This window comes from Anomaloglossus baeobatrachus, unplaced genomic scaffold (assembly GCF_048569485.1).
Source record: "Anomaloglossus baeobatrachus isolate aAnoBae1 unplaced genomic scaffold, aAnoBae1.hap1 Scaffold_178, whole genome shotgun sequence".
Taxonomy (NCBI): domain Eukaryota; kingdom Metazoa; phylum Chordata; class Amphibia; order Anura; family Aromobatidae; genus Anomaloglossus; species Anomaloglossus baeobatrachus.
In genome coordinates this window covers 416,484-480,914 of record NW_027441948.1, presented here as the reverse complement: position 1 = coordinate 480,914, position 64,431 = coordinate 416,484, and the positions used below count along the sequence as shown (strand labels likewise).

Here is a 64,431-nt window from a genome sequence, read left to right as displayed (position 1 = left end):
GATTTCTACTTATTTTACTTAAATCACTCATCCCACTTCCACCAAACAGGACAAGCTTGCATCTGTTATAGTTTTGCGAGAAAAAATGTGTTCATTTCATGTATGCAGCGAAATGGCTTAAAAATGGCTTTAAAATGGATTTGGAGCATGGAGACGATTATCTCGGGATTGCAAGATAACCAAACAAAACTTTTAGTGGATTTCTACTTATTTTATTAAATATCATCTCCACCAAACAGGACAAGCTTGCATCTGTTATAGTTTTGGAGAAAAATGTGTTCATTTCATGTATGCGCGAAATGCCTTAAAAATGGCTTTAAAATGGATTTGGAGCATGGAGACGATTATCTCGGGATTGCAAGATAACCAAACAAAACTTTTAGTGGATTTCTACTTATTTTATTAAATATCATCTCCACCTAAACAGGACAAGCTTGCATCTGTTATAGTTTTGGAGAAAAATGTGTTCATTTCATGTATGCGCGAAATGCCTTAAAATGGCTTTAAAATGGATTTGGAGCATGGAGACGATTATCTCGGGGATTGCAAGATAACCAAACAAAACTTTTAGTGGATTTCTACTTATTTTATTAAATATCATCTCCACCAAACAGGACAAGCTTGCATCTGTTATAGTTTTGGAGAAAAATGTGTTCATTTCATGTATGCGCGAAATGCCTTAAAAATGGCTTTAAAATGGATTTGGAGCATGGAGACGATTATCTCGGATTGCAAGATAACCAAACAAAACTTTTAGTGGATTTCTACTTATTTTATTAAATATCATCTCCACCAAACAGGACAAGCTTGCATCTGTTATAGTTTTGGAGAAAAATGTGTTCATTTCATGTATGCGCGAAATGCCTTAAAAATGGCTTTTAAAATGGATTTGGAGCATGGAGACGATTATCTCGGGATTGCAAGATAACCAAACAAAACTTTTAGTGGATTTCTACTTATTTTATTAAATATCATCTCCACCAAACAGGACAAGCTTGCATCTGTTTTAGTTTTGGATAAAAAATGTGTTCATTTCATGTATGCGCGAAATGCCTTAAAAATGGCTTTAAAATGGATTTGGAGCATGGAGACGATTATCTCGGGATTGCAAGATAACCAAACAAAACTTTTAGTGGATTTCTACTTATTTTATTAAATATCATCTCCACCAAACAGGACAAGCTTGCATCTGTTATAGTTTTGGAGAAAAATGTGTTCATTTCATGTATGCGCGAAATGCCTTAAAAATGGCTTTAAAATGGATTTGGAGCATGGAGACGATTATCTCGGGATTGCAAGATAACCAAACAAAACTTTTAGTGGATTTCTACTTATTTTATTAAATATCATCTCCACCAAACAGGACAAGCTTGCATCTGTTATAGTTTTGGAGAAAAATGTGTTCATTTCATGTATGCGCGAAATGCCTTAAAATGGCTTTAAAATGGATTTGGAGCATGGAGACGATTATCTCGGGATTGCAAGATAACCAAACAAAACTTTTAGTGGATTTCTACTTATTTTATTAAATATCATCTCCACCAAAACAGGACAAGCTTGCATCTGTTATAGTTTTGGAGAAAAATGTGTTCATTTCATGTATGCGCGAAATGCCTTAAAAATGGCTTTAAAATGGATTTGGAGCATGGAGACGATTATCTCGGGATTGCAAGATAACCAAACAAAACTTTTAGTGGATTTCTACTTATTTTATTAAATATCATCTCCACCAAACAGGACAAGCTTGCATCTGTTATAGTTTTGGAGAAAAATGTGTTCATTTCATGTATGCGCGAAATGCCTTAAAAATGGCTTTAAAATGGATTTGGAGCATGGAGACGATTATCTCGGGATTGCAAGATAACCAAACAAAACTTTTAGTGGATTTCTACTTATTTTATTAAATATCATCTCCACCAAACAGGACAAGCTTGCATCTGTTATAGTTTTGGAGAAAAATGTGTTCATTTCATGTATGCGCGAAATGCCTTAAAAATGGCTTTAAAATGGATTTGGAGCATGGAGACGATTATCTCGGGATTGCAAGATAACCAAACAAAACTTTTAGTGGATTTCTACTTATTTTATTAAATATCATCTCCACCAAACAGGACAAGCTTGCATCTGTTATAGTTTTGGAGAAAAATGTGTTCATTTCATGTATGCGCGAAATGCCTTAAAAATGGCTTTAAAATGGATTTGGAGCATGGAGACGATTATCTCGGGATTGCAAGATAACCAAACAAAACTTTTAGTGGATTTCTACTTATTTTATTAAATATCATCTCCACCAAACAGGACAAGCTTGCATCTGTTATAGTTTTGGAGAAAAATGTGTTCATTTCATGTATGCGCGAAATGCCTTAAAATGGCTTTAAAATGGATTTGGAGCATGGAGACGATTATCTCGGGATTGCAAGATAACCAAACAAAACTTTTAGTGGATTTCTACTTATTTTATTAAATATCATCTCCACCAAACAGGACAAGCTTGCATCTGTTATAGTTTTAGGAGAAAAATGTGTTCATTTCATGTATGCGCGAAATGCCTTAAAAATGGCTTTAAAATGGATTTGGAGCATGGAGACGATTATCTCGGGATTGCAAGATAACCAAACAAAACTTTTAGTGGATTTCTACTTATTTTATTAAATATCATCTCCACCAAACAGGACAAGCTTGCATCTGTTATAGTTTTGGAGAAAAATGTGTTCATTTCATGTATGCGCGAAATGCCTTAAAAATGGCTTTAAAATGGATTTGGAGCATGGAGACGATTATCTCGGGATTGCAAGATAACCAAACAAAACTTTTAGTGGATTTCTACTTATTTTATTAAATATCATCTCCACCAAACAGGACAAGCTTGCATCTGTTATAGTTTTGGAGAAAAATGTGTTCATTTCATGTATGCGCGAAATGCCTTAAAAATGGCTTTAAAAATGGATTTGGAGCATGGAGACGATTATCTCGGGATTGCAAGATAACCAAACAAAACTTTTAGTGGATTTCTACTTATTTTATTAAAATATCATCTCCACCAAACAGGACAAGCTTGCATCTGTTATAGTTTTGGAGAAAAATGTGTTCATTTCATGTATGCGCGAAATGCCTTAAAAATGGCTTTAAAATGGATTTGGAGCATGGAGACGATTATCTCGGGATTGCAAGATAACCAAACAAAACGTTTAGTGGATTTCTACTTATTTTATTAAATATCATCTCCACCAAACAGGACAAGCTTGCATCTGTTATAGTTTTGGAGAAAAATGTGTTCATTTCATGTAATGCGCGAAATGCCTTAAAAAATGGCTTTAAAATGGATTTGGAGCATGGAGACGATTATCTCGGGATTGCAAGATAACCAAAACAAAACTTTTAGTGGATTTCTACTTATTTTATTAAATAATCATCTCCACCAAACAGGACAAGCTTGCATCTGTTATAGTTTTGGAGAAAAATGTGTTCATTTCATGTATGCGCGAAATGCCTTAAAAATGGCTTTAAAATGGATTTGGAGCATGGAGACGATTATCTCGGGATTGCAAGATAACCAAACAAAACTTTTAGTGGATTTCTACTTATTTTATTAAATATCATCTCCACCAAACAGGACAAGCTTGCATCTGTTATAGTTTTGGAGAAAAATGTGTTCATTTCATGTATGCGCGAAATGCCTTAAAAATGGCTTTAAAATGGATTTGGAGCATGGAGACGATTATCTCGGGATTGCAAGATAACTAAACAAAAACTTTTAGTGGATTTTCTACTTATTTTTATTAAATATCATCTCCACCAAACAGGACAAGCTTGCATCTGTTATAGTTTTGGAGAAAAATGTGTTCATTTCATGTATGCGCGAAATGCCTTAAAAATGGCTTTAAAATGGATTTGGAGCATGGAGACGATTATCTCGGGATTGCAAGATAACCAAACAAAACTTTTAGTGGATTTCTACTTATTTTATTAAATATCATCTCCACCAAACAGGACAAGCTTGCATCTGTTATAGTTTTGGAGAAAAATGTGTTCATTTCATGTATGCGCGAAATGCCTTAAAAATGGCTTTAAAATGGATTTGGAGCATGGAGACGATTATCTCGGGATTGCAAGATAACCAAACAAAACTTTTAGTGGATTTCTACTTATTTTATTAAATATCATCTCCACCAAACAGGACAAGCTTGCATCTGTTATAGTTTTGGAGAAAAATGTGTTCATTTCATGTATGCGCGAAATGCCTTAAAAATGGCTTTAAAATGGATTTGGAGCATGGAGACGATTATCTCGGGATTGCAAGATAACCAAACAAAACATTTAGTGGATTTCTACTTATTTTATTAAATATCATCTCCACCAAACAGGACAAGCTTGCATCTGTTATAGTTTTGGAGAAAAATGTGTTCATTTCATGTATGCGCGAAATGCCTTAAAAATGGCTTTAAAATGGATTTGGAGCATGGAGACGATTATCTCGGGATTGCAAGATAACCAAACAAAACTTTTAGTGGATTTCTACTTATTTTATTAAATATCATCTCCACCAAACAGGACAAGCTTGCATCTGTTATAGTTTTGGAGAAAAATGTGTTCATTTCATGTATGCGCGAAATGCCTTAAAAATGGCTTTAAAATGGATTTGGAGCATGGAGACGATTATCTCGGGATTGCAAGATAACCAAACAAAACTTTTAGTGGATTTCTACTTATTTTATTAAATATCATCTCCACCAAACAGGACAAGCTTGCATCTGTTATAGTTTTGGAGAAAAATGTGTTCATTTCATGTATGCGCGAAATGCCTTAAAAATGGCTTTAAAATGGATTTGGAGCATGGAGACGATTATCTCGGGATTGCAAGATAACCAAACAAAACTTTTAGTGGATTTCTACTTATTTTATTAAATATCATCTCCACCAAACAGGACAAGCTTGCATCTGTTATAGTTTTGGAGAAAAATGTGTTCATTTCATGTATGCGCGAAATGCCTTAAAAATGGCTTTAAAATGGATTTGGAGCATGGAGACGATTATCTCGGGATTGCAAGATAACCAAACAAAACTTTTAGTGGATTTCTACTTATTTTATTAAATATCATCTCCACCAAACAGGACAAGCTTGCATCTGTTATAGTTTTGGAGAAAAATGTGTTCATTTCATGTATGCGCGAAATGCCTTAAAAATGGCTTTAAAATGGATTTGGAGCATGGAGACGATTATCTCGGGATTGCAAGATAACCAAACAAAACTTTTAGTGGATTTCTACTTATTTTATTAAATATCATCTCCACCAAACAGGACAAGCTTGCATCTGTTATAGTTTGGAGAAAAATGTGTTCATTTCATGTATGCGCGAAATGCCTTAAAAATGGCTTTAAAATGGATTTGGAGCATGGAGACGATTATCTCGGATTGCAAGATAACCAAACAAAACTTTTAGTGGATTTCTACTTATTTTATTAAATATCATCTCCACCAAACAGGACAAGCTTGCATCTGTTATAGTTTTGGAGAAAAATGTGTTCATTTCATGTATGCGCGAAATGCCTTAAAAATGGCTTTAAAATGGATTTGGAGCATGGAGACGATTATCTCGGGATTGCAAGATAACCAAACAAAACTTTTAGTGGATTTCTACTTATTTTATTAAATATCATCTCCACCAAACAGGACAAGCTTGCATCTGTTATAGTTTTGGAGAAAAATGTGTTCATTTCATGTATGCGCGAAATGCCTTAAAAATGGCTTTAAAATGGATTTGGAGCATGGAGACGATTATCTCGGGATTGCAAGATAACCAAAACAAAACTTTTAGTGGATTTCTACTTATTTTATTAAATATCATCTCCACCAAACAGGACAAGCTTGCATCTGTTATAGTTTTGGAGAAAAATGTGTTCATTTCATGTATGCGCGAAATGCCTTAAAAATGGCTTTAAAATGGATTTGGAGCATGGAGACGATTATCTCGGGATTGCAAGATAACCAAACAAAACTTTTAGTGGATTTCTACTTATTTTATTAAATATCATCTCCACCAAACAGGACAAGCTTGCATCTGTTATGGGAGCCGGCCTGGAGCAGGGCTGCCGACGGGCGCCGGGAGCGGGGACCGGGCCGCCTGGGGACCGCAGGTGGTGGAGGCTGGAGACCGTGGAGCGGGGGATGTCTGCCAGAGGAGCCGGGGAGCGAAGCAGGGAAGCCGGGGAGCGTGGCAGGTGAGCCGGGGGGCAGAGCAGGGGACCCCGGAGAGCGTGACAATAGGTTTCCAAAAGGTTAGAATTCTGAAAAGATTCCCTCCATACTTTTCTGAAGATGGTGCTCTAGTGTATTCAAGCGATGTTCCTGTGCTGATGGAAAATGTAACATTAAGTACAATGTGAGCGAGTGGAGACACGTCATTGTTTCATCCAAAAAGTCTGAAAGCTGTGCTACTGCTCAATGGCAGTAAGTATTCTTCAGTGTGTGTAGGGCATGTGTCGCGGGCAGAGGGGCCACGCACGCTACGCTCGGGTTCGGGGACTTCTGCTGCTGCTGCTGCTCGGTGGCTCGAGCGGAGGGCCAGATCCGGGGACTCGAGCAGCGCTCCTCGCCCACGAGTGAAAAGGGGGTGGTTTGTTTGGGGAGATAGTTAAGTGACGTCACCCCACAGGTCGTGGTGATAATGGGCACCACCACTGCTGGTGACGGGGATCCCGGGAGCGATGGCAGGGAGCAGCTAGGATGTTGGTTCCCCCTCCGTGGGTAGGGGTTGGTGATCCCGGGGCCCGGTGGCGGTACGGGGAGGCTGGATGGCTGGGGTGTACGTACCGAGGGAGCCCGTTTGCCCGCAGGGCGCTGGCCCTTGGATCTCTAGCCTATGGCGGTGGCTTTTTATCCTCACGGTGTGGACGGTTGCCTTCTGTCGGGTCTTGGGTGTTAGGGAACCCCTGGGATTCCGGTCACTCTCGGATTTGACCATTGTCGGCGGCTCCTAGCCTGGTCAGGGTCCAATGGCCCTGCCTTTGTGCTTGGTACAGATCCGCTCACCGGTTCAGTTCCCCTCGGGTCACCGCCCGTCCCCGGTCCTACGGTTCAGCTGACTTGTACCACCTCCTGCAGACGGCCACCACCGTCTGCCCGACCTTGCTGACAGTGCCTGGGCTCCTACCCAGACACTAACAGTTTCTGTCCTCGTCACTTTCCACTACAAAACTAAACTAACTGCTTTTTCCCGCCTCCGGGCCTGTGAACTCCTCGGTGGGTGGGGCCAACCGCCTGGCTCCGCCCCACCTGGTGTGGACATCAGAGCCTGGAGGAGGCAACAAGGATTTTGTGTGACTGATGTAGACTATCCAGGGGAGGGGGTGTGTGTGATTTTGTGTTTGTGACTACCTGGCTAGTCCAGGGCGTCACACATGCTATGCACTTGGAAGAAAGCTGTGAGAATTTAGACTTTATTCTCAAGAAACTTAACTACAAGGAGCATGGATGGTCAATATGTGGTGGTCTAAAAATGTTCTCATTGCTTCTTGGGCAGCAAGGAGGATATATTAAAATACCCATGCTGTTCTGCCTCATGGCAGCCTGCTAATAGTCATTCATTGAAATTTCTGTTACAATCCCTAGAGGTCATTGTTATTCTTTTGAATTGCTGAGTTTCCCTTTAAGCTAAAGGTATTCTGGGTAAGGAATGCCTCCCTGAGCTGAGAAGAAGCCTGCAGCCATTTTTTCTTTGGATTTGTCAGGAAAGGACATGCCGACTTACCTCTCTGTACATTCACCCCTGCCTAGTGTAATCCGGTGAGCAAAGCAAATTACATGTGTTAGTGATAGAATCCTAGATGGAAGAGTGTAGTAAATGCATTGTACATTGTACTTCTACACCTTTAGTGTCATCCCTGTCTTGTTTGTCTAGATAAGATTTCTATGTATTGCAGATGCAGTGACCTTTCACCTACATTCTCGTAAGAACTGCATCTCATGTACTGTTATGCTATGTTAACTCTGTATTAACACTGTACTGACTGTAATCATTTTCTTGTTATAGTTTTTACCCGTATAAAACAGTATCTTGGATATACCGTATTCTGTCTTCAACTGCATCTTGGATATTCCTATATTCACTGTATATTCCATGTATACTGCAATCAAGTTCACGTTACCAGCTAATAAATCAAGGCTATTGAACTTCACAGTCTGTTTATTTGAAATGTGAACTAGGGTTTAGCTGTATGCTAGAGATTCACAGCATTACGTAAAAGAAGGCAGAACACATGCTCTAATGTCCTGATTTAAAAAAAAAAATAAATATTTTTTTTTAACCATCAAATATTGATTTTGTACAATCCATGTGTGAAGTTACATACAAGTGACATGAACAAGAAAAATACTTATTGTAACCAAAAATATTCACAATTTTATATATAAAATACATTTATTTATTGTACAGTCATTCTGCAACTTTATTAGGAATTTATTCTTGCACTTTTTCCTTTTCTCTAGATCCCCCTTTTCTCTTATAGAAGGCCTGTGGATCTTCTCTGTGAAGCATCCGGCAATCATGTTCACGTTTCATTTACTTTGGTATCGTCGTTCCATCTCCTTGATATTCCGATGAAAACCTTCTTGTTCTTCCCACCAGCACCAAGGTTTTCAGACAAGTAGTCCAAATAGGAATGTAAAAAATGTAACTTCAAATTCATTAGACAACCCAAGGCTTTGAAACGTTTCAGCATGTTCTCCACGATGGACTTAAATTTTGATTCTTTGTTGTTACCTAGAAACGTACAAGACAGACACAGGAAAGGACATGATAACAGGTGTAGGGACCAACAAGGTGAGACAAGGGGTATCAGGATAGGGTCAAGTAGGTATGAATGTAGTAATGGGGCAGGCATAGAGAATTGTATGTGAATGTGAATTACAATAAATCACTAAGGAAAGGAATATGTGAGTGTGTGCCTAATGTAAACTAATATTGTACTGGCAAAATTATAGATGGAAAGGGAGAAGGGGAGGGGGGAGAGAGGAGGCTGTAATTGACTACAAGGGTATGAGTTATGAGTGATCATAGGGATAGTGTTACATAAGTGGAAATACCTATGGAGGACCGGATGTGTAAGCGCATACCTTATACAAACCTATAGAGTGCTGATGGGTGAGAGTGTGATGTTAGATATAAGACATCCTATAGTGAATAGTGAGCCGTAATCAAGTGCAACAGGGATATTTCACGTGACTATGGGAACCTGGAAGGTAAAGAAAGGGGAGAAAAAACTGTTAGACAAGGTAATCAGACATAATGTAACCAGTTGATCAGACATGATCACCTGGTTTGAGACCCCCTGCCTTACACTATATAGATATCATGTTCATTCCCCATCTATCTTGCTCAGGAAAGCATCTCCTTCCCCCGGCACCAAGAGCAGCTCATACTGAATTGTTACATTGACTAGTAACACTGCACACAGAAATGCACCTTAATATTCCACTGTTAACCCTTTCCTCCCAGCAGTAACACACAACTCCTCACCTTGATATCATGGTGATTTATGGTCAGAATGACTTCAATGCGATCAGTGATTTCTATTCTAGCTCTGCTCACATAGATTTTATATCCACACTCAACTATAGGCCGTTCTTCATATTTTGGGGGCTTTTAGTCAGATATACTAGTTTGTGCCTGTATAGTATTGGTGTAGATGGGAGTGTAGGGCATGGGTTACATGGCACTGTGGTGGAATACTGATGGGAGGTATTGGTGCTGTGTTTGATGCTTCTACTGGGTATTTTCCTACAAATACTGGAACAGCTCACTGCTTAGAATGATCCTTCCCAGCTCTATAATATATTATATATACCCCACAATGCAGGCTCACACACACATTTGTCTCAAGTGTGTTGTAGGGACACAGATACAGTCTTGGTCATGTGACTAAAGGCTACTTTACACACTGCGATATCGGTCCCGATATCGCTAGTGTGGGTACCCGCCCCCATCTGTTGCGCGACACGGGCAAATCGCTGCCCATGCCGCACAACACCGACCAGACCCGTCACACATACTTACCTGCCCGGCGACGTCGCTGTGTCCGGCGAACCGCCTCCTTTATAAGGGGGCGGTCCGTGCGGCGTCACAGCGACGTCACTGAGCGACCGCCCAATAGCAGCGGAGGGGCGGAGATGAGTGGCCGGAACATCCCGCCCACCTCCTTCCTTCCTCATAGCGGCTGGGAGGCAGGTAAGGAGAGGTTCCTCGTTTCTGCGGTGTCACACGGAGCGATGTGTGCTACCGCAGGAGCGACGAACTACATAATTACTGCTGCAGTAACGATAATCGAGAATGGAGACCCATGTCACCGATGAGCGATTTTGCACGTTTTTGCAACGATGCAAAATCGCTCATCGGTATCACACGCAGCAACATCGCTAATGCGGCCGGATGTGCGTCACAAATTCCGTGACCCCAACGACTCCGCATTAGCGATGTCGCAGCGTGTAAAGCCCCCTTTAGTGGGAGTGGTGTACAGGGTCTTAGCAGTAAAGAGTATTCCATATTTCTGCCAGATACCCACAGAGATATTGAAATCTGAAAAAAGAGACTTCTGCTCATTGAAGGTAAGAACTGCTCACATAGCGTTCAACTCCACAGCAAACGAGTGCTCTAGCACTGGCATCTCAGCAGGGATATTCCCCTACTACACATGTGTGTCTAGGTCACTGTGACAGTTTACAGGACATAACTCAGGGCACCTAGACAGAAGGCAGAGGGACTACTTTCTATTTCTGGTGTAGAGCTTAGTACAATATATATATATTTATACTATTACATGGGACACATGTACCTTGTATTACCATTATTCGCTGTATATGAACCCCTTTTCTCCGGGCATTATTTGTCTATAGCATTTTTCACGAACCTGAGGCAACTGAGAACCCTTCAGTGAAGGAATTCCACTAACCCTCACAATACCTACCAGGGGCCTCCCTGCAGTAACTCAGGTAGTTGTACCCATTCTCTTTCCGCATTCTATGTGTTCTTCTTCTTTCTTCTTTTTTTTCTTTTTTCTTCTTTTTATTTCTATCATGTAGTTCAGGGGTTTATAGATATATGTCCTGCATCTCATATTTCCTTTAGTGGTGCTTCTTACCCATTCTCATATCATTTACCCTAGTATTTCATGATCCTGAGGCGACTGAGAACCCTTTAATAAAGGAATCCTTTTTCACCTGAATTGTCAAGTGATACTTACCAGTGACTATCACGTAATGTTACAGGTAGTTCCATTTTCTTCCTCTTCTTTCTCTCCTTTCTTCTTTGTCACACGGTCCATTGTGTTATAGCCCACGTGTCATGATAACACTTGTACCATCTTTTCATTTAGATTCCACCTACAATTATTTACCGATTCCAGTTCTGGAATAGGCTTTCATCATCTACTCACTAGAATTCTCAAGTTCATAAGGTACTGAGACATATACATGTTCACACCATTATAAAGAACAAAGTATAAACATTGAGGTTTTTCTCACACCCATGTTCCTGTGTTCTTTGATATGATATGTGTTCATTTCCTTCACTATATAGGATTGCAAGTTTTCCATTTGTACCTTAATGGCAATGACGCTATACAATTGAACACATATCATCCTGTTATCCATATAGGTGTGTATTTACCTGCTTGACTATTTTTGGTTGTTTGATCCAGAATGTTTCTCCAGATAGGTCATGTGGAAATTTTCTTTCCTCAGTACAAATGTTTTCACTATGGCTTTGGAAAAATTTTTTGTATGTGCATCATGGTCATTTGACCCATTGTACTCTCAAGTAGCAATATATTGTACTGTTATGTTGTACTATGTACTAATTACGTGTTTATATGGTTTTGTAACCCTTTATGATCTTAGATAACTTTATCCTTGATAAAGACCTAAAAACAAGCTCGAAACGTTGGATGAATTATCCTTTTGCACAAATAAAGAATTTTCAGCATTCTAAGAGTTCTTTTCTTACGTTATTGATCACTATAGTGTGCCAGAGCTATTTCTATTGAATTAACTCTTATTTTTTCTGAGCACCTGCTATATACACAGTGAGCCAGACATATTCAATTTTCATTCAGAAGGCAGAGGGAAGCCTTAGCAGCTGAGCCTATATCTTGGCTTGTGAGCATTAGAACAGGCCGGCGATTACAGGGTAACATGAAAAATGTCCAGCTTGCATTATGACTAGAACATGACAATATCCTTTTAAGTACTAACCTATGATGCGTTCCTAAGCAGTTGATGTTATATGTTCTACATTTCATTTTCTGCATACTTTACAAGTAGTAGAATTTGCTTTGATATAGGCAACTGGATTTTCACAATGAAAAGGCAAAGGATAACGCCCGAAAAAGACGCCATACATTATGTCAGTGCCATCACTGACAAACCTGGATTGACCATGAAATACATCAATCCCCTTAAAGGTGAGTTAAAACAAGTTTTAACTAAATTGCCCTAATATTGTCATGCATTAGAATGACTGTCTTAGGTAATGATAAATATTTTCTACAGGAAGAGGAGTGTTTGCTGAAACTGAAATCGAAAAAGGGAGTTTTGTTGCAGAATATCGAGGTGAGCTCACGTATGCACTTACGATGGTAGACAACTACTCGAGATTTATGGTTGTGGTACAAGTCAAAGATCTAATGGCCCATACTGCAGCGAAGGTCTTCCAAGCACACTTATGCAGACCTCATGGCTACTCAGAGAGAGTCCTCACAGATCAAGGCACTGCCTTTGAAGCGGAAATCTTCAAGGACTTCTGCAGCTTTTACCAATGCAGGAAGATGCGTACTACACCCTACCATGCTCAAACCAATGGTTATCAACCTGCTCAGGACTTTACCCCATATTCCAGATGTGGCCTTACAAGTGATTTATAGAGGGGTAACAATACGTTGGGATCATCGGATCTAATCTCCCTTTTTATACACCCTAAAATCTTGTTTGCGTTAGAATAAACAATAACATCATAAAGGTATAGCAGTACCGTTTCAAAGTTTCGGTGTCCCAAGCAGCATTCCATCAGCCTCTGGAAGGTTCCTGGCAAATTGCACAGCTCGAAGGGCATGCTTTTGAACTCGCAGAGACCCATCGGGGTGGCAAAGGCGGTCTTCTTCCGGTCTGCCTCAGCAACGGACACTTGCCAATAGTGACTAGTGAGATCAAGGGTAGAAAAATAATTTGCAGTTGTCAATGCAGCTAGCTATTCCTCAATACAGGGGAGTGGTGCTGTCCTTCTTCTTTAACAGGACCAACGGAGCTGCCCAGAGGCTACAACTGTCACGGATAACCCCAGCCTCCTTCATGTTGCTCAACATGTCCTTGGTACACTGGTAATGTGCAGGTAGATTTGGCTTATATCTCTCTTTGATGGGTGGGTGTGCACTTGTGGGGATGTAGTGATTGACCCCTTTTATTTTTCAAAAGTCTAGCGGATGTTTGCTGAAGACTTGCTCGTATTCTTGCACTAGCCTGTAGACCCCCTTCTTGTGATGTGAAGGTGTGGAGTCAGTGCCTACGTGTAATTCCTTACACCACTCCTCTGGCTGACTTGGTGAGCTGTCACTGAATGGGTGGGCTGAAGCAATGGTGGATGCTGCTGTTTGGATAGCATGTGTATCTACTGAGAACAGCTTATCAATGGTGGCAAATCGGAGCAGCTTAATCTTTTGCTCTCCGCAGTTCAACACTCTCATGGGCACTCTTCCCTTCCATATTAATGAATAAAACTATGATGTAAATAGCATATAGATACCCCACAAATGCAGATAAAAGTAGGTTATGGGAAAAGGGGGAAGAGAGAAACAGGAAAATAGTGGAATAAAGTATAACTTCCAGGTGGGAGAGGAAATGGCAGCACAGCCAATGGAGGTGAAGCAAGGGGAGCCTGCAACTAAAGAGTTGAGAGCGTTATCACATGGTGACTGAGCCTGATTGTAACGGGAGCATAGAGGTGCCGATCCTGTCTTACCTGCGTTGGTGTAGAAGTGGGTGTCCTGTGGTGGAGTCAGCTATGTGCAGTGGTGGCCGTGGGTTCTTTTATGTGCGACCGTAGTAATAGCTGTGCCCACTTCCTGTATGGGAGTGGAATGCAGTGAGGCTAATGGAACGCACGCCTGCGCATTTGTGTTTAACGTCGCGCATGTGCAGAACGGAGAAAAGGCTGCGCTCACTTCCTAATGAAAGGGAGTGAGACGCAGCTGGGAAGGGAAGGGAAAAGATTAGGGTTTGGGGATGATGAAAGGGCTTTCTACGGGCAAGGATGGCAAAGGGTGGCAGTGACGGAAAGTCAGGCAGATGGTCCTGTCCTGTCCTGTCCGTCCGTCTTTTTGTATCATGAATTGGAAAGACTGCAAGGGGGAGGGGAGGTGCTTGTGCCCAAAAGGAGGAGTTATTCAGATTCATTGCAGTGGGCGGCGGCTGCAAAAAGTACCATTCTCCTTGTTTTTGCTCTGCAAAACAGCCTTTTCAAGGGTTTGGCTTGGGTGACAAAATGTCTTCTGTAGGCGTGGGTTTGTCTCCCTCTCCCTAAGATGTGTCCGGTATAGGCCAGGGTGCCACTCAAGGCCGTAACCAATTCGGGTTATAGCTTCTCAGCCTTTTGGCTAAGATCAAGTGTAGTTTCGGAGGACGCTACCTTGGTCGGTACTGGAAGGTGCCTGGGATTGCACGTCTGCCGGCCTTGAGGGAGTGTGTGCGCCTTCTGGTGACACATAGCCCTCTTGTGCCTGGACGGTTCCCAGGCAACGGGAGGCGATCACCTTTGTTATTTTGAAGTCCTACTGATAAACAGAAAAAAAAAAAATTAAATCTGTTCTTATCAGTTTAATATCTGATACGTCCCCTCTCTAGGGACCATATATTAAATGGATTTTTAGAACAAGGAGATGGAAAAAATCTTGCTCTGTCCACTCCACGCATTGACCTGGTATTGCAGTACCTCCAGGACCGGTGCACCCCTTCTTAACCGAGTTTCCAAAAGCAGAACTCAATTCACCTGATTCAAATGAGCCTCATTAGTGAATTGAAAGAAAGCAAAAACTTTATATGCACCTCAATTTGGCCAATTCACTTTTCACACTTTCACCCTTTTTTTTTATCTTTCACACCTTTTACTTGCTTTATTGATGCAAAAGCTGTGCCAAATAGCAAACTCATCTCCACTCAACTTGACCAACTCTGCTATGTCCCGTGCAGTATCTTATTCTCAGTCTTATCTAGATCATTTGCAATTGAATAGAATAGATCCCTTTTGGACACATTGGATTCAGCTGCTGCAGTGACTGCAGGTGTTAGAAGATGCAGACTTGGCATCAGGTGCTGTCTATCAGATTCCACTCCAATTAAAGCTTCCATTGTTTTTCGGTGTTTTCTTTGAGCAATGATGATGTCTTTAGTGATCTGTTGGCTCCCTCTCCTGGAGGAAGAGTTTGCTTGCTCTTGGACTTTCAAAAAGAGAGGTCATGATAGACATTTAGCTTCTGAGCCCAATTGGGGACAGTCATGGGTGATGAATGTTTTGCAACCTGCTGCGAAGCCTGATACCGCAATATAAGGAACGTCAAATACTAAGAATGGGCGGCCTATGAAAGAATTAGTACTTTCATTAAGCATACTTAAACGGCTAATTGGGAATAGACAAACTGTAAAAAGCCCTCTGAGAAAGCCCCTCTCTATCCTTTGTCAGTAAGCTTTTCTGTAGTCTGCCTGTTGATGTATTTTCCGTTTGAACAGTGCACAACATGAAGTGACGGAACACTGGCTTGTCACAATGTCCCCCGCTGACATCACAATAGCGCTGCTGCCTAGAAAGCCAGCTGCGCAGCAGAAGTTGCTCTTTGGGTGGGATGGTGGGCTAATGTATCTATTCCTGCTTGGTGAGAGTTTGACATGATCTAGAGCAACGAGTTCCAGCGGCTAGCGGTTGATTATTGGCTGTAATGGGGCTTTCTGGCTGGTGCTAGCCTTTCTTCTTAGCACACAGGAACCACAATCCCTACACCATGCTTCGATGGATTCTCTCATCCCAGCCCAGTAAAACTACATATTTCACACAGTTATAGGCAGCCCATGGGCATTCACCTGGATTAAAACCCATAACAGCTCATAGACCAAACAATCAATCTACCACTGGACCAAAGACAGGAAGCTAAATCCACTGCCTGCGGTAACTAACTTAATCCTATAGGCTACTCACACAACAAACCCAAGAGAAAGGAAAAAAACATGGCTTCGATTATCCATCCAATGAAAACGCATAACCATTGTGAGCCATTGGACAATGCAATTGCACACATGGTGACATGGTGCACGGCCCAATGAATCAAGTCTGTACTTCATATTCACGGTTTAAGCCCTTGGGTTTTAATGTGTCCAGAGTACATATCCAGAAAGATTCCCTTTTTTTGTGCTAAGCACAAGTCAACAATACATTGTAAGCAGATTCTATTACCAGTCCCACACCATTTTGTGACGCATAATCACACAGTGGCCCAATTAAGATTCCAAGTCATCGAACATGTCCCAGCCATACGCAGAGGAGGCAATAGAATTAGGAAGCTCAAAGAAAGGGAATCTTTCTGGATATATACTCTGGGCACGTTGGAACCCAAGGGCTTAAACCATGAATATGAAGAACCGACTTGATTCATTGGGCCGTGCACATTTTTTCTAACGCCCGGTTCTTTTTCGTGTTCACACTATATATGGTTCCACTATGTATGGAGTTCCATTCTTCCTTGTTTTTTATTTGTCATGTTTGTCATGTCTGATCAACTGGTTACATTATGTCTGATTACCTTGTCTAACAGTTTTTTCTCCCCTTTGTTTACCTTCCATGTTCCCATAGTCACGTGAAATATCCCTGTTGCACTTGATTACGGCTCACTATTCACTATAGGATGTCTTATATCTAACATCACACTCTCACCCATCAGCACTCTATAGGTTTGTATAAGGTATGCGCTTACACATCCGGTCCTCCATAGGTATTTCCACTTATGTAACACTATCCCTATGATCACTCATAACTCATACCCTTGTAGTCAATTACATCCTCCTCTCTCCCCCCCTCCCCTTCTCCCTTTCCATCTATAATTTTGCCATATATACTAGCAAACACTCAGTGTACCTAGTGGCATCCTATTCGTGGCTATTGGACCTTGCTATAGTCCCACTAGTGCCAAGACATTTGCAGAGCGCATCTGCCTGCGTTGCACACTCCAACTAATTATAAGTAAGCCATTATACTAGCAAACACTCAGTGTACCTAGTGGCATCCTATACGTGGCTATTGGACCTTGCTATAGTCCCACTAGTGCCAAGACATTTGCAGAGCGCATCTGCCTGCGTTGCACACTCCAACTAATTATAAGTAAGCCATTATACTAGCAAACACTCAGTGTACCTAGTGGCATCCTATACGTGGCTATTGGACCTTGCTATAGTCCCACTAGTGCCAAGACATTTGCAGAGCGCATCTGCCTGCGTTGCACACTCCAACTAATTATAAGTAAGCCATTATACTAGCAAACACTCAGTGTACCTAGTGGCATCCTATACGTGGCTATTGGACCTTGCTATAGTCCCACTAGTGCCAAGACATTTGCAGAGCGCATCTGCCTGCGTTGCACACTCCAACTAATTATAAGTAAGCCATTATACTAGCAAAAACTCAGTGTACCTAGTGGCATCCTATCTGTGGCTATTGGACTTTGCTATAGTCCCACTAGTGCAAAGACATTTGCAGAGCACGTCTGCCTGCATTGCACACTCCAACTTTTTTAAACTAAGCAATTTTACTAGCAAACACTCAGTGTACCTAGTGGCATCCTATACGTGGCTATTGGACTTTGCTATAGTCCCACTAGTGCCAAGACATTTGCAGAGCGCATCTGCCTGCGTTGCACACTCCAACTAATTTTAACTTAGCCATTATACTAGCAAACACTCAGTGTACCTAGTGGCATCCTATACGTGGCTATTGGACTTTGCTATAGTCCCACTAGTGCCAAGACATTTGCAGAGCGCATCTGCCTGCGTTGCACACTCCAACTAATTATAAGTAAGCCATTATACTAGCAAATACTCAGTGTACCTAGTGGCATCCTATCTGTGGCTATTGGACTTTGCTATAGTCCCACTAGTGCCAAGACATTTGCAGAGCGCATCTGCCTGCGTTGCACACTCCAACTAATTATAAGTAAGCCATTATACTAGCAAACACTCAGTGTACCTAGTGGCATCCTATACGTGGCTATTGGACTTTGCTATAGTCCCACTAGTGCCAAGACATTTGCAGAGCGCATCTGCCTGCGTTGCACACTCCAACTAATTATAAGTAAGCCATTATACTAGCAAACACTCAGTGTACCTAGTGGCATCCTATACGTGGCTATTGGACTTTGCTATAGTCCCACTAGTGCCAAGACATTTGCAGAGCGCATCTGCCTGCGTTGCACACTCCAACTAATTTTAACTTAGCCATTATACTAGCAAACACTCAGTGTACCTAGTGGCATCCTATACGTGGCTATTGGACTTTGCTATAGTCCCACTAGTGCCAAGACATTTGCAGAGCGCATCTGCCTGCGTTGCACACTCCAACTAATTATAAGTAAGCCATTATACTAGCAAACACTCAGTGTACCTAGTGGCATCCTATACGTGGCTATTGGACTTTGCTATAGTCCCACTAGTGCCAAGACATTTGCAGAGCGCATCTGCCTGCGTTGCACACTCCAACTAATTTTAACTTAGCCATTATACTAGCAAACACTCAGTGTACCTAGTGGCATCCTATACGTGGCTATTGGACTTTGCTATAGTCCCACTAGTGCCAAGACATTTGCAGAGCGCATCTGCCTGCGTTGCACACTCCAACTCATTATAACTAAGTTGCATTGTCAGGGATATTTATTCTTTATTATTCTGCTGTTAATAAAGCTAGACCACCACTGCAATCTTCACCACCTCTCAATTTTTACTACCACATTTTCAGTCCACAATCTTGTCGCAATCAACATGAGTGGCAAAATGACAGATGCTGGTGGAAAGGGGAAGAGGCGTGGTGGAAAAGGCAAAAAAGGTTTTGTCTGTGGGGAAAGTGGCAAAGCTCCATTATCATCTGCTGAAGATAGACCATCTACCAGCAAAAGTAAGATGTCTACTACTTACCGTGGACAATCCGATGTGCTCCCTTTTTTACGGACACGAACAACAGGAAGAAAGGTAGATGATGGGCAAAAAAGGAAAATGCTTGAATGGATCTCAAGTGGTCCAACAAGTGCCCTCTCAGCCACTTCAAGTACCGCATCCAAAAAACACCAGTCCTCTGAGTTGTCATCCCAATCACACTTGATTTCTCCCAGCTCTGAAGTCTCCATCAGCCCTGCACAGTATGGTGGAACTGAGATGGCTGAGTCTGCAGAGCTGTTCAGTCACACTATAGCCTGGGAATCAGAGGTCTGCTCCCAAGCTACAGTGAGTACAGAACAGGAAATGGTCTGCAGTGATGCCCAGAACCTTTGTGACTCTGATTCAGGCCGTGAGGACCAAGTTTCTGAGCATAATGTTGACCCTTTGTCACAAACTGTAACACCTGTGGTTATAGACAATGAGGAACATACTGATGAAGATGAGACGCAGATACCCGATTGGGATGACAACTTAAATATTCGGTCAGGGCAAGAAGAGGCTCGGTCTGAGGGGGAGGGGAGTGCAAACACAACAATTGATGATGAAGTTCTAGATCCCACCTACTGTCAACCCCCAGTCAGGCACTCGAGGAGGTCAACAGAGGCGGTGGAGGAGGATGCAACCGACGACGAAGTTACCTTGCGCCTTCCTGGACAGAGTCGGAGCACTGGTAGCACGTCTACAACTGCATCCTCAGCCACCACTCTGCCTATGAGCATTATTCGGGGTGGATCAACAGGTCGCATGGCCTCTAAGCCTTGCCTAGCCTGGTCCTTTTTTGACATAGAAAAAGATCGCCCAAATCATGTGATATGTAAAATTTGTCATGATTCTCTTAGTAGAGGTCAAAACCTCAGCAGTTTGACAACTTCTTCCATGAATCGTCACATGAATAAATATCATAGGTCCCGGTGGGAAGCTCACTGTGCTGCAATGCTGCAAGAGCGAACCATCCACCGCCCGCCCCTTCCAGTGCATCCGCGCGCTCTTCATCTTCTAGGACTGTGGGGACAGCTGTCACACCTGTTTTTCCACGCCAAACTTCCACCACTGTAACCGCAACAGGCAGTTTGCTTGTAAGGTCGTCAGTTGGTTTGGAAGGGGAAACAAGTGAGTGTGTACAGCTCTCTCAGACATCGATAGCACCAACGTTGGATGAAGGCAACATCATGTCTCCGCCTGCACTTTCCTCACAAACCTGCATTTTTCCAGGGACACCCTACTCAACACCGTCTACACACAGCAGCCAGATCTCTGTCCCTCAGATGTGGTCAAATAAAAGGCCACTTCCTCCGACCCATGACAAAGCTAAGAGGTTGACTCTATCCCTCTGTAAGCTGTTGGCTACCGAAATGCTGCCTTTCCGCCTAGTGGACACACAGGATTTTAGAGACCTTATGTCTGTCGCTGTGCCCCAGTACCAGATGCCTAGTCGCCACTACTTCTCTAAGAAAGGTGTGCCCGTGCTACACCAGCATGTCGCACACAACATCACCGCTTCCTTGAGAAACTCTGTGTGTGAACGGGTGCATTTCACCACCGATACTTGGACCAGTAAGCATGGACAGGGACGTTACATGTCGCTGACTGGGCACTGGGTAACTATGGTGATAGATGGTGAAGGGTCTGCTGCACAAGTCTTGCCGTCCCCACGACTTGTGTGTCAATCCTCTGTCTGTCCAAGTTCCGCCACAGCTTCTGCATCCTCCACCTCATCTGGGTCCTCCACCTCCGCCCCAAGCCTGCCTGGTCAGGCCACCAGCGTTCTCACTGCGCAGAAGGAATCACGCACGCCTCATTACTATGCTGGCAGCAGAGCGTAACGGCATCAGGCGGTCTTTAGCTTGACATGTCTTGGGAATAAGAGTCACACAGCTGAGGAGTTGTGGTCAGCTCTGCGGTCCGAGTTTAATAAATGGTTGTCTCCACTCAACCTGCAGCCTGGTAAGGCCGTGTGCGACAATGCTGCAAACCTGGGTGCGGCACTTCGCCTGGGCATTGTGACACACGTACCTTGTATGGCTCACGTGTTGAACCTTGTCGTCCAGCAATTTTTAACACACTATCCCGGCCTAGATGGCCTTCTGAACAGGGCACGAAAACTGTCAGCTCACTTCCGCCGTTCAAGCGCCGCAGCAGAGCGACTTGCATCGCTCCAGAAGTCTTTCGGCCTGCCGGTTCATCGCCTGAAATGCGATGTGGCGACATGCTGGAATTCAACTCTCCACATGTTACAGCGACTGTGGCAGCACCGCAGAGCCCTGGTGCAATACGTCATGACGTATAGCCTGGGCCAACGAGATGCAGAGGTGGGGCAGATCACCCTGATGGAGTGGTCTCAGATCAAGGACCTATGCACCCTTCTGCACAGTTTCGACATGGCGACGAATATGTTTAGCTCTGACAATGCCATTATCAGCATGACGATTCCAGTCATTTACATGCTGGAGCACACGCTAAACACTATTCGGAGTCAGGGGGTGGGACAACATGAAGGGGAGGAACTACAGGAGGATTCATATGCGCAAGGGACAACAACATCACCAAGGTCCAGACGTTCATCATCACCAACGCAGCAGGCATGGGACCATGGGGAACAGGGATCGACAAGGGCGCATAGTAGCAGGCGAAATGTTGAGCAAGGTGCAGGAGAACATGAAGAAATGGAGGACGAACTGTCCATGGACATGGAAGACTCAGCGGATGAGGGAGACCTTGGTCAAATTTCAGTTGAAAGAGGTTGGGGGGAGATGTCAGAGGAAGAAAGAACGGGTAGCACCTCTATGCCACAAACACAGCGTGGACTTGGTCCGCATGGCTGCGCAAGACACATGAGTGCCTTTTTGTTGCACTACCTCCAACATGACAGTCGTATTGTCAAAATTAGAAGTGATGATGACTACTGGATTGCCACACTATTAGATCCCCGGTACAAGTCCAAATTTTGTGACATAATTCCAGCCATAGAAAGGGACGCACGTATGCAGGAGTATCAGCAGAAGCTGTTACTCGATCTTAGCTCGGCTTTTCCACCAAACAACCGTGCAGGTGCAGGGAGGGAATCTCCCAGTTGTAACTTGACAAACATGGGACGGTCTCGTCATCTTCAACAGTCTACCCGTACCAGTAGGACCGTATCTGGTGCCGGTAACAGCAATTTTATGGAATCTTTTCATAATTTTTTTAGACCCTCTTTTGCAAGGCCACCAGAGACAACAAGTCTGACACATACTCAACGGCTGGAGAGGATGATACAGGAGTATCTCCAAATGAACATCGATGCCATGGCTGTGCAACTGGAGCCTTGCTCCTTTTGGGCTTCAAACCTAGAAAAATGGCCAGAGCTCTCCAGTTACGCCTTGGAGATTTTGTCGTGTCCAGCTGCCAGCGTTGTCTCTGAACGTGTATTCAGTGCTGCTGCACTTTCCCCACAGACAAAACCTTTTTTGCCTTTTCCACCACGCCTCTTCCCCTTTCCACCAGCATCTGTCATTTTGCCACTCATGTTGATTGCGACAAGATTGTGGACTGAAAATGTGGTAGTAAAAATTGAGAGGTGGTGAAGATTGCAGTGGTGGTCTAGCTTTATTAACAGCAGAATAATAAAGAATAAATATCCCTGACAATGCAACTTAGTTATAATGAGTTGGAGTGTGCAACGCAGGCAGATGCGCTCTGCAAATGTCTTGGCACTAGTGGGACTATAGCAAAGTCCAATAGCCACGTATAGGATGCCACTAGGTACACTGAGTGTTTGCTAGTATAATGGCTAAGTTAAAATTAGTTGGAGTGTGCAACGCAGGCAGATGCGCTCTGCAAATGTCTTGGCACTAGTGGGACTATAGCAAAGTCCAATAGCCACGTATAGGATGCCACTAGGTACACTGAGTGTTTGCTAGTATAATGGCTTACTTATAATTAGTTGGAGTGGGCAACGCAGGCAGATGCGCTCTGCAAATGTCTTGGCACTAGTGGGACTATAGCAAAGTCCAATAGCCACGTATAGGATGCCACTAGGTACACTGAGTGTTTGCTAGTATAATGGCTAAGTTAAAATTAGTTGGAGTGTGCAACGCAGGCAGATGCGCTCTGCAAATGTCTTGGCACTAGTGGGACTATAGCAAAGTCCAATAGCCACGTATAGGATGCCACTAGGTACACTGAGTGTTTGCTAGTATAATGGCTTACTTATAATTAGTTGGAGTGTGCAACGCAGGCAGATGCGCTCTGCAAATGTCTTGGCACTAGTGGGACTATAGCAAAGTCCAATAGCCACGTATAGGATGCCACTAGGTACACTGAGTGTTTGCTAGTATAATGGCTTACTTATAATTAGTTGGAGTGTGCAACGCAGGCAGATGCGCTCTGCAAATGTCTTGGCACTAGTGGGACTATAGCAATGTCCAATAGCCACGTATAGGATGCCACTAGGTACACTGAGTGTTTGCTAGTATAATGGCTTACTTATAATTAGTTGGAGTGTGCAACGCAGGCAGATGCGCTCTGCAAATGTCTTGGCACTAGTGGGACTATAGCAAAGTCCAATAGCCACGTATAGGATGCCACTAGGTACACTGAGTGTTTGCTAGTATAATTGCTTAGTTTAAAAAAGTTGGAGTGTGCAATGCAGGCAGACGTGCTCTGCAAATGTCTTTGCACTAGTGGGACTATAGCAAAGTCCAATAGCCACGTATAGGATGCCACTAGGTACACTGAGTGTTTGCTAGTATAATGGCTTACTTATAATTAGTTGGAGTGTGCAACGCAGGCAGATGCGCTCTGCAAATGTCTTGGCACTAGTGGGACTATAGCAAGGTCCAATAGCCACGTATAGGATGCCACTAGGTACACTGAGTGTTTGCTAGTATAATGGCTTACTTATAATTAGTTGGAGTGTGCAACGCAGGCAGATGCGCTCTGCAAATGTCTTGGCACTAGTGGGACTATAGCAAAGTCCAATAGCCACAGATAGGATGCCACTAGGTACACTGAGTGTTTGCTAGTATAATGGACCTGACATTACCTCTCTACTAACCAGAATCCCACAATGTCTGTCTGCTATTTCATCCTTCTACTCTGTGCGATTCCTAAAACTTAACATGGACAAAACAGAATTCATTGTCTTTCCTCCTCCTCACTCATCTCCTCCAACAAGCCTTTCCATCAAACTCGATGGTTGCTTACTCTCCCCAGTCTCACAAGCTCGTTGCCTTGGAGTGACCCTCGACTCTGCTCTATCCTTCAAGCCACACATCCAAGCCCTCTTCACCTCATGCCGATTACAACTCAAAAACATCTCCCGGATCCGTGCTTTCCTTAACCAAGAATCATCAAAAACATTAGTGCATGCCCTCATCATCTCCCGCCTCGACTACTGCAACCTCCTGCTCTCTGGCCTCCCTTCCAACACTCTTGCACCCCTCCAATCTATCCTAAACTCTGCGGCCCGCTTAATCCACCTCTCCCCTCACTACTCCCCAGCCTCGCCACTCTGCCAATCCCTTCACTGGCTTCCCATCACCCAACGACTCCAGTTCAAAACACTAACTATGACATACAAAGCCATGCACAACCTGTCTCCTCCCTACATCTGTGACCTAGTCTCCCGGTACCTACCTGCACGCAACCTCAGATCCTCACAAGATCTCCTTCTCTGCTCCTCCCTTATCTCCTCTTCCCACAATCGCGTACAAGATTTCTCCCGTGCATCCCCCATACTTTGGAATGCTCTACCTCAGCACATCAGACTCTCCCCTACCGTGGAAAGCTTCAAGAGGAACCTCAAGACCCACCTCTTCCAACAAGCCTATAACCTACAACAGCCATCAGTCCAGTAGACCACTGCGCAACCAGCTCTGTCCTCACCTATTGTACCATCACCCATTCCCTGTAGACTGTAAGCCCTCGCGGGCAGGGTCCTCTCTCCTCCTGTACCAGTCTGTTATGTACTGTTAATGATTGTTGTACGTATACCCTTTCACTTGTAAAGCGCCATGGAATAAATGGCGCTATAATAATAAATAATAATAATAATAATAATAATGGCTTACTTATAATTAGTTGGAGTATGCAACGCAGGCAGATGCGCTCTGCAAATGTCTTGGCACTAGTGGGACTATAGCAAGGTCCAATAGCCACGTATAGGATGCCACTAGGTACACTGAGTGTTTGCTAGTATAATGGCTTACTTATAATTAGTTGGAGTGTGCAACGCAGGCAGATGCGCTCTGCAAATGTCTTGGCACTAGTGGGACTATAGCAAGGTCCAATAGCCACGTATAGGATGCCACTAGGTACACTGAGTGTTTGCTAGTATAATGGCTTACTTATAATTAGTTGGAGTGTGCAACGCAGGCAGATGCGCTCTGCAAATGTCTTGGCACTAGTGGGACTATAGCAAAGTCCAATAGCCACAGATAGGATGCCACTAGGTACACTGAGTGTTTGCTAGTATAATGGCTTACTTATAATTAGTTGGAGTGTGCAACGCAGGCAGATGCGCTCTGCAAATGTCTTGGCACTAGTGGGACTATAGCAAAGTCCAATAGCCACGTATAGGATGCCACTAGGTACACTGAGTGTTTGCTAGTAAAATTGCTTAGTTTAAAAAAGTTGGAGTGTGCAATGCAGGCAGACGTGCTCTGCAAATGTCTTTGCACTAGTGGGACTATAGCAAAGTCCAATAGCCACGTATAGGATGCCACTAGGTACACTGAGTGTTTGCTAGTATAATGGCTAAGTTAAAATTAGTTGGAGTGTGCAACGCAGGCAGATGCGCTCTGCAAATGTCTTGGCACTAGTGGGACTATAGCAAAGTCCAATAGCCACGTATAGGATGCCACTAGGTACACTGAGTGTTTGCTAGTATAATGGCTTACTTATAATTAGTTGGAGTGTGCAACGCAGGCAGATGCGCTCTGCAAATGTCTTGGCACTAGTGGGACTATAGCAAAGTCCAATAGCCACGTATAGGATGCCACTAGGTACACTGAGTGTTTGCTAGTATAATGGCTAAGTTAAAATTAGTTGGAGTGTGCAACGCAGGCAGTTGCGCTCTGCAAATGTCTTGGCACTAGTGGGACTATAGCAAAGTCCAATAGCCACGTATAGGATGCCACTAGGTACACTGAGTGTTTGCTAGTATAATGGCTTACTTATAATTAGTTGGAGTGTGCAACGCAGGCAGATGCGCTCTGCAAATGTCTTGGCACTAGTGGGACTATAGCAAAGTCCAATAGCCACGTATAGGATGCCACTAGGTACACTGAGTGTTTGCTAGTATAATGGCTTACTTATAATTAGTTGGAGTGTGCAACGCAGGCAGATGCGCTCTGCAAATGTCTTGGCACTAGTGGGACTATAGCAAAGTCCAATAGCCACAGATAGGATGCCACTAGGTACACTGAGTGTTTGCTAGTATAATGGCTTACTTATAATTAGTTGGAGTGTGCAACGCAGGCAGATGCGCTCTGCAAATGTCTTGGCACTAGTGGGACTATAGCAAGGTCCAATAGCCACGTATAGGATGCCACTAGGTACACTGAGTGTTTGCTAGTATAATGGCTTACTTATAATTAGTTGGAGTGTGCAACGCAGGCAGATGCGCTCTGCAAATGTCTTGGCACTAGTGGGACTATAGCAAAGTCCAATAGCCACGTATAGGATGCCACTAGGTACACTGAGTGTTTGCTAGTATAATGGCTTACTTATAATTAGTTGGAGTGTGCAACGCAGGCAGATACGCTCTGCAAATGTCTTGGCACTAGTGGGACTATAGCAAGGTCCAATAGCCACGTATAGGATGCCACTAGGTACACTGAGTGTTTGCTAGTATAATGGCTTACTTATAATTAGTTGGAGTGTGCAACGCAGGCAGATGCGCTCTGCAAATGTCTTGGCACTAGTGGGACTATAGCAAAGTCCAATAGCCACGTATAGGATGCCACTAGGTACACTGAGTGTTTGCTAGTATAATGGTTAAGTTAAAATTAGTTGGAGTGTGCAACGCAGGCAGATGCGCTCTGCAAATGTCTTGGCACTAGTGGGACTATAGCAAAGTCCAATAGCCACGTATAGGATGCCACTAGGTACACTGAGTGTTTGCTAGTAAAATTGCTTAGTTTAAAAAAGTTGGAGTGTGCAATGCAGGCAGACGTGCTCTGCAAATGTCTTTGCACTAGTGGGACTATAGCAAAGTCCAATAGCCACGTATAGGATGCCACTAGGTACACTGAGTGTTTGCTAGTATAATGGCTTACTTATAATTAGTTGGAGTGTGCAACGCAGGCAGATGCGCTCTGCAAATGTCTTGGCACTAGTGGGACTATAGCAAAGTCCAATAGCCACGTATAGGATGCCACTAGGTACACTGAGTGTTTGCTAGTATAATGGCTAAGTTAAAATTAGTTGGAGTGTGCAACGCAGGCAGATGCGCTCTGCAAATGTCTTGGCACTAGTGGGACTATAGCAAAGTCCAATAGCCACGTATAGGATGCCACTAGGTACACTGAGTGTTTGCTAGTATAATGGCTTACTTATCATAGTATCATCATAGTTTCATAGTATCATAGTTTTTAAGGTTGAAGGGAGACTCTAAGTCCATCTAGTTCAACCCGTAGCCTAACATGTTGATCCAGAGGAAGGCAAAAAAAACCCCAATGTGGCAAACAAGTTCCAATGGGGAAAAAATTTCCTTCCTGACTCCACATCCGGCAATCAGACTAGTTCCCTGGATCAATACCCTGTCATAAAATCTAATATACATAACTGGTTATATTAAATTTTTCAAGAAAGGCGTCCAGTCTCTGCTTAAATGTTAGTAGTGAATCACTCATTACAACATCATGCGGCAGAGAGTTCCATAGTCTCACTGCTCGTACAGTAAAGAATCCTCGTCTGTGATTATGATTAAACCTTCTTTCCTCAAGACGTAGCAGATGCCCCCGTGTTCCAGTCGCAGGCCTAGGTGTAAATAGATCTTTGGAAAGGTCTCTGTACTGTCCCCTCATATATTTATACATTGTGATTAGATCTCCCCTAAGCCTTCGTTTTTCCAAACTAAATAACCCCAAGTTTAATAACCTGTCTTCGTATTGCAGCCCCCCCATTCCTCTAATAATCTTGGTCGCTCTTCTCTGCACCCTCTCCAGTTCAGCTATGTCCTTCTTATATATCGGTGACCAGAATTGTACACAGTATTCTAAGTGCGGTCGCACTAGTGACTTGTACAGAGGTAGAACTATATTTTTTTCATGAACACTTATACCTCTTTTAATACATCCCATTATTTTATTAGCCCTGGCAGCAGCTGCCTGACACTGTCCACTAAAGTGAAGTTTACCATCCACCCATACACCCAAGTCTTTTTCTGTGTCTGTTTTACCCAGTGTTCTACAATTAAGTACATAATCATAAATGTTATTATTAGTTATAATTAGTTGGAGTATGCAACGCAGGCAGATGCGCTCTGCAAATGTCTTGGCACTAGTGGGACTATAGCAAAGTCCAATAGCCACGTATAGGATGCCACTAGGTACACTGAGTGTTTGCTAGTATAATGGCTTACTTGTAATTAGTTGGAGTGTGCAACGCAGGCAGATGCGCTCTGCAAATGTCTTGGCACTAGTGGGACTATAGCAAAGTCCAATAGCCACAGATAGGATGCCACTAGGTACACTGAGTGTTTGCTAGTATAATGGCTTACTTATAATTAGTTGGAGTGTGCAACGCAGGCAGATGCGCTCTGCAAATGTCTTGGCACTAGTGGGACTATAGCAAGGTCCAATAGCCACGTATAGGATGCCACTAGGTACACTGAGTGTTTGCTAGTATAATGGCTTACTTATAATTAGTTGGAGTGTGCAACGCAGGCAGATGCGCTCTGCAAATGTCTTGGCACTAGTGGGACTATAGCAAAGTCCAATAGCCACGTATAGGATGCCACTAGGTACACTGAGTGTTTGCTAGTATAATGGCTTACTTATAATTAGTTGGAGTGTGCAACGCAGGCAGATGCGCTCTGCAAATGTCTTGGCACTAGTGGGACTATAGCAAGGTCCAATAGCCACGTATAGGATGCCACTAGGTACACTGAGTGTTTGCTAGTATAATGGCTTACTTATAATTAGTTGGAGTGTGCAACGCAGGCAGATGCGCTCTGCAAATGTCTTGGCACTAGTGGGACTATAGCAAAGTCCAATAGCCACGTATAGGATGCCACTAGGTACACTGAGTGTTTTCTAGTATAATGGTTAAGTTAAAATTAGTTGGAGTGTGCAACGCAGGCAGATGCGCTCTGCAAATGTCTTGGCACTAGTGGGACTATAGCAAAGTCCAATAGCCACGTATAGGATGCCACTAGGTACACTGAGTGTTTGCTAGTAAAATTGCTTAGTTTAAAAAAGTTGGAGTGTGCAATGCAGGCAGACGTGCTCTGCAAATGTCTTTGCACTAGTGGGACTATAGCAAAGTCCAATAGCCACGTATAGGATGCCACTAGGTACACTGAGTGTTTGCTAGTATAATGGCTTACTTATAATTAGTTGGAGTGTGCAACGCAGGCAGATGCGCTCTGCAAATGTCTTGGCACTAGTGGGACTATAGCAAGGTCCAATAGCCACGTATAGGATGCCACTAGGTACACTGAGTGTTTGCTAGTATAATGGCTTACTTATAATTAGTTGGAGTGTGCAACGCAGGCAGATGCGCTCTGCAAATGTCTTGGCACTAGTGGGACTATAGCAAAGTCCAATAGCCACAGATAGGATGCCACTAGGTACACTGAGTGTTTGCTAGTATAATGGACCTGACATTACCTCTCTACTAACCAGAATCCCACAATGTCTGTCTGCTATTTCATCCTTCTTCTCTGTGCGATTCCTAAAACTTAACATGGACAAAACAGAATTCATTGTCTTTCCTCCTCCTCACTCATCTCCTCCAACAAGCCTTTCCATCAAACTCGATGGTTGCTTACTCTCCCCAGTCTCACAAGCTCGTTGCCTTGGAGTGACCCTCGACTCTGCTCTATCCTTCAAGCCACACATCCAAGCCCTCTTCACCTCATGCCGATTACAACTCAAAAACATCTCCCGGATCCGTGCTTTCCTTAACCAAGAATCAGCAAAAACATTAGTGCATGCCCTCATCATCTCCCGCCTCGACTACTGCAACCTCCTGCTCTCTGGCCTCCCTTCCAACACTCTTGCACCCCTCCAATCTATCCTAAACTCTGCGGCCCGCTTAATCCACCTCTCCCCTCGCTACTCCCCAGCCTCGCCACTCTGCCAATCCCTTCACTGGCTTCCCATCACCCAACGACTCCAGTTCAAAACACTAACTTTGCACTGACGAGGGGCAAGCACCCCGAAACACCGTGTCTGCAAATTGGGATTCTGATCTGGCTTATATATCCTGAGTCATATTGCAAAGGATTGTCAAAAATCCACTTGTGACTTTTAGGATCGCTACTTCCAATAGGTGGCGCTGTGCTAGAGTTTGTCTCCTTTACTGGAGAGACAATTTGAATATTTCCCAGAGGGGCATTGCAGCTATAAGTCCCCTTACCTGGCAGCCAGACTGGCTTGCAAAGTCTCCTTAAGGAGAATAGTGTTCCCCCGTGGAATTTTAGGGGCATTGCAGCTATAAGTCCCCTTACCTGGCAGCCAGACTGGCTTGCAAAGTCTCCTTAAGGAGAATAGTGTTCCCCCGTGGTCCCCACATAGCTTTCTCATGAGCCAGATCAGACACCCCCATACTTTGCACTGACGAGGGGCAAGCACCCCGAAACACCGTGTCTGCAAATTGGGATTCTGATCTGGCTTATATATCCTGAGTCATATTGCAAAGGATTGTCAAAAATCCACTTGTGACTTTTAGGATCGCTACTTCCAATAGGTGGCGCTGTGCTAGAGTTTGTCTCCTTTACTGGAGAGACAATTTGAATATTTCCCAGAGGGGCATTGCAGCTATAAGTCCCCTTACCTGGCAGCCAGACTGGCTTGCAAAGTCTCCTTAAGGAGAATAGTGTTCCCCCGTGGAATTTTAGGGGCATTGCAGCTATAAGTCCCCTTACCTGGCAGCCAGACTGGCTTGCAAAGTCTCCTTAAGGAGAATAGTGTTCCCCCGTGGTCCCCACATAGCTTTCTCATGAGCCAGATCAGACACCCCCATACTTTGCACTGACGAGGGGCAAGCACCCCGAAACACCGTGTCTGCAAATTGGGATTCTGATCTGGCTTATATATCCTGAGTCATATTGCAAAGGATTGTCAAAAATCCACTTGTGACTTTTAGGATCGCTACTTCCAATAGGTGGCGCTGTGCTAGAGTTTGTCTCCTTTACTGGAGAGACAATTTGAATATTTCCCAGAGGGGCATTGCAGCTATAAGTCCCCTTACCTGGCAGCCAGACTGGCTTGCAAAGTCTCCTTAAGGAGAATAGTGTTCCCCCGTGGAATTTTAGGGGCATTGCAGCTATAAGTCCCCTTACCTGGCAGCCAGACTGGCTTGCAAAGTCTCCTTAAGGAGAATAGTGTTCCCCCGTGGTCCCCACATAGCTTTCTCATGAGCCAGATCAGACACCCCCATACTTTGCACTGACGAGGGGCAAGCACCCCGAAACACCGTGTCTGCAAATTGGGATTCTGATCTGGCTTATATATCCTGAGTCATATTGCAAAGGATTGTCAAAAATCCACTTGTGACTTTTAGGATCGCTACTTCCAATAGGTGGCGCTGTGCTAGAGTTTGTCTCCTTTACTGGAGAGACAATTTGAATATTTCCCAGAGGGGCATTGCAGCTATAAGTCCCCTTACCTGGCAGCCAGACTGGCTTGCAAAGTCTCCTTAAGGAGAATAGTGTTCCCCCGTGGAATTTTAGGGGCATTGCAGCTATAAGTCCCCTTACCTGGCAGCCAGACTGGCTTGCAAAGTCTCCTTAAGGAGAATAGTGTTCCCCCGTGGTCCCCACATAGCTTTCTCATGAGCCAGATCAGACACCCCCATACTTTGCACTGACGAGGGGCAAGCACCCCGAAACACCGTGTCTGCAAATTGGGATTCTGATCTGGCTTATATATCCTGAGTCATATTGCAAAGGATTGTCAAAAATCCACTTGTGACTTTTAGGATCGCTACTTCCAATAGGTGGCGCTGTGCTAGAGTTTGTCTCCTTTACTGGAGAGACAATTTGAATATTTCCCAGAGGGGCATTGCAGCTATAAGTCCCCTTACCTGGCAGCCAGACTGGCTTGCAAAGTCTCCTTAAGGAGAATAGTGTTCCCCCGTGGAATTTTAGGGGCATTGCAGCTATAAGTCCCCTTACCTGGCAGCCAGACTGGCTTGCAAAGTCTCCTTAAGGAGAATAGTGTTCCCCCGTGGTCCCCACATAGCTTTCTCATGAGCCAGATCAGACACCCCCATACTTTGCACTGACGAGGGGCAAGCACCCCGAAACACCGTGTCTGCAAATTGGGATTCTGATCTGGCTTATATATCCTGAGTCATATTGCAAAGGATTGTCAAAAATCCACTTGTGACTTTTAGGATCGCTACTTCCAATAGGTGGCGCTGTGCTAGAGTTTGTCTCCTTTACTGGAGAGACAATTTGAATATTTCCCAGAGGGGCATTGCAGCTATAAGTCCCCTTACCTGGCAGCCAGACTGGCTTGCAAAGTCTCCTTAAGGAGAATAGTGTTCCCCCGTGGAATTTTAGGGGCATTGCAGCTATAAGTCCCCTTACCTGGCAGCCAGACTGGCTTGCAAAGTCTCCTTAAGGAGAATAGTGTTCCCCCGTGGTCCCCACATAGCTTTCTCATGAGCCAGATCAGACACCCCCATACTTTGCACTGACGAGGGGCAAGCACCCCGAAACACCGTGTCTGCAAATTGGGATTCTGATCTGGCTTATATATCCTGAGTCATATTGCAAAGGATTGTCAAAAATCCACTTGTGACTTTTAGGATCGCTACTTCCAATAGGTGGCGCTGTGCTAGAGTTTGTCTCCTTTACTGGAGAGACAATTTGAATATTTCCCAGAGGGGCATTGCAGCTATAAGTCCCCATACCTGGCAGCCAGACTGGCTTGCAAAGTCTCCTTAAGGAGAATAGTGTTCCCCGTGGAATTTTAGGGGCATTGCAGCTATAAGTCCCCTTACCTGGCAGCCAGACTGGCTTGCAAAGTCTCCTTAAGGAGAATAGTGTTCCCCCGTGGTCCCCACATAGCTTTCTCATGAGCCAGATCAGACACCCCCATACTTTGCACTGACGAGGGGCAAGCACCCCGAAACACCGTGTCTGCAAATTGGGATTCTGATCTGGCTTATATATCCTGAGTCATATTGCAAAGGATTGTCAAAAATCCACTTGTGACTTTTAGGATCGCTACTTCCAATAGGTGGCGCTGTGCTAGAGTTTGTCTCCTTTACTGGAGAGACAATTTGAATATTTCCCAGAGGGGCATTGCAGCTATAAGTCCCCTTACCTGGCAGCCAGACTGGCTTGCAAAGTCTCCTTAAGGAGAATAGTGTTCCCCCGTGGAATTTTAGGGGCATTGCAGCTATAAGTCCCCTTACCTGGCAGCCAGACTGGCTTGCAAAGTCTCCTTAAGGAGAATAGTGTTCCCCCGTGGTCCCCACATAGCTTTCTCATGAGCCAGATCAGACACCCCCATACTTTGCACTGACGAGGGGCAAGCACCCCGAAACACCGTGTCTGCAAATTGGGATTCTGATCTGGCTTATATATCCTGAGTCATATTGCAAAGGATTGTCAAAAATCCACTTGTGACTTTTAGGATCGCTACTTCCAATAGGTGGCGCTGTGCTAGAGTTTGTCTCCTTTACTGGAGAGACAATTTGAATATTTCCCAGAGGGGCATTGCAGCTATAAGTCCCCTTACCTGGCAGCCAGACTGGCTTGCAAAGTCTCCTTAAGGAGAATAGTGTTCCCCCGTGGAATTTTAGGGGCATTGCAGCTATAAGTCCCCTTACCTGGCAGCCAGACTGGCTTGCAAAGTCTCCTTAAGGAGAATAGTGTTCCCCCGTGGTCCCCACATAGCTTTCTCATGAGCCAGATCAGACACCCCCATACTTTGCACTGACGAGGGGCAAGCACCCCGAAACACCGTGTCTGCAAATTGGGATTCTGATCTGGCTTATATATCCTGAGTCATATTGCAAAGGATTGTCAAAAATCCACTTGTGACTTTTAGGATCGCTACTTCCAATAGGTGGCGCTGTGCTAGAGTTTGTCTCCTTTACTGGAGAGACAATTTGAATATTTCCCAGAGGGGCATTGCAGCTATAAGTCCCCTTACCTGGCAGCCAGACTGGCTTGCAAAGTCTCCTTAAGGAGAATAGTGTTCCCCCGTGGAATTTTAGGGGCATTGCAGCTATAAGTCCCCTTACCTGGCAGCCAGACTGGCTTGCAAAGTCTCCTTAAGGAGAATAGTGTTCCCCCGTGGTCCCCACATAGCTTTCTCATGAGCCAGATCAGACACCCCCATACTTTGCACTGACGAGGGGCAAGCACCCCGAAACACCGTGTCTGCAAATTGGGATTCTGATCTGGCTTATATATCCTGAGTCATATTGCAAAGGATTGTCAAAAATCCACTTGTGACTTTTAGGATCGCTACTTCCAATAGGTGGCGCTGTGCTAGAGTTTGTCTCCTTTACTGGAGAGACAATTTGAATATTTCCCAGAGGGGCATTGCAGCTATAAGTCCCCTTACCTGGCAGCCAGACTGGCTTGCAAAGTCTCCTTAAGGAGAATAGTGTTCCCCCGTGGAATTTTAGGGCATTGCAGCTATAAGTCCCCTTACCTGGCAGCCAGACTGGCTTGCAAAGTCTCCTTAAGGAGAATAGTGTTCCCCCGTGGTCCCCACATAGCTTTCTCATGAGCCAGATCAGACACCCCCATACTTTGCACTGACGAGGGGCAAGCACCCCGAAACACCGTGTCTGCAAATTGGGATTCTGATCTGGCTTATATATCCTGAGTCATATTGCAAAGGATTGTCAAAAATCCACTTGTGACTTTTAGGATCGCTACTTCCAATAGGTGGCGCTGTGCTAGAGTTTGTCTCCTTTACTGGAGAGACAATTTGAATATTTCCCAGAGGGGCATTGCAGCTATAAGTCCCCTTACCTGGCAGCCAGACTGGCTTGCAAAGTCTCCTTAAGGAGAATAGTGTTCCCCCGTGGAATTTTAGGGGCATTGCAGCTATAAGTCCCCTTACCTGGCAGCCAGACTGGCTTGCAAAGTCTCCTTAAGGAGAATAGTGTTCCCCCGTGGTCCCCACATAGCTTTCTCATGAGCCAGATCAGACACCCCCATACTTTGCACTGACGAGGGGCAAGCACCCCGAAACACCGTGTCTGCAAATTGGGATTCTGATCTGGCTTATATATCCTGAGTCATATTGCAAAGGATTGTCAAAAATCCACTTGTGACTTTTAGGATCGCTACTTCCAATAGGTGGCGCTGTGCTAGAGTTTGTCTCCTTTACTGGAGAGACAATTTGAATATTTCCCAGAGGGGCATTGCAGCTATAAGTCCCCTTACCTGGCAGCCAGACTGGCTTGCAAAGTCTCCTTAAGGAGAATAGTGTTCCCCCGTGGAATTTTAGGGGCATTGCAGCTATAAGTCCCCTTACCTGGCAGCCAGACTGGCTTGCAAAGTCTCCTTAAGGAGAATAGTGTTCCCCCGTGGTCCCCACATAGCTTTCTCATGAGCCAGATCAGACACCCCCATACTTTGCACTGACGAGGGGCAAGCACCCCGAAACACCGTGTCTGCAAATTGGGATTCTGATCTGGCTTATATATCCTGAGTCATATTGCAAAGGATTGTCAAAAATCCACTTGTGACTTTTAGGATCGCTACTTCCAATAGGTGGCGCTGTGCTAGAGTTTGTCTCCTTTACTGGAGAGACAATTTGAATATTTCCCAGAGGGGCATTGCAGCTATAAGTCCCCTTACCTGGCAGCCAGACTGGCTTGCAAAGTCTCCTTAAGGAGAATAGTGTTCCCCCGTGGAATTTTAGGGGCATTGCAGCTATAAGTCCCCTTACCTGGCAGCCAGACTGGCTTGCAAAGTCTCCTTAAGGAGAATAGTGTTCCCCCGTGGTCCCCACATAGCTTTCTCATGAGCCAGATCAGACACCCCCATACTTTGCACTGACGAGGGGCAAGCACCCCGAAACACCGTGTCTGCAAATTGGGATTCTGATCTGGCTTATATATCCTGAGTCATATTGCAAAGGATTGTCAAAAATCCACTTGTGACTTTTAGGATCGCTACTTCCAATAGGTGGCGCTGTGCTAGAGTTTGTCTCCTTTACTGGAGAGACAATTTGAATATTTCCCAGAGGGGCATTGCAGCTATAAGTCCCCTTACCTGGCAGCCAGACTGGCTTGCAAAGTCTCCTTAAGGAGAATAGTGTTCCCCCGTGGAATTTTAGGGGCATTGCAGCTATAAGTCCCCTTACCTGGCAGCCAGACTGGCTTGCAAAGTCTCCTTAAGGAGAATAGTGTTCCCCCGTGGTCCCCACATAGCTTTCTCATGAGCCAGATCAGACACCCCCATACTTTGCACTGACGAGGGGCAAGCACCCCGAAACACCGTGTCTGCAAATTGGGATTCTGATCTGGCTTATATATCCTGAGTCATATTGCAAAGGATTGTCAAAAATCCACTTGTGACTTTTAGGATCGCTACTTCCAATAGGTGGCGCTGTGCTAGAGTTTGTCTCCTTTACTGGAGAGACAATTTGAATATTTCCCAGAGGGGCATTGCAGCTATAAGTCCCCTTACCTGGCAGCCAGACTGGCTTGCAAAGTCTCCTTAAGGAGAATAGTGTTCCCCCGTGGAATTTTAGGGGCATTGCAGCTATAAGTCCCCTTACCTGGCAGCCAGACTGGCTTGCAAAGTCTCCTTAAGGAGAATAGTGTTCCCCCGTGGTCCCCACATAGCTTTCTCATGAGCCAGATCAGACACCCCCATACTTTGCACTGACGAGGGGCAAGCACCCCGAAACACCGTGTCTGCAAATTGGGATTCTGATCTGGCTTATATATCCTGAGTCATATTGCAAAGGATTGTCAAAAATCCACTTGTGACTTTTAGGATCGCTACTTCCAATAGGTGGCGCTGTGCTAGAGTTTGTCTCCTTTACTGGAGAGACAATTTGAATATTTCCCAGAGGGGCATTGCAGCTATAAGTCCCCTTACCTGGCAGCCAGACTGGCTTGCAAAGTCTCCTTAAGGAGAATAGTGTTCCCCCGTGGAATTTTAGGGGCATTGCAGCTATAAGTCCCCTTACCTGGCAGCCAGACTGGCTTGCAAAGTCTCCTTAAGGAGAATAGTGTTCCCCCGTGGTCCCCACATAGCTTTCTCATGAGCCAGATCAGACACCCCCATACTTTGCACTGACGAGGGGCAAGCACCCCGAAACACCGTGTCTGCAAATTGGGATTCTGATCTGGCTTATATATCCTGAGTCATATTGCAAAGGATTGTCAAAAATCCACTTGTGACTTTTAGGATCGCTACTTCCAATAGGTGGCGCTGTGCTAGAGTTTGTCTCCTTTACTGGAGAGACAATTTGAATATTTCCCAGAGGGGCATTGCAGCTATAAGTCCCCTTACCTGGCAGCCAGACTGGCTTGCAAAGTCTCCTTAAGGAGAATAGTGTTCCCCCGTGGAATTTTAGGGGCATTGCAGCTATAAGTCCCCTTACCTGGCAGCCAGACTGGCTTGCAAAGTCTCCTTAAGGAGAATAGTGTTCCCCCGTGGTCCCCACATAGCTTTCTCATGAGCCAGATCAGACACCCCCATACTTTGCACTGACGAGGGGCAAGCACCCCGAAACACCGTGTCTGCAAATTGGGATTCTGATCTGGCTTATATATCCTGAGTCATATTGCAAAGGATTGTCAAAAATCCACTTGTGACTTTTAGGATCGCTACTTCCAATAGGTGGCGCTGTGCTAGAGTTTGTCTCCTTTACTGGAGAGACAATTTGAATATTTCCCAGAGGGGCATTGCAGCTATAAGTCCCCTTACCTGGCAGCCAGACTGGCTTGCAAAGTCTCCTTAAGGAGAATAGTGTTCCCCCGTGGAATTTTAGGGGCATTGCAGCTATAAGTCCCCTTACCTGGCAGCCAGACTGGCTTGCAAAGTCTCCTTAAGGAGAATAGTGTTCCCCCGTGGTCCCCACATAGCTTTCTCATGAGCCAGATCAGACACCCCCATACTTTGCACTGACGAGGGGCAAGCACCCCGAAACACCGTGTCTGCAAATTGGGATTCTGATCTGGCTTATATATCCTGAGTCATATTGCAAAGGATTGTCAAAAATCCACTTGTGACTTTTAGGATCGCTACTTCCAATAGGTGGCGCTGTGCTAGAGTTTGTCTCCTTTACTGGAGAGACAATTTGAATATTTCCCAGAGGGGCATTGCAGCTATAAGTCCCCTTACCTGGCAGCCAGACTGGCTTGCAAAGTCTCCTTAAGGAGAATAGTGTTCCCCCGTGGAATTTTAGGGGCATTGCAGCTATAAGTCCCCTTACCTGGCAGCCAGACTGGCTTGCAAAGTCTCCTTAAGGAGAATAGTGTTCCCCCGTGGTCCCCACATAGCTTTCTCATGAGCCAGATCAGACACCCCCATACTTTGCACTGACGAGGGGCAAGCACCCCGAAACACCGTGTCTGCAAATTGGGATTCTGATCTGGCTTATATATCCTGAGTCATATTGCAAAGGATTGTCAAAAATCCACTTGTGACTTTTAGGATCGCTACTTCCAATAGGTGGCGCTGTGCTAGAGTTTGTCTCCTTTACTGGAGAGACAATTTGAATATTTCCCAGAGGGGCATTGCAGCTATAAGTCCCCTTACCTGGCAGCCAGACTGGCTTGCAAAGTCTCCTTAAGGAGAATAGTGTTCCCCCGTGGAATTTTAGGGGCATTGCAGCTATAAGTCCCCTTACCTGGCAGCCAGACTGGCTTGCAAAGTCTCCTTAAGGAGAATAGTGTTCCCCCGTGGTCCCCACATAGCTTTCTCATGAGCCAGATCAGACACCCCCATACTTTGCACTGACGAGGGGCAAGCACCCCGAAACACCGTGTCTGCAAATTGGGATTCTGATCTGGCTTATATATCCTGAGTCATATTGCAAAGGATTGTCAAAAATCCACTTGTGACTTTTAGGATCGCTACTTCCAATAGGTGGCGCTGTGCTAGAGTTTGTCTCCTTTACTGGAGAGACAATTTGAATATTTCCCAGAGGGGCATTGCAGCTATAAGTCCCCTTACCTGGCAGCCAGACTGGCTTGCAAAGTCTCCTTAAGGAGAATAGTGTTCCCCCGTGGAATTTTAGGAGCATTGCAGCTATAAGTCCCCTTACCTGGCAGCCAGACTGGCTTGCAAAGTCTCCTTAAGGAGAATAGTGTTCCCCCGTGGTCCCCACATAGCTTTCTCATGAGCCAGATCAGACACCCCCATACTTTGCACTGACGAGGGGCAAGCACCCCGAAACACCGTGTCTGCAAATTGGGATTCTGATCTGGCTTATATATCCTGAGTCATATTGCAAAGGATTGTCAAAAATCCACTTGTGACTTTTAGGATCGCTACTTCCAATAGGTGGCGCTGTGCTAGAGTTTGTCTCCTTTACTGGAGAGACAATTTGAATATTTCCCAGAGGGGCATTGCAGCTATAAGTCCCCTTACCTGGCAGCCAGACTGGCTTGCAAAGTCTCCTTAAGGAGAATAGTGTTCCCCCGTGGAATTTTAGGGGCATTGCAGCTATAAGTCCCCTTACCTGGCAGCCAGACTGGCTTGCAAAGTCTCCTTAAGGAGAATAGTGTTCCCCCGTGGTCCCCACATAGCTTTCTCATGAGCCAGATCAGACACCCCCCATACTTTGCACTGACGAGGGGCAAGCACCCCGAAACACCGTGTCTGCAAATTGGGATTCTGATCTGGCTTATATATCCTGAGTCATATTGCAAAGGATTGTCAAAAATCCACTTGTGACTTTTAGGATCGCTACTTCCAATAGGTGGCGCTGTGCTAGAGTTTGTCTCCTTTACTGGAGAGACAATTTGAATATTTCCCAGAGGGGCATTGCAGCTATAAGTCCCCTTACCTGGCAGCCAGACTGGCTTGCAAAGTCTCCTTAAGGAGAATAGTGTTCCCCCGTGGAATTTTAGGGGCATTGCAGCTATAAGTCCCCTTACCTGGCAGCCAGACTGGCTTGCAAAGTCTCCTTAAGGAGAATAGTGTTCCCCCGTGGTCCCCACATAGCTTTCTCATGAGCCAGATCAGACACCCCCATACTTTGCACTGACGAGGGGCAAGCACCCCGAAACACCGTGTCTGCAAATTGGGATTCTGATCTGGCTTATATATCCTGAGTCATATTGCAAAGGATTGTCAAAAATCCACTTGTGACTTTTAGGATCGCTACTTCCAATAGGTGGCGCTGTGCTAGAGTTTGTCTCCTTTACTGGAGAGACAATTTGAATATTTCCCAGAGGGGCATTGCAGCTATAAGTCCCCTTACCTGGCAGCCAGACTGGCTTGCAAAGTCTCCTTAAGGAGAATAGTGTTCCCCCGTGGAATTTTAGGGGCATTGCAGCTATAAGTCCCCTTACCTGGCAGCCAGACTGGCTTGCAAAGTCTCCTTAAGGAGAATAGTGTTCCCCCGTGGTCCCCACATAGCTTTCTCATGAGCCAGATCAGACACCCCCATACTTTGCACTGACGAGGGGCAAGCACCCCGAAACACCGTGTCTGCAAATTGGGATTCTGATCTGGCTTATATATCCTGAGTCATATTGCAAAGGATTGTCAAAAATCCACTTGTGACTTTTAGGATCGCTACTTCCAATAGGTGGCGCTGTGCTAGAGTTTGTCTCCTTTACTGGAGAGACAATTTGAATATTTCCCAGAGGGGCATTGCAGCTATAAGTCCCCTTACCTGGCAGCCAGACTGGCTTGCAAAGTCTCCTTAAGGAGAATAGTGTTCCCCCGTGGAATTTTAGGGGCATTGCAGCTATAAGTCCCCTTACCTGGCAGCCAGACTGGCTTGCAAAGTCTCCTTAAGGAGAATAGTGTTCCCCCGTGGTCCCCACATAGCTTTCTCATGAGCCAGATCAGACACCCCCATACTTTGCACTGACGAGGGGCAAGCACCCCGAAACACCGTGTCTGCAAATTGGGATTCTGATCTGGCTTATATATCCTGAGTCATATTGCAAAGGATTGTCAAAAATCCACTTGTGACTTTTAGGATCGCTACTTCCAATAGGTGGCGCTGTGCTAGAGTTTGTCTCCTTTACTGGAGAGACAATTTGAATATTTCCCAGAGGGGCATTGCAGCTATAAGTCCCCTTACCTGGCAGCCAGACTGGCTTGCAAAGTCTCCTTAAGGAGAATAGTGTTCCCCCGTGGAATTTTAGGGGCATTGCAGCTATAAGTCCCCTTACCTGGCAGCCAGACTGGCTTGCAAAGTCTCCTTAAGGAGAATAGTGTTCCCCCGTGGTCCCCACATAGCTTTCTCATGAGCCAGATCAGACACCCCCATACTTTGCACTGACGAGGGGCAAGCACCCCGAAACACCGTGTCTGCAAATTGGGATTCTGATCTGGCTTATATATCCTGAGTCATATTGCAAAGGATTGTCAAAAATCCACTTGTGACTTTTAGGATCGCTACTTCCAATAGGTGGCGCTGTGCTAGAGTTTGTCTCCTTTACTGGAGAGACAATTTGAATATTTCCCAGAGGGGCATTGCAGCTATAAGTCCCCTTACCTGGCAGCCAGACTGGCTTGCAAAGTCTCCTTAAGGAGAATAGTGTTCCCCCGTGGAATTTTAGGGGCATTGCAGCTATAAGTCCCCTTACCTGGCAGCCAGACTGGCTTGCAAAGTCTCCTTAAGGAGAATAGTGTTCCCCCGTGGTCCCCACATAGCTTTCTCATGAGCCAGATCAGACACCCCCATACTTTGCACTGACGAGGGGCAAGCACCCCGAAACACCGTGTCTGCAAATTGGGATTCTGATCTGGCTTATATATCCTGAGTCATATTGCAAAGGATTGTCAAAAATCCACTTGTGACTTTTAGGATCGCTACTTCCAATAGGTGGCGCTGTGCTAGAGTTTGTCTCCTTTACTGGAGAGACAATTTGAATATTTCCCAGAGGGGCATTGCAGCTATAAGTCCCCTTACCTGGCAGCCAGACTGGCTTGCAAAGTCTCCTTAAGGAGAATAGTGTTCCCCCGTGGAATTTTAGGGGCATTGCAGCTATAAGTCCCCTTACCTGGCAGCCAGACTGGCTTGCAAAGTCTCCTTAAGGAGAATAGTGTTCCCCCGTGGTCCCCACATAGCTTTCTCATGAGCCAGATCAGACACCCCCATACTTTGCACTGACGAGGGGCAAGCACCCCGAAACACCGTGTCTGCAAATTGGGATTCTGATCTGGCTTATATATCCTGAGTCATATTGCAAAGGATTGTCAAAAATCCACTTGTGACTTTTAGGATCGCTACTTCCAATAGGTGGCGCTGTGCTAGAGTTTGTCTCCTTTACTGGAGAGACAATTTGAATATTTCCCAGAGGGGCATTGCAGCTATAAGTCCCCTTACCTGGCAGCCAGACTGGCTTGCAAAGTCTCCTTAAGGAGAATAGTGTTCCCCCGTGGAATTTTAGGGGCATTGCAGCTATAAGTCCCCTTACCTGGCAGCCAGACTGGCTTGCAAAGTCTCCTTAAGGAGAATAGTGTTCCCCCGTGGTCCCCACATAGCTTTCTCATGAGCCAGATCAGACACCCCCATACTTTGCACTGACGAGGGGCAAGCACCCCGAAACACCGTGTCTGCAAATTGGGATTCTGATCTGGCTTATATATCCTGAGTCATATTGCAAAGGATTGTCAAAAATCCACTTGTGACTTTTAGGATCGCTACTTCCAATAGGTGGCGCTGTGCTAGAGTTTGTCTCCTTTACTGGAGAGACAATTTGAATATTTCCCAGAGGGGCATTGCAGCTATAAGTCCCCTTACCTGGCAGCCAGACTGGCTTGCAAAGTCTCCTTAAGGAGAATAGTGTTCCCCCGTGGAATTTTAGGGGCATTGCAGCTATAAGTCCCCTTACCTGGCAGCCAGACTGGCTTGCAAAGTCTCCTTAAGGAGAATAGTGTTCCCCCCGTGGTCCCCACATAGCTTTCTCATGAGCCAGATCAGACACCCCCATACTTTGCACTGACGAGGGGCAAGCACCCCGAAACACCGTGTCTGCAAATTGGGATTCTGATCTGGCTTATATATCCTGAGTCATATTGCAAAGGATTGTCAAAAATCCACTTGTGACTTTTAGGATCGCTACTTCCAATAGGTGGCGCTGTGCTAGAGTTTGTCTCCTTTACTGGAGAGACAATTTGAATATTTCCCAGAGGGGCATTGCAGCTATAAGTCCCCTTACCTGGCAGCCAGACTGGCTTGCAAAGTCTCCTTAAGGAGAATAGTGTTCCCCCGTGGAATTTTAGGGGCATTGCAGCTATAAGTCCCCTTACCTGGCAGCCAGACTGGCTTGCAAAGTCTCCTTAAGGAGAATAGTGTTCCCCCGTGGTCCCCACATAGCTTTCTCATGAGCCAGATCAGACACCCCCATACTTTGCACTGACGAGGGGCAAGCACCCCGAAACACCGTGTCTGCAAATTGGGATTCTGATCTGGCTTATATATCCTGAGTCATATTGCAAAGGATTGTCAAAAATCCACTTGTGACTTTTAGGATCGCTACTTCCAATAGGTGGCGCTGTGCTAGAGTTTGTCTCCTTTACTGGAGAGACAATTTGAATATTTCCCAGAGGGGCATTGCAGCTATAAGTCCCCTTACCTGGCAGCCAGACTGGCTTGCAAAGTCTCCTTAAGGAGAATAGTGTTCCCCCGTGGAATTTTAGGGGCATTGCAGCTATAAGTCCCCTTACCTGGCAGCCAGACTGGCTTGCAAAGTCTCCTTAAGGAGAATAGTGTTCCCCCGTGGTCCCCACATAGCTTTCTCATGAGCCAGATCAGACACCCCCATACTTTGCACTGACGAGGGGCAAGCACCCCGAAACACCGTGTCTGCAAATTGGGATTCTGATCTGGCTTATATATCCTGAGTCATATTGCAAAGGATTGTCAAAAATCCACTTGTGACTTTTAGGATCGCTACTTCCAATAGGTGGCGCTGTGCTAGAGTTTGTCTCCTTTACTGGAGAGACAATTTGAATATTTCCCAGAGGGGCATTGCAGCTATAAGTCCCCTTACCTGGCAGCCAGACTGGCTTGCAAAGTCTCCTTAAGGAGAATAGTGTTCCCCCGTGGAATTTTAGGGGCATTGCAGCTATAAGTCCCCTTACCTGGCAGCCAGACTGGCTTGCAAAGTCTCCTTAAGGAGAATAGTGTTCCCCCGTGGTCCCCACATAGCTTTCTCATGAGCCAGATCAGACACCCCCATACTTTGCACTGACGAGGGGCAAGCACCCCGAAACACCGTGTCTGCAAATTGGGATTCTGATCTGGCTTATATATCCTGAGTCATATTGCAAAGGATTGTCAAAAATCCACTTGTGACTTTTAGGATCGCTACTTCCAATAGGTGGCGCTGTGCTAGAGTTTGTCTCCTTTACTGGAGAGACAATTTGAATATTTCCCAGAGGGGCATTGCAGCTATAAGTCCCCTTACCTGGCAGCCAGACTGGCTTGCAAAGTCTCCTTAAGGAGAATAGTGTTCCCCCGTGGAATTTTAGGGGCATTGCAGCTATAAGTCCCCTTACCTGGCAGCCAGACTGGCTTGCAAAGTCTCCTTAAGGAGAATAGTGTTCCCCCGTGGTCCCCACATAGCTTTCTCATGAGCCAGATCAGACACCCCCATACTTTGCACTGACGAGGGGCAAGCACCCCGAAACACCGTGTCTGCAAATTGGGATTCTGATCTGGCTTATATATCCTGAGTCATATTGCAAAGGATTGTCAAAAATCCACTTGTGACTTTTAGGATCGCTACTTCCAATAGGTGGCGCTGTGCTAGAGTTTGTCTCCTTTACTGGAGAGACAATTTGAATATTTCCCAGAGGGGCATTGCAGCTATAAGTCCCCTTACCTGGCAGCCAGACTGGCTTGCAAAGTCTCCTTAAGGAGAATAGTGTTCCCCCGTGGAATTTTAGGGGCATTGCAGCTATAAGTCCCCTTACCTGGCAGCCAGACTGGCTTGCAAAGTCTCCTTAAGGAGAATAGTGTTCCCCCGTGGTCCCCACATAGCTTTCTCATGAGCCAGATCAGACACCCCCATACTTTGCACTGACGAGGGGCAAGCACCCCGAAACACCGTGTCTGCAAATTGGGATTCTGATCTGGCTTATATATCCTGAGTCATATTGCAAAGGATTGTCAAAAATCCACTTGTGACTTTTAGGATCGCTACTTCCAATAGGTGGCGCTGTGCTAGAGTTTGTCTCCTTTACTGGAGAGACAATTTAACCATGACATACAAAGCCATGCACAACCTGTCTCCTCCCTACATCTGTGACCTAGTCTCCCGGTACCTACCTGCACGCAACCTCAGATCCTCACAAGATCTCCTTCTCTGCTCCTCCCTTATCTCCTCTTCCCACAATCGCGTACAAGATTTCTCCCGTGCATCCCCCATACTTTGGAATGCTCTACCTCAGCACATAAGACTCTCCCCTACCGTGGAAAGCTTCAAGAGGAACCTCAAGACCCACCTCTTCCAACAAGCCTATAACCTACAACAGCCCTCAGTCCAGTAGACCACTGCGCAACCAGCTCTGTCCTCACCTATTGTACCATCACCCATTCCCTGTAGACTGTAAGCCCTCGCGGGCAGGGTCCTCTCTCCTCCTGTACCAGTCTGTTATGTACTGTTAATGATTGTTGTACGTATACCCTTTCACTTGTAAAGCGCCATGGAAGAAATGGCGCTATAATAATAAATAATAATAATAATAATAATAATGGCTTACTTATAATTAGTTGGAGTGTGCAACGCAGGCAGATGCGCTCTGCAAATGTCTTGGCACTAGTGGGACTATAGCAAGGTCCAATAGCCACGTATAGGATGCCACTAGGTACACTGAGTGTTTGCTATTATAATGGCTTACTTATAATTAGTTGGAGTGTGCAACGCAGGCAGATGCGCTCTGCAAATGTCTTGGCACTAGTGGGACTATAGCAAGGTCCAATAGCCACGTATAGGATGCCACTAGGTACACTGAGTGTTTGCTAGTATAATGGCTTACTTATAATTAGTTGGAGTGTGCAACGCAGGCAGATGCGCTCTGCAAATGTCTTGGCACTAGTGGGACTATAGCAAAGTCCAATAGCCACAGATAGGATGCCACTAGGTACACTGAGTGTTTGCTAGTATAATGGACCTGACATTACCTCTCTACTAACCAGAATCCCACAATGTCTGTCTGCTATTTCATCCTTCTTCTCTGTGCGATTCCTAAAACTTAACATGGACAAAACAGAATTCATTGTCTTTCCTCCTCCTCACTCATCTCCTCCAACAAGCCTTTCCATCAAACTCGATGGTTGCTTACTCTCCCCAGTCTCACAAGCTCGTTGCCTTGGAGTGACCCTCGACTCTGCTCTATCCTTCAAGCCACACATCCAAGCCCTCTTCACCTCATGCCGATTACAACTCAAAAACATCTCCCGGATCCGTGCTTTCCTTAACCAAGAATCAGCAAAAACATTAGTGCATGCCCTCATCATCTCCCGCCTCGACTACTGCAACCTCCTGCTCTCTGGCCTCCCTTCCAACACTCTTGCACCCCTCCAATCTATCCTAAACTCTGCGGCCCGCTTAATCCACCTCTCCCCTCGCTACTCCCCAGCCTCGCCACTCTGCCAATCCCTTCACTGGCTTCCCATCACCCAACGACTCCAGTTCAAAACACTAACCATGACATACAAAGCCATGCACAACCTGTCTCCTCCCTACATCTGTGACCTAGTCTCCCGGTACCTACCTGCACGCAACCTCAGATCCTCACAAGATCTCCTTCTCTGCTCCTCCCTTATCTTCTCTTCCCACAATCGCGTACAAGATTTCTCCCGTGCATCCCCCATACTTTGGAATGCTCTACCTCAGCACATCAGACTCTCCCCTACCGTGGAAAGCTTCAAGAGGAACCTCAAGACCCACCTCTTCCAACAAGCCTATAACCTACAACAGCCCTCAGTCCAGTAGACCACTGCGCAACCAGCTCTGTCCTCACCTATTGTACCATCACCCATTACCTGTAGACTGTAAGCCCTCGCGGGCAGGGTCCTCTCTCCTCCTGTACCAGTCTGTTATGTACTGTTAATGATTGTTGTACGTATACCCTTTCACTTGTAAAGCGCCATGGAATAAATGGCGCTATAATAATAAATAATAATAATAATTATAATAATGGCTTACTTATAATTAGTTGGAGTGTGCAACGCAGGCAGATGCGCTCTGCAAATGTCTTGGCACTAGTGGGACTATAGCAAGGTCCAATAGCCACGTATAGGATGCCACTAGGTACACTGAGTGTTTGCTAGTATAATGGCTTACTTATAATTAGTTGGAGTGTGCAACGCAGGCAGATGCGCTCTGCAAATGTCTTGGCACTAGTGGGACTATAGCAAGGTCCAATAGCCACGTATAGGATGCCACTAGGTACACTGAGTGTTTGCTAGTATAATGGCTTACTTATAATTAGTTGGAGTGTGCAACGCAGGCAGATGCGCTCTGCAAATGTCTTGGCACTAGTGGGACTATAGCAAAGTCCAATAGCCACAGATAGGATGCCACTAGGTACACTGAGTGTTTGCTAGTATAATGGCTTACTTATAATTAGTTGGAGTGTGCAACGCAGGCAGATGCGCTCTGCAAATGTCTTGGCACTAGTGGGACTATAGCAAAGTCCAATAGCCACGTATAGGATGCCACTAGGTACACTGAGTGTTTGCTAGTAAAATTGCTTAGTTTAAAAAAGTTGGAGTGTGCAATGCAGGCAGACGTGCTCTGCAAATGTCTTTGCACTAGTGGGACTATAGCAAAGTCCAATAGCCACAGATAGGATGCCACTAGGTACACTGAGTGTTTGCTAGTATAATGGCTTACTTATAATTAGTTGGAGTGTGCAACGCAGGCAGATGCGCTCTGCAAATGTCTTGGCACTAGTGGGACTATAGCAAAGTCCAATAGCCACGTATAGGATGCCACTAGGTACACTGAGTGTTTGCTAGTATAATGGCTAAGTTAAAATTAGTTGGAGTGTGCAACGCAGGCAGATGCGCTCTGCAAATGTCTTGGCACTAGTGGGACTATAGCAAAGTCCAATAGCCACGTATAGGATGCCACTAGGTACACTGAGTGTTTGCTAGTAAAATTGCTTAGTTTAAAAAAGTTGGAGTGTGCAATGCAGGCAGACGTGCTCTGCAAATGTCTTTGCACTAGTGGGACTATAGCAAAGTCCAATAGCCACAGATAGGATGCCACTAGGTACACTGAGTGTTTGCTAGTGTAATGGCTTAGTTATAATGAGTTGGAGTGTGCAGAGGACAGGAGGGTACAGTGGCAGGATTGTGGTGCTCTGGGTAGAGGAATGGAAGCCTGCCTTTCTATTCCCTCCTAATGGTGAAATGCAGGGAGGAAATCCCTGACCTTGGCTACACAGATGCTGTTGCTGTTTGCAGGACCTGTCACGTATGGCTCTCTGACCCTGCCGGTTTGAGTCCTTAAAAGGACTGCTATAAAGTGCTCTCCCTATGCTGTCTAACGCTGTGTATGCAGCGCATACAGCTGTATCGGCTATAGGACTCAGGAGGACGGAGCTGCGACAGTGATGTCTGACACCAAAGACGCAGAAGGCAGATAATGGCGTCCGTGAAGAAAATGTCCGGTTTTATAATGCAGGGACATGTGACATGCAGATCCTATCACACATGCCGTTGCTTCTCTGGCTCAAAGTCAACTTAGCTGTGTGTGTGTCTGTGATTGGCTGACATGCTGGCCCGCCCCACAAGACGCGCGCACTTAGGGAAGGAAGACAAGAAAAAAAAAAAAAAAATGGCGATCGCCATTATAGAAACAGCAGTGATCTGAAGGCGCTGTTCACGCACACTATACACTGAAATGTGATAATAGTTTGATTCACAGAGTGACTTACACTATTACAGCAGAAACCAAGCTATGATTTAGCTGTTTTTTGGCTGCTAGAACCGTTCTCGAACGTTTCTAGAACTATCGAGCTTTTGCAAAAAGCTCGAGTTCTAGTTCGATCTAGAACATGCCCCAAAATCACTCGAGCCTAGAACTGGAGAACCACGAACCACGAACCGCGCTCAACTCTATCCAGGAGCTTTGGTTCCCTGAGTTTCCAATAGCAAATGTCTAGAAAAAACTCTGTCCATTGGCACAACTCAGCAAGAAAACGAGAAGACCGAGAAGATATATTTCATTTATCTTAATGCCACCTTCTTAACAGCACTAAACCCTTCTATTATGTCCCTTAGCCTTTTGAGCTTATCCTCTGGTAAGCGGAAGACCATGCCTCTGGTATCGATCTCAGTGCCTAAAAACTGTATTATAGTAGCCAATCAGAATACAAAAGGATGCATAGGAAGCGTGACTTTATTTCAATATTTTAAAACAATCCAATAAAATGAAGAAAAGTCACTCATACAAGATCCACAGAAGTTGTATAATACATACATAAATCAAAACACTATAAGGCCTGTTTCACACGTCAGTGATTCTGGTACGTTTGTGCTTTTTTTTAAACATAACAGAATCACTGAGATACGCAGATCCATTATAATGAATGGGTCTGCTCACACATCAGTGATTTTTCACTGCACGTGTCTCCGTGCGGCGTACCCGCGTGTCCGTGATTGCTGCACGGAGACATGTCCATTTTTTTCTGGCATCACTGATAGGATGTCCATAAGGTGGCAGCAGAGCATAACAGAAAAAGGTGCCTATTGTGCACTGAAAAGACCCAATGTGATGCACCAGACATATAGAGCCCTAATGGATTCACAAATATAAGATATATCATGAATGACTACTGCATAATGAACGCTAGCATGAAAAAAGAAAGGAATCCATAAAAATAAATAATAAATGGTGCACATATGTTAGAGCCCCACCGAAGGACAAAAAAAGTCTGATGGAAATAGAGAGCATATAGGAACAATAAGAATGTGCAACAGAGAGGAAGGTGAGAATGCAGGATCAATCACTGCCTGTCAGATATTAATAATCAGGGAAATAACTCTGGAGCAGACGCACAAATTAGGGTCTTACCTGGTAAGGTAACAAATAATTAATAGTAGTTGCACTCACCTATTAAGGTTGTGCCAGTCACAACCCCTAAATGCACGTTACAAATGGCGACAGCCGCAGCCCCTAGTAGAAGAGCAATAACGTATAGGAGGAAAATCGGGTGCGTGCCGCGCTGTCACCAAAGGAAACTGATGTTAATTATTTCATCTCTTTATTCTTTTTTCCGGTCAATGTGTTTCAGAGATCACTGTCTCCTTCATCAGGGCAAAAAAAGAACAGTATGCAATCAAAGGAGGAAGAACCTCTATATATACACATATGGAGCTACGTCAGAGGACTGACTGCTGTATTTCAAATACTGCCGGGATGGTCAACTGTTACAATACCGGCCATAAAAGTTCTCAAGTGATATATTGAGAAACATTTATAAAATCACTGGGGTATAGTGTTTCAAATTTCATCAGCTTTTTGAGACAAAAATCAGAAAAAGAAGAAGAAGAAGGACAAAATGAAAAAAAGAAAAAAAAGAAGAAAAAAAAAACAAAAAGGGAGCATTGAGCTCCAGACCCTGTATTGAGTCTTAGAAGTGTAGTGACAAGTGCATCTGTCCACAACCCTGTAAGGGTGAACGGGATGACGGACAAGAAAAATTATGTTCGTGGCAAAAAATGGTGGTGTTGCTATATAAAATTGCATTAAGAATAAAGAAAGGAAAAATTTCTTTATAAAAGTAGTGAAGAAAAAAGTGGAAAAAAGGGGAGTGTAAGCCATTTTACTAATAAATAGTGATGAGCGAGCATGCTTGTTACTACTCGGTACTCGCACGAGTATCACTGTACTCGGTCTACTCGACGGGGACCGAGTAATCTCGCGATACTCGTGCTGTACTCGTGGTCTTCATCCCTGCATGTTGGCGCTCTTTTGAGAGCCAGCCCTCATGCAGGGATTGGCTGGCAGACCACTGCAATGCCACAGCCCTGTTAGTTGTGGAATTGCAGTGATTGGCCGGCCTGCACAGCGTGACCGAGCCTTTATACCGGCGGGCGCGCTGTGCTCTGCTCACAGCTATCCAGACAGTCAGTGCAGGGAGAGGGTCGCTGCTTCAGGGAAAGGTTTGCGGCCCTTTATAGCTATTTCCGTAGCAGGGCTGCAAACAGTGTGACCAAAAGTCCTTCTCAGGACTATTCTAATTGTATACAGGCAGGCAGGGTATAGCCAGGTCGGAGTACAGTAGCAGAGTCCTTCTCAGGACTATTGTTGCTGTATACAGGCAGGGTATAGCCAGGTTGGAATACAGGCTAGTGACCAAAAGAGTCCTTGTCAGGACTATTGTAGCAGTATACAGGCAGGCAGGCAGGCAGGCAGGCAGGGTATATAGCCATTCCTAGTGGTGACCGTATACCAGCCTTCATCATATCTGGGGCTGGTGTACACAGTCTAAAACAGTCCTGATAGTGTCAGACTTCTCAGCAATTGTCGCTCCTAAAACCTGTTAGGTTCTTAGTGCGTCCGTGCTTGCATTTAAAAACCGCACGTGTGTGCCTGTCGGTGGCAGCGTACAGGTGCACTTGTGTGCGTTTTTACCAAACTATTATATAACGCACAAGTGTAGTGTATAATACACGTCAGTCAGCAGTGGCTGATAGTGTCAGAGTTCTCGTCATTAATTTTTGCTCCTAAAACCTGTGTTAGGTTCTTAGTGCGTCCGTGCTTGCATTTAAAAACCGCACGTGTGTGCCTGTCGGTGGCAGCGTACAGGTGCACTTGTGTGCGTTTTTACCAAACTATTATATAACGCACAAGTGTAGTGTATAATACACGTCAGTCAGCAGTGGCTGATAGTGTCAGAGTTCTCGTCATTAATTTTTGCTCCTAAAACCTGTGTTAGGTTCTTAGTGCGTCCGTGCTTGCATTTAAAAACCGCACGTGTGTGCCTGTCGGTGGCAGCGTACAGGTGCACTTGTGTGCGTTTTTACCAAACTATTATATAACGCACAAGTGTAGTGTATAATACACGTCAGTCAGCAGTGGCTGATAGTGTCAGAGTTCTCGTCATTAATTTTTGCTCCTAAAACCTGTGTTAGGTTCTTAGTGCGTCCGTGCTTGCATTTAAAAACCGCACGTGTGTGCCTGTCGGTGGCAGCGTACAGGTGCACTTGTGTGCGTTTTTACCAAACTATTATATAACGCACAAGTGTAGTGTATAATACACGTCAGTCAGCAGTGGCTGATAGTGTCAGAGTTCTCGTCATTAATTTTTGCTCCTAAAACCTGTTAGGTTCTTAGTGCGTCCGTGCTTGCATTTAAAAACCGCACGTGTGTGCCTGTCGGTGGCAGCGTACAGGTGCACAATTTGCACAAACTTTGATATAACGCCCAAGTCTAGTGAATACACGTCAGCACAGCATTGCAAAATGCGCAAGGGCGTTGGCAAGGAACAAGGAAGTGGACGTGATGGTGGTGCAGGCAGAGGCCGAGGTCGTGGGCAAGCTCTAATTTTGCCACAACAAAGGGCCACATCTAGTCGCTCGCACGTCCTGTCCCAAATTCTTGGGGACCGCAGCAGTACACCGCTCTTGAACCAAGACCAGTGTCAACAGGTTGTTAGTTGGATAGCGGATAATGCTTCCAGTCAGATTGGCACCACCACAAACACTCTGTCTTCCACACGGTCAAGTGTCAGTAGCCGTGATACTGCACCGCACATTTCAGAACCTGATCCTCCTTCCTACCACAAGGCTGAGTACACGTCCTCGGACATTAATGATCCCACACTTGGACACTCGGAAGAGCTGTTCACATTTCCATTCGCACATTCTGGCCTCTCGCCAGCTCATGTTGAAGTGGGTCATGAGGAGATCGTATGTACAGATGGCCAAATATTTGAGCAGCCACGTTCTCACGAAGTTGGCAACGTGTCTCAACAAGGGGTGGACGATGATGAGACACAATTGTCAGGAAGTCAGGAGGAGGAGCAGGGTGCGGAAGAGGAAGACGACGTGGTGGATGATCCAGTAACTGACCCAACCTGGCAGGAGGATATGCAGAGCGAGGACAGCAGTGCACAGGGGGAGGGAGGCGTAGCATCCCAACAGGCAGTAAGAAGCAGGGTGGTGGCTCCAGGCAGAAGTCAGGCAACCGTTCCCCGGAACAACAACACGACACAAGGTGCCTGTACAAATGTTAGGTCTTCCCGAGTCTGGCAGTTTTTTAAGTTGGATCCAGATGATTCTAAAAAGGCCATTTGCAACACCTGCCGTGCCAGCATCAGCAGGGGTACCAAAACTAGCAGCCTGACCACCACCAGCATGATCAGGCACATGTCAGCCAAGCACCCGACTTTGTGGGAAGTACAACACAGTCGAGGAGCAGTGCTTGCTAATGTCACTGCTACGTCTTCGCTGGTTGTGCATGCGAGCCAATCCCCTGTCCATGCTGCCTGCGAACAAGCCTCCTCCGGTCCTGCACCTGCAGTTGCCTACTCAGAAATAACACCATCATCAAGCACGTCCTTGTCCCAGCGCAGCGTTCAGTTATCCATTCAGCAAACCTTTGAACGCAGGCGCAAATACACTGCCAACACCCCACATGGGCGCCCTGGACAAGCCAGGTCGTCACAGGTACTACACCAACACACTCTACACTCCGGCTAGGCACACCGAAGCTAAACACAAATCCTAGTTGCCTTCCTCCAGGGGCTGATGTCCACACCAGGGGGTGGGCCAGGCGGTTGATCCCACCCACCGAGGAGTTCACAGTCCTGGAGGCGGGAAAAGGAGTCAGATTAGAGATCAGTTTTGGAGTTAGAGAAGTGAAGAGGAGAGGAGACTGACCGTGTCCGGGTGTGTGGCCCGGGCACTCAGCAAGGTTGGCAGACGGTGGTGACCTTCTGCAGGAGAGGCTGATTGGAGTGAACCGTACGGACCGGGGATGGGCGGTGGCCCGCCGGTACCAGATCGGGGAGTGAAGAGAAGCCAGCACCATCCGGCAGGGCCTACGGACCCCGACCAGGCTAGGAGTCGCCGTAAAACCGGTCAAATCCGTTAGCGACAGGAACCTCCAGGGTTTCCCAGCAGTCAAGACCCGATTGAAGGCAACAGCTCACACCGTAGAGGGAAGCACAGTCACCGCCAAGGCTACAGTTCCCAGGGCCAGAGCCTGCGGGCAAAAGGGGCTCCCTCAGCATCCATCCAAGCTGGGGAGCGGGTTACCGGTGGGAAGCCCGCTAGATTTTGGGGGAATAAAAGGGGTCCAACACCACATCCCCACAGGTGCACACCCACCCATCAAAGAGAGCTATAAGCCAATACCACCTTCACATTGCCAGTGTACCAAGTACATGTTGAGCAACATGAAGGCGGCTGGGGTTATCCGTGACAGTTGTAGCCTTTGGGCAGCTCTGTTGATCCTGTTAAAAAAGAAGGACGGCACCACTCCCCGTATTGAGGAATCGCTAGCTGCATTGAGAACTGCAAATTATTTTTCTACCCTTGATCTCACTAGTCACTATTGGCAAGTGTCCGTTGCTGAGGCAGACCAGGAGAAGACCGCCTTCGCCACCCCTATGGGTCTCTGCGAGTTCAAAAGCATGCCCTTCGAGCTGTGCAATGCGCCAGGAACCTTCCAGAGGCTGATGGAATGCTGCTTGGGACAAGATTTTAGGGTGTATAAAAAGGGAGATTAGATCCCGTGATCCCAACGTATTGTTACACCTCTATAAATCACTTGTAAGGCTACATCTGGAATATGGGAACCAGTTTTGGGCTCCACATTTTAATAAGGACATTCAGAAGTTAGAGTCAGTTCAAAGGTGGGCAACTAGACTACTACAAGGAATGGAAGGCCTCCCATATGATGACAAGTTGAAAAAGTTATTAAGTGATTATTGGCTGCAATGGGGCTTTCTGGCTGGTGCCAGCCTCTCTTCTTAGCACACAGGAACCACAATCCCTACACCATGCTTCAATGGATTCTCTCATCCCAGCCCAGTAAAACTACATATTTTACACAGTCATAAGCAGCCAAAAGGGATCTATTCTATTCAATTGCAAATGATCTAGATAAGACTGAGAATAAGATACTGCACGGGACATAGCAGAGTTGGTCAAGTTGAGTGGAGATGAGTTTGCTATTTGGCACAGCTTTTTGCATCAATAAAGCAAGTAAAAGGTGTGAAAGATAAAAAAAAGGGTGAAAGTGTGAAAAGTGAATTGGCCAAATTGAGGTGCATATAAAGTTTTTGCTTTCTTTCAATTAACTAATGGGGCTCATTTGAATCAGGTGAATTGAGTTCTGCTTTTGGAAACTGGGTTAAGAAGGGGTGCACCGGTCCTGGAGGTACTGCAATACCAGGTCAATGCGTGCAGTGGACAGAGCAAGATTTTTTCCATCTCCTTGTTCTAAAAATCCATTTAATATATGGTCCCCAGAGAGGGGACGTATCAGATATTAAACTGATAAGAACAGATTTAATTTTTTTTTTTTTCTGTTTATCAGTAGGACTTCAAAATAACAAAGGTGATCGCCTCCCGTTGCCTGGGAACCGTCCAGGCACAAGAGGGCTATGTGTCACCAGAAGGCGCACACACTTCCTCAAGGCCGGCAGACGTGCAATCCCAGGCACCTTCCAGTACCGACCAAGGTAGCGTCCTCCGAAACTACACTTGATCTTAGCCAAAAGGCCGAGAAGCTATAACCCGAATTGGTTACGGCCTTGAGTGGCACCCTGGCCTATACCGGACACATCTTAGGGAGAGGGAGACAAACCCACGCCTACAGAAGACATTTTGTCACCCAAGCCAACCCTTGAAAAGGCTGTTTTGCAGAGCAAAAACAAGAAGAATGGTGCTTTTTGCAGCCGCCGCCCACTGCAATGAATCTGAATAACTCCTCCTTTTGGACACAAGCACCTCCCCTCCCCCTTGCAGTCTTTCCAATTCATGATACAAAAAGACGGACGGACAGGACAGGACAGGACAGGCTGCCTGACTTTCCGTCACTGCCACCCTTTGCCATCGTTGCCCGTAGAAAGCCCTTTCATCATCCCCAAACCCTAATCTTTTCCCTTCCCTTCCCAGATGCGTCTCACTCCCTTTCATTAGGAAGTGAGCGCAGCCTTTTCTCCGTTCTGCACATGCGCGACGTTAAACACAAATGCGCAGGCGTGCGTTCCATTACCCTCACTGCATTCCACTCCCATACAGGAAGTGGGCGCAGCTATTACTACGGTCGCACATAAAAGAACCCACGGCCACCACTGCACATAGCTGACTCCACCACAGGACACCCACTTCTACACCAACGCAGGTAAGACAGGATCGGCACCTCTATGCTCCCGTTACAATCAGGCTCAGTCACCATGTGATAACGCTCTCAACTCTTTAGTTGCAGGCTCCCCTTGCTTCACCTCCACTGGCTGTGCTGCCATTTCCTCTCCCACCTGGAAGGTATACTTTATTCCACTATTTTCCTGTTTCTCTCTTCCCCCTTTTCCCATAAATTACTTTTATCTGCATTTGTGGGGTATCTATATGCTATTTACATCATAGTTTTATTCATTAATATGGAAGGGAAGAGTGCCCATGAGAGTGTTGAACTGCGGAGAGCAAGAGATTAAGCTGCTCCGATTTGCCACCATTGATAAGCTGTTCTCAGTAGATACACATGCTATCCAAACAGCAGCATCCACCATTGCTTCAGCCCACCCATTCAGTGACAGCTCACCAAGTCAGCCAGAGGAGTGGTGTAAGGAATTACACGTAGGCACTGACTCCACACCTTCACATCACAAGAAGGGGGTCTACAGGCTAGTGCAAGAATACGAGCAAGTCTTCAGCAAACATCCGCTAGACTTTTGAAGAATAAAAGGGGTCAAACACTACATCCCCACAAGTGCACACCCACCCATCAAAGAGAGATATAAGCCAAAACTACCTGCACATTACCAGTGTACCAAGGACATGTTGAGCAACATGAAGGAGGCTGGGGTTATCCGTGACAGTTGTAGCCTCTGGGCAGCTCCGTTGGTCCTGTTAAAGAAGAAGGACAGCACCACTCCCCTGTATTGAGGAATAGCTAGCTGCATTGAGAACTGCAAATTATTTTTCTACCCTTGATCTCACTAGTCGCTATTGGCAAGTGTCCGTTGCTGAGGCAGACCGGGAGAAGACCGCCTTTGCCACCCCGATGGGTCTCTGCGAGTTCAAAAGCATGCCCTTCGAGCTGTGCAATTTGCCAGGAACCTTCCAGAGGCTGATGGAATGCTGCTTGGGACACCGAAACTTTGAAACGGTACTGCTATACCTTTATGATGTTATTGTTTATTCTAAAGCAAACAAGATTTTAGGGTGTATAAAAAGGGAGATTAGATCCGGTGATCCCAACGTATTGTTACCCCTCTATAAATCACTTGTAAGGCCACATCTGGAATATGGGGTAAAGTCCTGAGCAGGTTGATAACCATTGGTTTGAGCATGGTAGGGTGTAGTGCGCATCTTCCTGCATCGGTAAAAGCTGCAGAAGTCCTTGAAGATTTCCGCTTCAAAGGCTGTGCCTTGATCTGTGAGGACTCTCTCTGAGTAGCCATGAGGTCTGCATAAGTGTGCTTGGAAGACCTTCGCTGCAGTATGGGCCATTAGATCTTTGACTTGTACCACAACCATAAATCTCGAGTAGTTGTCTACCATCGTAAGTGCATACGTGAGCTCGCCTCGATATTCTGCAACAAAACTCCCTTTTTCGATTTCAGTTTCAGCAAACACTCCTCTTCCTGTAGAAAATATTTATCATTACCTAAGACAGTCATTCTAATGCATGACAATATTAAGGCAATTTAGTTAAAACTTGTTTTTAACTCACCTTTAAGGGGATTGATGTATTTCATGGTCAATCCAGGTTTGTCAGTGATGGCACTGACATAATGTATGGCGTCTTTTTCGGGCGTTATCCTTTGCCTTTTCATTGTGAAAATCCAGTTGCCTATATCAAAGCAAATTCTACTACTTGTAAAGTATGCAGAAAATGAAATGTAGAACATATAACATCAACTGCTTAGGAACGCATCATAGGTTAGTACTTAAAAGGATATTGTCATGTTCTAGTCATAATGCACAGCTGGACATTTTTCATGTTACCCTGTAATCGCCGGCCTGTTCTAATGCTCACAAGCCAAGATATAGGCCTCAGCTGCTAAGGCTTCCCTCTGCCTTCTGAATGAAACTTGAATATGTCTGGGTCACTGTGTATATAGCAGGTGCTCAGAAAAAATAAGAGTCAATTCAATAGAAATAGCTCTGGCACACTATAGTGATCAATAACGTAAGAAAAGAACTCTTGGAATGCTGAAAATTCTTTATTTGTGCAAAAGGATAATTCATCCAACGTTTCGACCTTGTTTTTAGGTCTTTATCAAGGATAAAGTTATCTAAGATCATAAAGGGTTACAAAACCATATAAACACGTAATTAGTACATAGTACAACATAACAGTACAATATATTGCTACTTGAGAGTACAATGGGTCAAATGACCATGATGCACATACAAAAAATTTTTCAAAGCCATAGTGAAAACATTTGTACTGAGGAAAGAAAATTTCCACATGACCTATCTGGAGAAACATTCTGGATCAAACAACCAAAAATAGTCAAGCAGGTAAATACACACCTATATGGATAACAGGATGATATGTGTTCAATTGTATAGCGTCATTGCCATTAAGGTACAAATGGAAAACTTGCAATCCTATATAGTGAAGGAAATGAACACATATCATATCAAAGAACACAGGAACATGGGTGTTGAGAAAAACCTCAATGTTTATACTTTGTTCTTTATAATGGTGTGAACATGTATATGTCTCAGTACCTTATGCACTTGAGAATTCTAGTGAGTAGATCATGAAAGCCTATTTCAGAACTGGAATCGGTAAATAATTGTAGGTGGAATCTAAATGAAAAGATGGTACAAGAGTTATCATGACACGTGGGCTATAACACAATGAGGGGCACTGCAGCCAGAAACTTGAGATGCTGCCCCCTGACTGCTGGCCCCTATGCATGTTTAAATAGAGGTCTCCCCCTAGAAAGACACTGACCTGCCGCCCCCGCCTCCTGTGGTGTGACTGGCCTAAGCCCCGCCTCCTGGATACATATCACCGTGCTGCCCAGCTTCCAGCCTCTCGGCTGCAGGACCCGGACCTGTTTGGGCAGCCGGACACAGGGACCCGCTCCTGGAGGCGGTAAGAGAGCTATCAGCAGGGAGGTAAGCGTTTCAGCTCACAGCACTGTTAGCTGTGAGCGACTCCCTCTATGCTGAGGCACAAGCGATGTGTGACCGGTGAGCGCGGGCGTTCTAAGGGAACTACCCGCCCGCTGGTCCGCTTGTGCTCGCCATTATTTAACAACCTCACCCCCCCCCCCTCCCCCCCACCCCCCCCCCCCTCCTCCCACCCCCCCCCCCCTCCTCCCCTAAAATCAGCATGGAGGAAAGCGTTCTGCTCACGGCGCTGTTTGCTATGAGCGGCTCCCTCCCTGCTGAGGCTCAAGCTACGTGCGCCGGCGAGCGGCGTTCTGAGGGAACTACCCGCCCGCCGGTCAGCTTGAGCCGCCATTAAGTTTGAAAAAGAGCGCTTCGCGCTCTTTGTCATTGGCCCCGCCCACCCGCCGCCCAGCAACCGCCGACCAGACACCGTCGCCAGTGCCGAGGAGGAGCTGGGGTAGGGCTGTGTGCGCTCTGCACGGCACCTAAAAGGTGTGCCTCAGAGGCGCAGCTGAAAAGCTCCGTTCTGAGGCGCCATGGTGCCGGTAGAGAACGTGCGCTCAGCCTGCAGCTCCTGCCCATAGACAGAGCAGGAGCTGCCGGCAAAGCGCACGGAAGTGACATGTCACTTCTTAGAACACAGCGATTCGGGCAACAGCTGAATCGCTGCGTTCTACTATGGCAACGTGCGTACGGCCTCTACACAGTCTCCATAGACTGTGCAGGGGACGCAGGACGCATGAATTAGGCACACAGCCTAATTGAAGTGCAGACTCAGTGCAGTCCCTGTCACAGCGCAGGGTGGAGGCACGGTATGGGGGAGAATCTAGTATGCAGGCACTAACCTGCAAGAGTCAAATCACCCCATCCCACACGCACTGAACTTCCCCTCCCCTCCGTTTGTATGCCCCGGGAATGCCAAGGGGGCTAGCCTGGGAATGAACCAGGAGACCATGTGGGTCTCCCAGTGAGCGGGCGGGTTAAGGGATTCTGTAGGACTTCAATGTTCAAATTGAGGGGGGCTGGTAGTGAACAGGGGCAAGAAGCAACAGTCAGCAGGTGGCGTGTTTTCCCTCCTGCTGATACCACACCTACACCAAGCCCCCTCCCAGGCCAAAACACACTCCATTTGACATTATGACAATGGTGACTGTTAACAGCCCCGCCCCGTTGTCACACAGGGGATTTCAGCATGTTATGGCGGCGGTGGGTGCGGTGCCGACTATCGCGTTGTACGGTCATGTGCAGGGGTCACGGTAGCAAGCTTTGGCATGGGTAGCCACCATGTCCGGAGTCTGTCATCTTAACCCTTGGATAGGTGTGAGCGTCGTCGTAGCAGGCGTTACGTGGGTAGATCTAGATCCAGTCGTCTTGTCATTTCCTGAATCACCAGGTGAGTACCCTGATGGGGAATGCGGGGTGGGATAGTCCCCCTAGGGAGGATAACGTGACGTCACAGGTAACAGGCGTCCCGCCCAGCTCTACATGTTGTCACTAAGTTATTTATAACAATGTTATTGGTGCTGAGGGAATCGCCCTCCCCCGTTTCTGTTAAAAGCTGTGATGGTATCTAGCATTCCTACCCCTTGTAGACAGCATTCCACAATCTACCTGCTCTAACTGTAAAGAAGCCTTCCCTATTTCGGAGGATTAAGTTTGGTGGCAGTTTATTTATATTGACCACACGGGTATTTATACAAATTATTATTATTTATTATGCGCCATATAATTCATGGCGCTTTGCATGCGAAAGGGGTTTTTACATAATAGGTACCAGTATAATAATCATAAACCGTACAAGGCACAGACTGGTACAGGGGGAGAGAGGACCCTGCCCGCGAGGGCTCACAGTCTACAGGGGATGGGTGAGGAGACAGTAGATGAGGGCAGAGCTGATTGTGCGGCGCTGTATCGGACTGAGGGTTACGGCAGCTTGTAGGCCTGTCGGAAGAGGTACAAATGAGATATCCTCTGAGACGTCTTTCAAAAATTAAACATATCTTAATTTTTCAACCTTAGTTTAATACAGGCGGCCTCCATTCCTTGTAATAATCTTGTTGCCACCGGTTAACTGACCCTTCAAGTGATTTATTGATTAGTGACAATATTATGGGATCACGGGATCTAACCCCCCTGTTTTACCCCTAATGTCATGCTGTAATTGAAAGAAGGGATCTATATTGGTCACAGTTAGTTTTATCGAAATGTGAGAAGTATATCTCTGTACATTTGCATGGTTTGATTGTTTTTCTAAAACTGCTTCTTTTTTGTAGTGAAGTAATTTTCATCCTTTTTTACTAGATTTTCCCTCTTTGGTTAATTACGTATGTTTTAATTGGTTTTCCTTACCGTAAGAACTGAAAATAAACAAGTGAGATGGGAAAACCGGCAATGTTAGCTATTCGCAGAATAATTATGCCCGCTAATATTTTCTGGACAATTACTTCCACATACATATTCTAAAAGGTATAAATTCACTTTTAGTTTTTGTGTGCGTTGCATGGATTGGGGACGCTGCCCCATCGGGGCTTACGGTCTGGATTCCCTATCTGTATGTTTATGGGGGTGTGGGAGGAGGCTAGAGTGCCCGGAGTAGACCCACGCAGTCACGGGGAGAACGTACAGGCTCCTTGCGGATGGTGTCCTTGGCGGGATTTGGGCCCAGGACCCCAGGGCTGCAGCTAGCCATTGAGCCACCGTGCCATGCCATAATAGTTTCAAGAGCAGGAACAGACAGATTTGTAGATGGAGTATTACGGCGTTGCAGGGCCAGCTGTTTGGGATCATTTGCGATACAAAGTGTTTATATAGTTATATATAAAAAAAAAAAAAAAAAAAAAAAAAAATGCTCCTTATGCTGGGCCCGGGGGGACATGGTCCATTAACCTAACTTTGATTGCGCCTTTCCCCCTATTTCGGTTCCAGCTACACAAAAGGGGGGGTGGACTGGGAAATAGGAGAATGACCAGTGGTCCGACGATGCCGGTGGGTAAAAGCCTTAACCAACTACAGCCCTTTCCTCGAATAAGTAATCAGGCTGATTAGGTTTTTGTGGCTTGGAATGATTATGGGTCAACGCAGGGTTGAAGGCAAAACAGGCATCTGGGTTCCGGGTTAGTATCGGGCACCTTATTGCAATCCCAATCTCAGGTATTTTGGTAACTCAACCCACCAGCAGGATCAAGGTTGGAGTTCTCAGCTAGATGGTGGGGTGCTCGGTGAAGTTAGGCCTATGATCCGGGCCTCCATTTTGCATTGACCTGACGGTTCGATGGTACGTTATTCAGCGGGTGTTGCTCTGGTGGTTGATGTGCGTGACGATTTTACAAGCCACCCTCTAGTAATACACACCCTGCAGTATTCAGCGAATGTGCACCAATTTCGGTTGCAAGCAAACTGTTACGAGGTCGGTCTTCCCATTTTTAAATTGCGGAACGGTACTGAAGCGATGAGGGTCTTGTGGGGTGAAAGGTATTGAAGGGTTGGATGATTATGGTAAGCGAGTGGAGCACAGTAGGCCTATTCTTTTTTAGCCGAAGATTGTTTGTTTTGTTTTAAAAAAAAAAAAAAAAAAAAAAAGAAAAAAGTGGGGGTTTGGATTGTTCGCCCCATTGCAAATCTATACATTGATATTTTGGATCTTTTTCCCTCACTCGGCGGGTGTCCCGACGTTGTCGTTTATGTCTCTTAGGCGAGCGGGTGTATGGGACCAGTTTTTACCCATGACGACGGCCCTTCATTTTAGCGTTACGTAGTTGGTCCTCCATTTTGTGGGCTGGTTTTTGGTTGGTAATGCGACGGTTACTCGTTATTTTGGTGTTTGCCAGCCGTGGTACCCGGCACGTACTCTCCCAGAGTTGGGGTGCTACAAGGCTTCAGGAGCCAGCATACATGAGCACAGTTTTCAGTGGATCAGGTAACGACAATGGAAATGCATTATGAGGGACGTCAGGTCGGAGTTGGTTTTTTGAAATCGGGTTTTATTCGACACGTAAGGAGATTCAGAACAGTGTACAGGGCTAATGTAAAATGACATGATTGTGATTTGTTTATCCAAAAAAAAAAAAAAAAAAAAAAAATTTTTGTGGGTTTTTGTCTTTTTGTCAGTACCACCTTGGAGAGACGAGGTGTTTGATGGTTACGAGAATTCCCTGTTCTGACAGTGTTTTTGCCTTTCAGATCCAAGTCGGCCCAGTGATTGGGTCCGAGGTTACTTCCATGTATGTTGTCTGCGAGGAGAGCGGATCTTCGCCTCTTCGCCTTGGTGGTCGGTTCTTGGTTCCTGTTACAGTGAAAGTAATTGGAAAGGTTGCCGGAGCTTGGCTCAGCTGTGGGTCTATCAGAGGCGATCAAGATTGCGTGAGCTCTCTTTTCTACAACCGACTTGGTGATACACATAGGCTTCAAGTAGCTGGTCCAAGGCCGTCTAGCTAGGCCTCTTACCCTTATCCGGTCAGAGAGGTACAAGTTTCCCTGTTTTAGTGTGGAGTGTTACAACGATCCGGTCGAAGGTTACCCTCTGGCCCAGGTGGCTTGGAGCTATGGAAGAATGTGATAAGGATCTCTCCTGGCGCATGGTCGATCAGGGCCTACCCAAGTTGT

At 45.6% G+C, this 64,431-nt stretch overlaps 2 pseudogenes; one reads left to right on the top strand and one right to left on the bottom strand.

The window, feature by feature from the left end:
- The first annotated feature begins 14,788 nt into the window (after positions 1 to 14,788).
- On the top strand, positions 14,789 to 14,994 carry LOC142260763 (U2 spliceosomal RNA; annotated as a pseudogene).
- A 40,893-nt stretch (positions 14,995 to 55,887) lies between these two features.
- Positions 55,888 to 56,094, bottom strand: LOC142260768 (U2 spliceosomal RNA; annotated as a pseudogene).
- Positions 56,095 to 64,431: the final 8,337 nt, after the last annotated feature.